We start from the raw sequence: 64,175 nt of genomic DNA on the forward strand, positions 1-64,175 counted from the left end.
AAGCCCAGGGTAAACTTAAAGTCAAAGGAAAAGCCACTAGCTTTTTGTTGATAATTAATAAGTTTCAACATTTTGTCTTCTAAAGGCTGAAGATAAAGTTTCTTCATCTGTATAAATGACTTTCTTGTGACAACAGAAGTAATCAAAAATCCAGGACCTCTTAGAGACCTTGACAAGTTTGGACTATTAATCCTCCACTAAAATGGATTTACCCTGTCAGCTACAGGTTAGCTCCCTAGAACTGGGGATACATATTCAAAATTCGGGCCCTCTATTAGCCAATGGCTAATGTGTCACCAACTGGCAGAAGCTGGAACCTGCCCTGTTTATACATCAGTACAGAAACAACCTCCTGGTTAATGAAGATGCCAGAATGACTCCTTACCAGCCTCTTTTCTTGAGCACCCCAGGATAACTTTTCAGCTAGCCTATTGCCTGATCCTTACCACAGTGGTTGGGCCTCTGCATGACTGCTCAGATGGATGCAGTGATGGCATTGTTCACCAATGGCAACAGCCTCATTCAAGATAAACAGAGGTATGCTGGAACAGCAGTTGTCTCAGACACCAAGATCATATGGAAAGAGCCATTCCTGGCAGGAATTTCAGCCCAGAAGTTTGAACTAGCAACTCTGACCAATGCTTTAGAGTTGAGAAAAGACAAGAGACCCAGACGGCCAGGGTGCCTTTGCTACTGCTCATTTCTGTAGGCCTATTTATAAGAAAGAGGCCTACTCACCAACCCAGGAAGGATTATCAAAAATATAGAGGATATCCTCTTCATACTAAGGCTTCTATAGGAGCCTAAAAAGCTGGCCATCATTCACTGTCAATGACTAGATTCCAACCAGTGGGAAAGAAGTCAGCCCAGTGGATGGCCCTAGAATTTGGACTTCTCATGTCCTTGATTTCACTAGACCCAGGAGATCCCACACACTCTGACCAGTCAGAAGATGTGATCTAGGCCAAAACTGGCCCATGTCTCAGTGTCATAATTAATGATAGAGGATGCCAATTTGAAACCAGTTGACATTGTTAAGAACTATGAGGCCTGTCAATTAACTAATGTGGTTGACAATGAGAAAGACCCTGATACTCAATATCATATCACCAAGCCAAGAGTCTATCAGGGAATGGACTCTACAGAAATAAAACCAAATAAATCTGGGTACAAACATTTGCTGATATTTATAGATATCTTACCAGGATAGATTGAGACTTTCCCAATTAACATGAAACTATACAGATGGTAACAAAGAAATTCTTCCAAGATATATATTTTTTAAGTTTATAGGGTCAGATAATGGACCTACATTTGTGTCCTAGGTAAGTTAGAGATTAGCTAATATTCTGGGGATTGACTGGAAATTTCATGTGCTTATAGACACCAGAAATCAGGCCAGGTAGAGAAGATAAATAGAACCCCAAAGGAGACACTAACTAAATTAACCTTAAAGACTGATGGTGACTGGGTGACAATTCTCCCCTTCATCCTTATAGAGTATAGAACTTCCTGTACCTGATAGGGCTTCCCCCTTTGGAAGTTATGTTTAGTTCACTTACTGACAGAAATTATTACAAAAACAGATGATTGCTAATTGTAACACAATTTAAAGTGTGTCCAATGGGTACATAAATGTGTTTGGCTTAACCTTTATGCTTCCCATAAAACATGACCACCTCTAGAGTTCCACCAACTTTACCCAGAGATTGTACCTTGGTCAAGAGACACTGCCAGAGCTTCCCTAAAAGGGTCCCTGTGCTACAGAGTTGGAGCACGGATTCACCAAGCATCTGTTTGCACTTGAAGAAGACCCTGGCCAGCAGGAGGAGAATTCAGCCTCAAAACTCTTTCCTATCTCCCACAGATGGGCCCCTACCCATGCCCCAGGGACACCAAAAAAGACATAACCCTATTACTGATTTCATGAAGCTTCAGAAAGTTCCATGATTGAGATTTCTAGTCACAAGAGAAAGGGGGATGAGAGGCCAAATATTTTAAGTTCAGACTCCATTTTAGAGAACCTGACCTAAGTTTGAACTCAGGTAAACTTATGTTACCTGGCATTAGTTTCCAAGTTGCCCTCAACAAAACCTGAGTCTAGCTTCCATCTCTAGGCTAATTCCCAACAAGAACAGAGTTTTCAGGTTACACCCTCAACAAGGCCAGTGTCTCCAGTTCATTCCCCCCAAAATCCTGAACCCCAGGTTATAAGCCCACACTTTGCCTAACAACCACTACTGCAGAGTGAAACAGAAGGTTTATGTGTGATATGACTCCAAGTACCAGCCAATTATGTTAAAGGCCACAGTAGCTTTTCAATTAGATGCTTGCACATGTACTCCCTGTTTACTGCTTACTATTACAGTCTTGCCTCAATAGACATTAGGCCCTCAACCACCACTAAAACAGTTCTGCATGATGGAAGTTAGTTGGGGGTGAAGGAGGGGCCAAACTAGATTGAATAGAATAATGGCCCAGCTGTGAGTTTTATCAGATCAGCTCCTGTGTGTACATTGGGGGACCACTAACATTTCCCTGGCAAAACAGTACAAGCACTGAATATCAGAGCTGTGACACTCAGGATTGTGGGAGAGCAAGAACCCATGACAGGGCCTGTCACTCATTAAAGCCAGCCAGAGCTTTCTGCTATCCTACAGGGTTCTCAAGCACAAAATCCACAACAATCTGTGCCGAGATATTTCACCAATCAAGATTTAGGGTTAAAGGATTCCTAAAAGAACATGTCTTTGTTATACAGCTGTCCTGCTCCATGGGTTGGAGTATTGAACTGTAGCATGGGACTCCAGAATGGGACTTTCTAACCTTCATATCTTAACTTGCCAACCAGGATGTCAGTTACCCACATACATGTACGTGTGTCCATCTGCCAAGTAAGATGTTAGTTGCCAGGAAGGTCCTGGGAACTTACACTAAACTGAGCCACTACTCAAAATGGAAATCTTATCCCAAATATTTTTTATATCAGTATGAGTGCTTCTCTTATGTTGGGGTCCATCCCAGGGCAAGCTTACAAAGGAAAGTACTATAAATTTTATACATAAGTGCATGAAGTGCTGTTGGGTGGTTGGTTTGGGTTCTAGTTTATTGTGGGTAACTATACAAAACAGATCTACTGACTTCTATCATGATCCATTTCTATTGGCACAGTACATAACAGAATATGTAATTGATTTTGGGATTAGAAATTTTACTAGTGGGAGCAGGAACATATGAGAAAGTTTCCTTATACTTGGCAGACAGGAAACAGTTACCTAGGCCTTAAATTCCATCTAGGCCTTCATATTTTACCTGGGTGTGAGGAATGTGTTGGTGTGTTGGCAGAGGACTTTACATGTAGACTTGGGAGCACTAGAACTTGTAGTGCTTTCTCTCCTTACACCTGTGGTCCCATTGTTGCATTCAGGCTTGGTAGGAAGTACCATTGATCACTGAGCCATCTCACAGCCTACTAAGATCTCTTAAAGTTTTTGGTTTTTTTTTTTTTTAGAAAACATTTAATTTTCATTTTTTGTTTTTACACTTTTGAGACAGGCATTCTGTTTAACAGGACTGGCTGTCCCAGATCTCACTTGGTAGACCAGGCTAGCTCAAACTCAGAGGTCCACCTACCTCTGCCTCGCAAATGCTGGAATTAAAGGCCTGTAGTAGCACCTCCCAGCTAAATTAGATTTTTGTGTTGTTTGTTTTGGTTTGGTTTTTGAGAGTGTATTTCTCTATTTTAGAGTTCCCCCGTCTCACATTTCCTTCTGTAGATCGGTCTGGGCTCTTAAAGGTCCACCTCCTTCTGTCTGTAGGGAGCTGGGATTAGAATTATGTGCCAGCCCAGCCAGCTCTAGTTAAATTCTAAAACAGATGCTTACTCCATAGGCTTCACTAGTTAATAAATATCTACTTACATAAGGCTAGTCTCAAACTCATCGAACCCAGGCTACCTTTGCCTCCAGATTTGAGAGATTAAAGGGGTTTGCCACTGTTCTACTTACAGATTTATTTTATTAATGACTTGTTCTCTTTGTTTTGGTGTTTTCCCTGAATATATGAATGTGCACCACATGTATGCCAAGAAAGTGCCCAAGAAGGTCAGAAGTAGGCTTCAGATTTCAAAAAACTGGAGTCACATCATCAAGTAGGTGCTGGGAATAGAAGATTAACAGGTGCTCATTATTGGGCAGCTAACTCCACAGCACCGATCCCACACCTGATTTCATCTTGAGCAAGCGTGCTGGCCTGATCCTTCCTGGCACATTATCTGTTTTCTGTCTGCTAAGGGTAGCATCTCTCTCAGACCTACCGTTTTCTGACTGTGTTTGGCTCTGTTAAGAAGTGGGCCCAATTATAAGGCTCAGACTATCCTTCTCTTAACAATATGGCTGAGGATGGCCTTGAATTGATCCTCTTGCTTCCAACTTTTGAATTGTGATGTTCTAGGCATGGCCATATTGTTTGCTGCATGCGGTGCTGGAGAGAGGACTTCCTGTATGCTGGATAACTCTTTACAAACTGAATACACACCCAGAATCCTGGGACAATGTTAATGGAATCAAGCCTTGCCCCGTCCTCTAACTTTTGTGCAGGTATTACTGAAGTTTACTGCAAAAGCATCTAATTCAGTCCTTGAGCTCCAGAACATATTCCTGACTATTAGAAAATTGTTTTTCTCAAATCAAGTGACAGTAATATCTATGAATTATTTTATGTCTATTATCAGCAACAGACTAAACTCTGTTCTGAGGCAAATCAGACTGATTTAATCATATGAACAACATTCACCTAGGTACAGTGATTCAAAACAGTAATACTAGCAGGAAAAAGGATGCTGAGGCAGGAGGATTGCTAGAACTTAGATTTATAAAATCATAGCTTCAGAGCAAGACACAGACCTGTCATATCAAACTCAAAACTACATAATAATTAAGCAAATGAAGGAAAAATATCACAAATTAAGTGATGTGATGTTAATTAATAAGTGAAATGTTTGAGGGGCGGGGCAACATGGAGATATACTCACAATGAACTCTGAATCAATCCGTGTAATGGATGTTATGAATACAATTTAAAGGGTGAAGTTTAAAGATCTAATTCAATTCCAGTTTGTGTTTGGAGGCATGGCTGCAACAGGGAGGAGTAGGCAGAGAGTTTTATAAAGGCTTCAGTGGAGACATAGATAATATTCAGAGACCTGGAGCCTGGATAGCTGCCTGGTTCGTCTGAGACTCAGAGACCGATCTGCAGTGCTTACAATAGGCATGTCATGATTTTCCCTTCAGTCATGCAGTTTGAAGTAGAGAAATTTAGACTCCAGGATAGGATTCCAAATTTTAATTTCCATCTCTTTAGAAGAACACATTGAAGATGTTGGCTTTCATTCCAAATAAAGTTTTAGCCTCATCACCAATATATTTCTATGATAGCATGTATATTTCATTGGTGTTCTCCATATAATTTTTTGAGACAAGTATGCTCTATGTTGTTAACCATGTGAGTCTTGGTAAGGTAGAAATCAGATCATTATGACTAACATGTGCCCTCCTGTTTCCTTTCACTGAAGTAATTGTCTTTATTTGTTTTTGTGAGACCCTTACTCACATTGTAGACCATGCATCTTTGATCTCCTTCCATTCCCAATAGCTAGAATGAAACTTGCGTGTTACTCATGTGTCTTACCTTTGTCTTTGCATCATTTAAACAAAGTTTTCTTTTTTGGATATGATATGCTTTTGCGACCCAGGAATGCCTGAAAATTGTAGAAACCCATTGTCATCAACCTGCTTATGGGAATTCAATACTGATACTCAACACAGGATGTATTTGTTTGTTTTATTGTATGTTAGCTTGTTTGGTTTGGTTTTATTGATTTTGTTGGTTGCTTGCTTTGTTTTTTTCTTATTTTACGTTTTTTCTTTTTCTTTATTAATAAATTTAATATTCCTTAAATTCTTTATTTACAGTACAGTCCTTATCCCAATGCTGGTCTGAACTCTTATTGTTCCTCATCCCATAATTCCTCGCCATTTTTTCCTTTTTTTATTGAATATTATATTAATTTCTCATTTTCGGGGATGTTTTCTTTAGTTACATTTCAAATTTTATCCATCCCCTTTCCCAGTTTTCCTCCCTCCAGGAAACACCCTATCATATCCTCCCTCCCCCTGCTTCTATGAGGGTGTTCCTCTACCCAGCCACCCACTCCCACCTCCTTGCCATTGATTCCCCAGAGGCCATCCTCTGCTACATATGCAGCTGGAGTTTTCTCACTTCCAGTTTTCACCTTCAAACCCCCTTCCATTCTCTTCCCCTTTACCTCTAAGAGGGTGTACCCTACCCACTCACTCCAGTCTCATCCCCACTAGCATCCCCCTTAACTGGGGAAACAAGCCTCCAAAGGACAAAGGGCTCCTCTCACATTGATGCAAGATAAAGCAATCCTTTGTTACATAGGTATCATGAACCATAGACCAATTCATGTATACTCTTTGGCTGGTGACTTAGTCCCTGGGAAATCTGAGGAGTCCAGTCAGTTGATGTTGTTTGCTTCCTATGGGGTTACAATCCCTTTCAGCTCCTTTAGTCCTTCCAGATCTACTTCATTAGGGTCCCCAAGGTCAATCCATTAGCTGGATGTGAGTGTCTGCAATTGTCTTAGACAGATGCTGACATAGCCCCTCAGAGGACAGCCATATCTTGGCATCAGCAACAGTGTTGGGGTTTCCTGTCGGCTATTTGAATGGATCCCAAGATCCCAGTCTCTGGATGGCCTTTCTTTCAATCTATGCTCCATTTTTTTGTAACTATTTTTCATTTATACAGGAACAATTCAGGGTTAAATTTTTATGTTTAAATTTTTATGTTGTTTTTCGAGAGAGGGTTTTTTTTCCATTTTTTTAAATTAGGTATTTACTTCATTTACATTTCAAATACTATCCTAAAAGTCCTCTATACCCTCCCTCCACCCCTGTTCCCCTACCCACACACTCCCACTGCTTGGAACTGGTGTTTCCCCTGTACTGGGGCATATAAAGTTTTCAAGACCAAGAGGCCTCTCTTCCCAATGATGGCCAACTAGGCCATCTTCTGATACATATGCAGCTAGAGACAAAAGTTCTGGGGGCACTGGTTAGTTCATATTGTTGTTCCACCTATAGGATTGCAGACACCTTCAGCTCCTTGGATACTTCCTCTAGCTCCTCCATTGGTGGCCCTATGTTCCATCCAATAGCTGACTATGAGAATCCAATTCTGTGTTAGTCAGGCACTGGAATAGCCTCACAAGAGACAGCTATATCATGGTCCTTTCAGCAAAATCTTGCTGGCGTATGCAATAGTATCTGCGTTTGGTGTCTGATTATGGGATGGACCCCCAGATGGGGCAGTAACTGGATGGTCCATCCTTTCATCTCAGCTCCATAACTCCTTCCATGGGTGTTTTGTTCCCAATTCTAAGAAGGGGCAAAGTATCCACACTTTGGTCGTTGTTCTTCTTGAGTTTCATGTGTTTCACAAATTGTGTCTTGGGTATTCTAAGTTTCTGGGCTAATATCCACTTACCACTGAGTACATATCACGTGAGTTATTTGTGATTGGGTTACCTCACTCAGGATGATGCCCTCCAGATCCATCCATTTGACTAGGAATTTCATAAATTTATTGTTTTTAATAGCTGAGAAGTACTCCGTTCTGTAAATATACTACATATTCTGTATCCATTCTTCTATTGAGGGACATCTGGGTTCTTTCCAGCTTCTGGCTATTATAAATAAAGCTGCTATGAACATAGTGGAGCATGTGTTCTTATTGCTAGTTGGAACATCTTCTGGATATATGCCCAGGAGGGGTATTACTGGATCCTCCGATAGTACTATGTCCAATTTTCTGAGGAACCACCAGACTGATTTCCAGAGTGATTGTACAAGTTTACAATCCCACCAAAAATGGAGGAGTGTTCCTCTTTCTCCACATCCTTTCCAGCATCTGCTGTCACCTGAATTTTTTACCTTAGCCATTCTGACTGTTGTGACGTGGCATCTCAGGTTTGTTTTGATTTGCTATTCCCTGATGATTAAGGATGCTGAGCATTTTTTCAAGAGATGGGGTTTCTCTGTATAGCCCTGGCTGTCCTGGTACTCACTTTGTAGACTAGGCTGGCTTCGAACTCAGAAACCCACCTGCCTCTGCCTCTCAAGTGCTGGGATTAAAGGTGTGTGCCACCACTGCCCAGCTCAGGGTTAAAATTTCGAGATGGTTGACTGGCTGCTTCGCTCAACTGAGAGCCATGCCTATGCACTGTGGGTAGTCTCTTAAGGTTCTATCTCTCCTTTGTTCCTTATTTCAGCTAGGGACATGTTGGGATCAAAAAAATGGGGGGGGGGCGCAGGGGAAGGCCCTGGGAGGAGGGGTAAGGGAAAGGGGCCCATATCTGGCCAGAGTTCCTGTGCTCTGGGCAGGACGCAGGTACTGGAGGGCTGCTGGACACTTTCCACTTGGCCCTGGGTGAGCATAGCTTCTGTCCCAGTTAGCAGGGGATAGAGAAGGGGCAGCCCCTGATCTGAGAACCCCAAGGCCACACCCTGTAGCCCCAGGGTTAGGAGAGCGAGGAATAAGGGAAGAGGTTCCCAACACTGACCAAAGTGCACAGTGGATCTTGATGGAGCAGAGACTCTCTCTGGTTTAAGAGCTTTATTATAGAAATGCAGAGAGAAAGAGAGAAAGAGAGAGAGGGAGAGAGAGAGAGAGCAAGCAAGAGAGAGAGAGAGAGGAGAGAAAGAGGGAGAGAGAAGAGGAGAGAAGACAAAGAGAGGAGAGAGAGGGTGAGAATGAAGGGTAAGAAGTAATTTTCTTCCTTTTTCTCTAGAGCTTTTAGGTGTGTTATCAAGCTGCCATTGTTTGCTCTCTCTAGTTTCATTTCGGAGGCACTCAGAGCTATGAGTTTTCATCTCAGAAATGATTTTATTCTGTCCCATAATATGGGGTATGTAGTGGCTTCATTTTCATTAAACTCTAAAAATTCTTTAATTTCTTTCTTTATTCCTTCCTTGACAAATGTATCATTGAGAAGAGTGTTGTTCAGTTTCCATGTGAATGTTGGCTTTCTATTAATTATGTTGTTATTGAAGATCAGCCTTAGTCCATGGTGATCTGACAGGATGCATGGGACAATTTCAATGTTTTTGTATCTTTTGAGGCCTGTTTTGTGACCAATTATATGATCAATTTTGGAGAAGGTACCATGAGGTGCTGAGAAGAAAGTATATCCTTTTGTTTTAGGAAAAAAAATGTGCTGTAGATATCTGTTAAATCCATTTGTTTCACCACTTCTGTTAGTTTCACTGTGTCCCTGTTTAGTTTCTGTTTCCACAATCTTTCCATTGATGAAAGTGGTGTGTTGAAGTCTCCCACTATTATTGATTGAGGTGCGATGTGTGCTTTGAGCTTTACTAAAGTGTGTTTAATGAATGTGGCTGCCCTTGCATTTGGAGCATAGATATTCAGAATTGAGAGTTCTCCTTGGAAGACTTTACATTTGATGAGTATGAAGTGTCCCTTCTTGTCTTTTTTGATAACTTTGGGTTGGAAATTGATTTTATTAAATATTAGAATGCCTATTCCAGATTGTTTCTTCAGACCATTTGCTTGGAAAATTGTTTTCTAGCCTTTTATTCTGAGGTAGTTTCTGTCTTTTTCCCTCAGATGGGTTTCCTGTAAGCAGCAAAATATTGGGTCCTTTTTGTGTAGCCAGTCTGTTAGTCTATGGTTTTTTTATTGGGGAATTGATTTCATTGATATTAAGATGTATTGAGGTAAAGTAATTGATGCTTCCTATTATTTTTGTTGTTAGAGTTGGAATTCTGTTCTTGTGTCTGTCTTTTTTAGGTTTGTTGAAGAATTACTTTCTTGCTTTATGTAGAGCGTGGTTTCTGTCCTTGTATTTTTTTTTCTGTTATTATTTTTGAAGGGCTGGATTCGTGGAGAGATAATGTATGAATTTGGTTTTTTTCCTGGAATACTTTGATTTCTCCATCTATGATAATTGAGTGTTTGGCTGGGTATAGTAGCCTGGGCTGGCATTTGTGTTCTCTTAGTGTCTGTATAACATCTGTCCAGCATCTTCTGGCTTTCATAGTCTCTGGTGAAAAGTCTGGTGTAATTTTGTTAGGCCTGCCTTTATATGTTACTTGACCTTTTTCCCTTACTGCTTTTAATATTCTATGTTTATTTAGTGCATTTGTTGTTCTGATTATTATGTGTGGGGAGGAATTTCTTTTCTGGTCCAGTCTATTTGGAGGTCTGTAGACTTCTTTTATGTTCATGAGTGTGTCCTTTTAGATTTGGGAAATTTTCTCCTATTATTTTCTTGAAGATATTTGCTGGCCCTTTAAGTTGAAAATCTTCATTCTCATCTACTCCTATTATCCGTAGGTTTGGTGTTCTCATTGTGTCCTGGATTTTCTGGATATTTCGATTTAGGATTCTTTTGCATTTTGCATTTTCTTTGGTTGTTGTGCCGATGTTCTCTATGGAATCTTCTGCACATAACATTCTCTCTTCCATCTCTTGTGTTCTGTTGCTGATGCTTGCATCCATCATTCCTGATTTCTTACATAGGGTTTCTATCTCCAGTGTTGCCTCATTTTGTGTTTTCTTTATTGTGTCTACTTCCCTTTTTAGGTCTAGTATGGTTTTGTTCATTTCCATCACCTGTTTGGATGTGTTTTCCTGCTTTTCTTCAAGGACTTCTACCAGTTTGGTTGTGTTTTCCTGTTTTTCTTTAAGGACTTGTAACTCTTTACCATATTCTCCTGTAGTACTTTAACTGAGCTATTAAAGTTCTTCTTGGTGTCCTCTACCATCATCATGAGATATGCTTTTAAATCCAGGTCTAGCTTTTAAGGTGTGTTGGGGTGCCCAGGGCTGGGCAAGTTTGGAGTGCTGCGTTCTGATGTTGGTGATTGGTCTTGGTTTCTGTTAGTAAGATTCTTAAGTTTGCCTTTCGTCATCTGGTATTCTCTGGACTTATTTGTTATAGTTGTCTCTCGTTAGAGCTTATTGATCTCGTGATTCTGTTAGCCCTCATCAGCAGACCTGGGAGACTAGCTCTCTCCTGAGTTTCAGTAGTCAGAGCACTCTCTGCAGGCAATCTCTCCTTTTATAGGGAAGGTGCCCAGATATCTGGCGTTAGAACCTGCCTACTGGCAGAAGTTGTGTTCTACTCACCAGAGGTCCTAAGATCAAGTAGAGAGTCCTCTAGTGACCTTGGGGGTGTCCGCTGACTTCATGCCTAAGGTGACCAGGTCCTGGCGCCAAAAGGAAGGAACTTGTGACCCTGGTCAGGCTGCATTTTCTGTTTCCCTAATTAATGCTGTCTCAGGTCCAGCGTGATTAGATTGGAACAGAACTTGTGTTCCATTCACCAGGGGTCCGAAGATACTGTAGAGAGTCCTCTGGGGACCTTGGCGTTGTCTGCCAACTCTGCGCCCCCTTGAATATTTTTTATGCAGAGCACATCACTGAATTGGAGTTGAATTGGACCCTGTTAGAGTTGGCATATTTTGTTCACTACTTTGGGCAGCTGTGAAATCTTTGAAAAGTCTTCCTGGTATCCCTTCCTGGTATCACCTTTCCTATTTTCAATAGAACAAGAGTCAGAGAAGCCAAGTGTATCAACAAGTTTACTTCTCAGTTCTTCTCATTCAACTGTCTCCAGCAACTTTTCATGTTCTGCGTCCATTTTCTCATATCCCAGATGAATCAGGTCCTAGGGTAGGCCATAATGGAGAGCTGGTTCAGCTATCAGAGCAAGTCTGTCTGTCTTATCATAAGGATTAGTGGTACATGATGCCAGCCAGCCACTAGGAACAAACATTTAGAGACCCATAAGAATCAGAAAGTTATGTCTTGTTTCTATGTACACTGAGATAAACAAGGGAAATTTTACAAGGTAAATCAGTGTCTCAGATGAGAACTCCTGATGGAGAGAAGCGATTGGGTGTAAATAGTAGGTTAAAGCTAGTAAAAATTAGTTGTAATTGAAATCATTCCCACAGAATCATATGGAAAGGGAAGAGAAAGGGGACACGGTAGTGAGTAGTAAGGGAACTCATTGGCACATTGTGAACATGGGTTTTATGATCTGAACTATGAGAGTAGCCTTCTATATTTACCCAGTTTCCATGAGTGAAATATTTTGAGCCCAAGTAGCACTGAATGCATGGGATAGGAGGTAGAGCTTGGGCTGTAAATGAGAGCAAGCACGACTGCAGTGGGAATGAAAGTATGCAGATTCAGTGAACACACAGCAAATATTGGGATCCTGTCAAAAATTTCATGGGATGGAAATTTCTTCTGAGTGCTTTCTGGGCTTAAGGAATGAATTGATTTTTAGCTTGAGAGTGAGGACAGGAGATGAATTGTGGGGTTGAATGGACTGAACAGGTTCCAATAGAAAGTATCATAAATGATGTCCTTAATCATTTAGTCAAACTGAACTTGGGGCACCTGGTTCTTTCTACCACTCAGTATATCCATGCCAAACCTCTACAAGACCATTTGACTGAACTAACTCTCTGTGTCCTTTAACCCTAGGTTCCTTGTGACACCCTTGAAGACCCTCTCCATTAGTTACTCCCTAATTTCACAGAGAGACCTGGATTCCTGCTCCTGCTGTCAGATCCTCTTTCAGCTAAAACATCTGGGATTGAGAGGTGTGGTTTTACTGGATTTTGATCTTATGGCTCTGAGATGTCTCCTCATGAAAGTGGTAAGCACTCTTGAGACTCTGGATTTGCAAGGATGTAGGGTGAATGACTCCCAGGTCAATGCCCTCCTACCTGGATTCAAACAATGCACTCAGATCTCCAATGTCAACTTCTACAACAGTGATTTCTCCATGCCCATCCTGAAGGACCTTTCGCATCAACAGCCAACTGGACCAAGATGAATGTGAAACAATACACTGCCCCTCTGGAGTGCTATGATCTATGATGGGCTCAGGAGCTCATAGATACACTCAGGGCAAAAAGGCAGCCCAAGAACACTTCATTTGTTACAGATATATGCCATACATGTGGTGAGTGCTGTGTCTAACACCAGGTGTCCAGACGTTGTTGTTGTTGTTGTTGGCAGCAAATTGGGAAATATGAGTTCTGGATTTGAATAAACAATAGGCTTGATATACATCTTTCATCTGGGGACCTAGGAGCCCATGGCTTCTGACACTGCTCAGATGGTTGGAAACATAAGGATGTACAGTGACTGGTGTCTTGGAGACTGAGCTTGACATGGAGGAACAGTTGGAAGGGTGGAGGGAACAGGGGCCAATTGGAGTCAGAAACACAGTTTGGCATTGATACCTGGCTTCTCCCCGGACAAACTAACTAGATGCTTAGTTCTATACTTATAAACCTGGATGTTCTCTCTGTGTGGTCTTTGACTGTTACCAACCTCACTATCTGGTTCAGGGTCAGAAAGGTTAGATGGGCCCAGGAATGGAAAACACTGGTATTTCATGGGAAGAAAAAGTCTGTTTGAAATTGGAAATGTAGTGACAGACAAGTAGACCAATGGAACAGAATTGAAGACCCAGAGATGAATCCACACACCTATGGTCACTTGATCTTTGTCAAGGGAGCTAAAACCATCCAGTGGAAAAAAGACAGCCTTTTCAACAAATGGTACTGGCACAACTGGCAGTTATCACGTAGAAGAATGCGAATTGATCCATTTCTATCTCCTTGTACTAACGTCAAATATAAGTGGATTAAGGAACTCCACATAAAACCAGACACACTGAAACTTATAGAGGAGAGAGTAGGGAAAAGCCTCGAAGATATGGGTACAGGGGAAAAATTCCTGAATAGAACAACAATGGCTTGTGCTGTAAGATCAAGAATCGATAAATGGGACCTCATAAAATTGCAAAGCTTCTGCAAAGCAAAAGACACCGTCAATAAGACAAAAAGGCCACCAACAGATTGGGAAAGGATCTTTACCTATCCCAAATCGGATAGGGGACTAATATCCAATATATATAAAGAACTCAAGAAGGTGGACTCCAGAAAGTCAAATAACCCCATTAAAAATGGGGCTCAGAGCTGAACAAAGAATTCTCACCTGAGGAATATCGAATGGCAGAGAAGCACCTGAAAAAATGTTCAACATCCTTAATCATCAGGGAAATGCAAATCAAAACAACACTGAGATTCCACTTCACTCCAGTCAGAATGGCTAAGATCAAAAACTCAGGTGACAGCAGATGCTGGCGAGGATGTGGAGAAAGGGGAACACTCCTCCATTGTTGGTGGGATTGCAAGCTTGTACAACCACTCTGGAAATCAGTCTGGCAGTTCCTCAGAAAATTGGCCATAGTACTACAGGAGAATCACACAATAAGTCTCCTGGGCATATATCCAGAAAATGTCCCAACCGGTAAGAAGAACACATGCTCCACTATGTTCATAGCAGCCTTATTTATAATAGCCAGAAGCTGGAAAGAAACCAGATGCCCCTCAACAGAGGAATGGATACAGAAAATGTGGTATATTTACACAATGGAATACTACTCAGCTATTAAAAAGAATGAATTTATGAAATTCCTAGGCAAATGGCTGGACCTGGAGGGTATCATCCTGAGTGAAGTAACCCAATCACAAAGGAACTCGCACAATATGTACTCACTGATAAGTGGATATTAGCCCAGAAACTTAGGATACCCAAGATATAAGATACAACTTGGCAAACACATGAAATTCAAGAAGAACAAAGACCAAAGTGTGGACCCTTTACCCTTTCTTAGAAATGGGAACAAAACACCCATGGAAGGAGTTACAGAGACAAAATTTGGAGCTGTGAGGAAAGGATGGACCTTCTAGTGATTGCCATATGCAGGGATCCATCCCATAATCAGCTTCCAAATGCTGACACCATTGCATACACTATCAAGATTTTGCTAAAAGGACCCAGATATAGCTCTCTTGTGAGACTATGCCGGGGCCTAGCAAACACAGTAGTGGATGATCACAGTCAGCTATTGGATGGGTCACACGGCCTCCAATGGAGGAGCTAGAGAAATTACCCAAGGAGCTAAAGGGAACTGCAACCCTATAGTTGGAACAACAATATGAACTAACCAGTACCCGGGAGCTCTTGTCTTTAGCTGCATATGTATCAAAAGATGGCCTAGTCTGCAAAGAGAGGCCCATTGGACTTTCAAACTTTATATGCCCCAGTACAAGGGAACGCCAGGTCCAAAAAGGGGGAGTGGGTGGGTAGGGGATTGGGGATGTGGGTATGGGGGACCTTTGGGATAGCATTGAAAATGTAAACGAGGAAAATACCTAATTTAAAAAAAAAGAGTATTGGTGTGGAAAGAACACACACACACACACAAAAAAGAAATTGGAAATGTATAAAATGAAACTTTTCTTGACACTTATTTCCCTTGTACTTTGCCTGGGTTACGTGTACAACCCTCCTGGGTGGCTGATCAGTTATGTGCACAAAATATTTAAACAATTTGAGCAACATAGTCACACCTCCTACGAAGGAAGATTAAAAGGATCACAATTAATATCTAGTACATTCAGATTTCAAGGAACCTTGGACTCAACCGAGATGCCTAAAGGAAAGAAGACAACATAGGGCAAAGTAAACAGGATTTCCAGTCTGGCTTTGTAATCTTGATCTTTTTATCATGCTTTAATGAAGTGACTACTGGAACCTCTATATCCATCCATTATGCCACATGTCTCTAAAGCCTTATTCCAGTGGACTCCAAAACTCTATGACACACCCATATTTTATATAAAGGTATCCCATAATATGCAGGTCTCTCCACTACATAAAGCATGTACTTTACAAAACAAATGTACTTTAATTCTTCAGTTGTAATAAAAAAAAGAACAAAAGAAAAAAGACTCCCTCTGCCAAGTCATTATACCCATTTTCTGTATAGTAAACCCTCTGGAGTGAAGTTAAAATGTACACATTGATGCCAGGCCTTTCACAATCTTTGGAAGATGGATAAAGTTATCAGCTAAGGTGGGACCCATATGGACATTTAGGCTGGCCTAAGGTAAAGAGGAAGAAAAACCAAACAACAAATCTCTCTTACACTCCTTCTTTCTGTCTTCCCTTGCAACCTGTCTTCCTAGCTCAACAGTTCCCTGACCTTGTTCCTTAGGACTCACCTGAAATTTCCCCACAATTAACATGCATTTGTATTCTTAAAATAAACAATGCATAGATGGAGAGAGACTCTTCATAGGTGGAGAGCACAGGCTGCTTTTGCAGAGGAACAAAGTTCTGTTTCAGAGCTAATAATCAGGTGTCTGTCCAATGGAACTCAGGCTTCAGGTGATAGGACCCTCTTTTCTGGCCTCTGTGAATGCCCCTTTCACATACACAAACCCACATAATATACATGTAGCTATACACCTAGTCAAAGAAGTTCTTAAATAAAAAATGACTCAGTTTCACAAAGTAATAAAGAAAATGGCCCAATTAATTAAAACTTGGATGGTGATCATCAACAGTTGTCTCTGTGAAGAGAGCATGTGAACTTTCAGGTGTGTCCATTGAGCTCAGCTGGAGAGCAATAGGGTAGGGTGCTTTGGGCTCCAGAGTTTGAGCTCCTAAACTATGGATGAGTAGAGGAAATTAGGAATTTGTCAATGTACAACATTTATTTCTGTATGCATTTTATGTTTATTCCTGTTCTATTACTATGTAAGCTGGCATGACAGAAAAAGGCATCAGAACCCTGTATAGATGGTTATCAGCTACCAGGTAATTGTCTAGAATTGAACTCAGGTTGTCTGAAAGAGCAACCAAGACTCTTACTTACTGAGCCATCATCTCTCCAGGCCTATGTTTGACAAGGGAAAAAGCACTCACAGATACAGATTCACAAGGAAACAGGTATCTATGTTGCAGGAAAGCTTACCAGTTTGGCATTATATTTAATTAATTACATTTCAAATATTTGGTGACCTTGTGCGTGTTGATGGTGTGTTTGTTTGTTTGTTTGTTTGTTTTTAGATAATCACTGTGTAGATATATCAAAGTAATACCAATGTCCTAAGTCAATCCAAGAAATCTCTGGATGTGTTTTACTTTGTAAAGTGTTTTTCTATCCATTCACTGGATCTGTGAACACCATTAAACAGGATGTAATAATACATAACAGTTATCTCCACACCCTGTAGGTTGAGACTGCAGAGGAGAAATTCTATGTCATTCTATCTACTTATCTAAATAACTAATATCAAAATCCACAAAACTTCCTCCTGACATGGAGCTAGAATCCCTTAGCACTTTCCTTCCGGTCTCTCTTGACTTCATCTTATCCCTGCTCAGGAATGGAATAAAAGCTGTGACAAATAAGTAAATAAAATTCAAAAGAATAAAAAACCTGAACAATTTTTATAGTATAAATTTTAAGCATATACTGATAAGAGAGGAGAAAGAAACAATGTGAAGATGGGGGAGATAAGAAACTAAAATAAATATAACCCTACCTATTTGTATCTGTAGGATGATGTCTGACTGAACAACATTGTGTGTTTATAATTTACATATGCTAATTATCAGTTATAAGTACATACTAACTATAGCCACAAAGCTTCACAACAATCCTCACAACTTTATCTTATACCAAAATTTTTGCATATTTAATCACTATTTAGTTTAATTATAAGTAGACCATGAAAACATAGGTTGCTAACATATTTCAGGGAGAACACATTTCTATTCAGTTTGCAGTTGAAAAAGTTTAAATGTTAAACATGTCTAGCTCCCTATTTATCATTTCTGTTTATTTTCACTCATTCATTTATGCACTTTACCATTTGATCACATCCTGCCTTCCCTTTCCTCCCAGGCCTACCCTTCGACCCTTTCTCATCATTTCCTCCTCCCATTCTCCCAAGAGAAGGAAAGGTATTCACTATGCAACCCCATCAGCTACCACACCACCCTGGCAAACCAAGTTGCATCAGGAACAAATGCATCCTCTCCTACTGTGGCCAAATAAGATAGCCCCACTAGGTTCCCATAGATTCCATGGAAGGCAACAAAATTCAGTAAGAGACAACCCCAGATCTAATTTTTAGGTGACACGCATTAAGACCAAGCTTCACATCTGCTCCACATTTGTAGGGGCCCTAGGTCTGGACCATGCATGCTTTTTGGTTGGTGGCTCAATCTCTATGAATGCCCAATGGGTCCAGGTGACTTGGCTCTCTAGGTCTCCTTCTGGTATACTTGACCCCATCTGGCTCCCTCAATCCTTCCTCTGACTATATCAAAAGATTCCCTGAATTCTGCCTAATATTTGGCTGTGCATGTCCATCTGTTGCCATCACTTGCTGTATGAATCCTCACATGATGTTTATGATAGGCTTCTGTCCTGAAGTGCAACCAAGTATCATCAAGAGTGTCAGGGTTTGGCTCTCCTCTATGAGGTAGGTCTCAAGTTTGTCCACTCATTGGTTGGTTATTCCTTCAATCTCAGCTCCATCTTTATCCCTGTATATCTTGTAGGCAGGGACATTTTTGGATGGAAGGTTTTGTGGGTGGGTTGGTGTCCCCCTCCTTCCACTGGAAATCCTGCCTGGCTACAGGAAGTGGCCATTTCAGTCTCCTTATCCCTAGCTCCTGGGGTCTCACCCAGGGTCACTCCCATATCCTCCCAGGAGCCTGACCCACCCCAGGTCTCTGCCTTGTCCCTGATATTCCCCCACATGGATTGCTTTTAGCTATCCTTAAAGGCTCTTTTTCACTTTCTCTTCTACTAGATTCAGTGTGTCTTGATTTATGTTGAGATCCTTAATCCACTTGGACTTGAGCTTTGTACAAGGTGCAAATGCGGGACTATTTTCATTCTTCCACAAACAAACAGCCAGTTAGACCAGCATCATTTATTGAAGATGCTTTCTTTATTCCATTGTATATTTTTGGTGTTTTTGTCAAAGACCAAATGACCATAAGTGTGAGCTTTTATTTCTGGGTCTTCAATTCTATTCCATTGTTCAACATGTCTGTCTCTCTACCAATACTGTGCAGTTTTTATCACCATTGCTTTGTAGTAAAGCTTCATGTCAGGGATGGTGATTCCCCCAGCTGCTCTTCTATTGTTAAGAATTGTTTTCACTATTCTGGGATTTTTTTCCTTTCCAGAAGAATTGGAAAATTGCTCTTTCTATGTCTTTGAAGAATTGTGTTGGGATTTTGATGGGGATTACATTGAATCTATAGATTGCCTTTGGCAGAATGGCCATTTTTACTATGTTAATTCTATCAATCCATGAGCATAGGAGCCATGAGTCCCATGATGTGTACTCTTTAGTTGGTGGTTTAGTTCCTGGGAACTCTGGGGATAATGGTTAGTTCATAATGTTGTTCCTCCTATGGTGCTGCAAAACCTGTCAGCTCCTTGGATCCTTTCTGTAGGTCATTTATTGGGGATCCTGTGCTCAGCCAATGGTAGACTGTGAGTATCCACATCTGTATTTGTCAGACACTGGTAGAACAACTGCTCTGAGTGCAGCAGGTCCTCTAGGATAGATTGGGATATGGAGTTTTCACAGAGCAGACCAACTAGAAGTCTGCCACAGCAGCAAGGATCAGGTAGAAGGGGTGGAATGGATGGAAGAAAGGGGAGCGGTATTCGGGAGTGGGGGGTTGTTGATGGGTTCCAAGTCTACCAGGCTCCCAGCAGCAGCTCCAAGACTCTGAATGCAGTGGTTGCTCTAGGATGGACCAGGATATGGAGTCTACTCAGGAGCAGACCAACAAGAGTTTAACCCAGCAGCAAGTACCTTGCTAATTCTTTTTTTTCATTTTTCTTTTTTTTTAAATATTTTTGTTACATATTTTCCTCAATTACATTTCCAATGCTATCCCAAAAGTCCCCCATATCCTCCCTCCCACTTCCCTAACCACCCATTCCCATTTTTTGGCCCTGGCATTCCCCTGTACTGGGGCATATAAAGTTTCCATGTCCAATGTGGCTCTTTCCAGTGATGGCCGACTAGGCCATCCTTTGATACACATGCAGCTAGAGTCAAGAGCTCCTGGGTACTGGTTAGTTCATAATGTTGTTGTACCTACAGGGTTGCAGATCTCTTTAGCTATTTGGATACTTTCTCTAGTTCCTCCTTTGGGGGCCCTGTGCTCCATCCAATAGCTGACTGTGAGCATCCACTTATGTGTTTGCTAGGCCCCAGCCTAGTCTCACAAGAGAGAGCTATATCAGGGTCCTTGCAGCAAATGCTTGCTAGTGTATGCGATGGTGTCATCGTTTGGAGGCTAATTATGGGATGAATCCCTGGATATGGCAGTCTCTAGATGGTCTATGCTTTTGTCTCAGCTCCAAACTTTTTCTCTGTAACTCTTTCCATGGGTGATTGTTTCCATTTCTAAGAAGGGGCAAAGTGACCACATTTTGGTCTTCGTTCTTCTTCAGTTTCATGTGTTTTGCAAGTTGTATCTTATTTTTAAATTTGATATTTTCTTTATATACATTTCAAATGCTACCCCGAAAGTTCCCCCCACCCTGCTCCCCTACCCACCCACTCCTGCTTTTTGACCCTGGCATTTCCCTGTACTGGGGCATATAAAGTTTGCAATACCAAGGGGCCTCTCTTCCCAGTGATGGCCGACTAGGCTATCTTCTGCTACATATGCAGCTAGAGGTATGAGCTCTGGGGGTACTGGTTAGTTCATATTGTTGTTCCCACCTATAGGGTTGCAGACCCCTTCAGCTCCTTGGGTGCTTTCTCTAGCTTCTCCATTGGTGACCCTGTGTTCGATATTATAGATGAATGTGAGCATCCACTTCTGTATTTGCCACGCACTCATATGAGACAGCTATAACAGGGTCCCTTCAGCAAAAACTTTCTGGCATATGCAGTAGTGTCTGGGCTTGGTGGCTGACTATGGGATGGATCCCCAGGTGGGGTAGTCTCTGGATAGTCCATCCTTTCATCTTAGCTCCAAACTTTGTCTCTATAACTCCTTTCATGGGTATTTTGTTCCCTATTCTAAGGAGGAATGAATTATCCACAAATTGGTCTTCCCTCTTCTTGATTTTCTTGTGTTTTGCAAATTGAATCTTGGGTGTTCTATGTTTCTAGGCTAATATCCATTTATAAGTGAGTGCATATCTAATGACTTCTTTTGTGATTGGGTTATCTCAGTAAGGATGATATCCTCCAGATACATCCATTTGTTCAAGAATTTCATAACTCCATTTTGTTAATAGCTGAGTAGTACTCAATTGGAACTTAGTGCTATGAATTTGCCTCTTAACACTGCTTTCATTGTATCCTTTAGGTTTCGGTATGTTCTGCCTTCATCTTCATTGAATTTTACAATGTCTTTAATATATTTCTTCTCTGACCCATTGAGTAATCATTGAGTAGAGGGTTGTTAGTTTCCAGGAATTTGTTGGCTTTCTGTTGTTTATACTGCTGTTGAAATCCAGTTTGATCCATTGTGGTCTGTTAAGAGACAGGTAATTATTTCAGTTTTCATGTATCTCTTAAGGTTTGCTTTGTAAGCAACTACATGGCCACTTTTGGACAAGGTTCCATGGGGTGCTGAGAAGGTATATTCTTTCTTGTTTGGGTGAAATGTTCTAAAGGTATCTGTTAAGTCCCGTTGATTCATAACTTCTGCTTGTTTCATTATTTCTGATTTTTGCTTAGGTTCTGCCTCGATAATCTGTCTTTTGGTTAAAGCAAGGTGTTGAAGTCTCTCACTACCAATGTATGATATTGGAAGTGTGATTTAAGCATTAGTAATCTTTTACGAATATGTGTTCCCTGGCATTTGTGGAACTATTCATAATTGAGACATCCTTATAGTGGATTTTTATATTTTTTGAATATGAAGTGTCCTTCCATAATGTACATTGAAAGTCAAAATATATTAGAATGGCTACACTGACTTGCTTCTTGGTCTTTTCGCTTAGAAAATCTTTTTAATGCCCTTTACTTTAAGGTAATGTCTATCTTTGTTGTTGAATTCTGTTTCTTTTATGAAGCAAATTCAGGGTCTTGTTTTCACATCCATTCTGTTAGTTTGTGTCTTTGGACTGGAAAATTGAGCCCATTGATGTTGAGAGATATTGATGAGCAATAAGTGATGATTCCTGTTTTGATGTTGGTTATGAGTGTGTGTGCGTGCGTGTGTGTGTGTGTGTGTGTGTGTGTGTGTGTGTGTGTGTGTGTGTGTTTCCAGTTTGGGTTTGCTACTATGGGATTATTTCATTTGTTGTGTGGAGTTAACTTACTTGAGTGGAGTTTTCCTTCTAGTATCTCCTATGGGGCTGTATTTGGGGATGGACATGGTTTAAATTTGTTTTGTCATGGACAATCTTGTTTTCTCCATATATAGTGATGTAAAGTTTTACCTGGGTATAGTAGTCTGGGCCATCCACCTGTGGTCCCTTAGAGTCTGCACCAGGACCTTCTGGATTTTAAACTCTCTTTTGAGAAGTTGGGTGTAATTCTAATAAGTATCCCTTTATATATTACTTGGCCTTTTCCCCTTGCAGCTTTTGATATAATTTCTGTTTGTTACATTTAGTGTCTTAATTATTATGTGGCAGGAGGATTTTTTTGGTCCAATCTATTTGGTGTTGTTTAAGCTTTTTGTATGTTTATAAGCAACTCTACCTTTAGGTTAGTAAATTTTTCTTTTATTATTTTGTTGAAAATATTTTCTGTGTCTTTGGAGCTAAGAATCTTCTTCTTCTATTTCTATTGTTCTTAGGTTTGGTCTTTTTATAGTGTTCCAAATTTCCTGGATGTTGTAAGTCAGAACCTCCTTCGATTTAACATTTTATTTGACTGATGTATCAAATACTTCTACTCTATCTTTGACACATGAAATTTTCTTTTCTATGTCTTGTATTATGTTAAAGATGCTTGTGTCTGTGGTGTTTCTTCTCCTATCTAGGTTTGCCATCCCTAAGATTGCCTCTGTTTGTATTTTCTTCAGTGGTTTCTCTTCTATTTTCAAGTCTTGAACAGTTTTATGTGTTTCCTTCACCTGTTTGATTATATTTCTTGTGTTTCATTAAGGGATTTATTCATTTTTTTTTCTTTAAAGGTGTCTATCGTCTTCATAAAATTGAATTTAAGATCATTTTGTTCTGCTTCAGCTACATTAGGATATCTGGGATTTGGAGTTGCCATATTGCCTTGGCTGTTGTTGATTGTGTTCTTATGCTGACCTTTAGCTCTAGGGTTGTCTCTGGTGCCAGCAAGCCTCCTGAAAAGCAGGGCAGATTTGTGAGCAAGCAGGTGGACTGCAGGGTACAAGGTGAAATTTGCTCTGCTGTGTGTGGCCTAAGGAAACCTGGCAGGCAAGAGACCTTGGGCAGAGACTGACTAGAACATTCTAGATGCTGAGAGACCTGCAGAAATGCAGGCAGAGCCATGGACTGGAAAATGGAGCTCAGTGGACAGGGTACATCTAGGTGCCACAGTTGGATCTGACAGGCAGATGACTTGGAGGAGACTGGATTTTTTTTTCAGAGACTGTACTTTCGATGTGATCGAATTTGTAAAGGTTGTGAAGGTTTACTTATTCATGTTTTATATTTGTGATATTTATTAACCTGAGATCTTGGTGATCAACACCCGCCACCCAAAAGGGAAGGGTTATGTCTCACAAAGTGTTTTTGTGTCAAGCTTACCAGGGAAAGATGTGCTGGATAGTTTTATGTCAACTGACACATGTTAGAGTAATCTGAGAGGAAGGAACAACTGTTCGTAAAATGGCTTCATATGTATGGGCTGTGAGCAGGTCAATGGAGAATTTTCTTAGTGCTTGATGGGGATGTCCAGCTGACTTATGGTGGTGCTATTCCTGGTCTGGTGGTCCTAAAAGAAAGCAAACTACCAAGAACAAGGCAAGAAGTTGCCATGTCCTCTGCCTCAGCTCTTGCTTCTAGGTTCCTGTCATGTTTTTCTATCCTTGCTTGCTTTGATGATGGACTACAGTGTAGAAGGGTGAGCCAAATAAACCTTTTTACCCTCAGCTTGCCTTTGGCTATGACTTTTCACCACAGCAATAGAATCCCAAAAAATGTGTGGTGTATGTGTATGGGTGTGTGGTTGTGTGTGAGTGTGCATGTGTGTTTTAAATACTCTTACCACATGGTTCTAAGTAGCCTGGAACTTATTGTGTGGAACAGGCTAGAAAGAAAAATCTCCACATCTTTGCATCCTGAGTGCTGGGATGAAAGGCATATACTGCAATGTGTGGAGTACTCTTTGTTTGTTTGGTTTTGTTTTTAAATGTTTGGGTTTATTTAGGTGTTCTCCATATGCATGGCTGATCTGGAACTACTTACCTTCTGGCACTTCACCCATCCAACTACCCTAGTCTGAGATTAGAGGCCAGAGACAGGAAGACTGAAAGAATATGTTTAGTAACTTTATCAGATTGTAAGCCTTTAGTGATACTTGTTGGACACTGATTTGTGTTTGTGTGAGTTAAAGTTTACTTGTTTGTTCTATCTTGGAATTTTTCCCAGAACCAATCAGGATGGCAGTTCATGGCCCACCTCAATTCCTGGAGCTGATAAGGAAGAAGGCACTGAAGTATGAGACCTTGGTTGTCTCTGGAGAAATTGCTCATTGATCTTCTCCCAACACTGTTCAAGGAGGCTTTCACTGATAGATTCACTAAGGTTGTGAAGGCTATGGTGTCAGCATGGCCTTCCATCTTCTTTCCTGTGATGCCTTGATATACAGGCTCGAGAAGGCAATATTTCAGGTATGCTGGGTGGATTATATGTCCTATTTACACATGAATTTCAACTCAGGTAAGCATGGCCCATGTAACATCAAGTGGGGGACACTGTGGTTTGGGGATGTAATCGACTGGATCTTGCAGGATGGGAACAGAGGTAGATCAGAAGTTTCAATAGCAAGATTGCAGATGCCTTGACTGATGTTGTTCTCTGATGAGAAAATACTGTTCAGTGTACAGTGGACTAATAGTAAAGATGTAGGTACAGGGAAAGAGCCTTCCCTTGACTCTCCCACAGGTAGTAGTAGTACCAGTTAAAGAGTAACAGAATGGAGTAAACTCACAGGGCTATGGAGGCAGCTCAGAAAAAGTCATTAACACCATTAGGTTGTTAGTGGACACTCAGCACTAGGAGAAAAACCAAACACTGCCTAGACCAGATAGGAGAAAGGAGGAGCTGACTCCATGAAAAGTCGTCTCTTTTCCACTGACACTTCACCTGTTACCCATAGGAGGTGGAAACTTTGAGTACCCGATATGCAGAATGAGCATCATGATGTTTGGGATACATGGACTGGAATTGCTGGTGCTAGCTGCTCAGGAGAGACCAAGATCCAGAAGTAGGTAGAAGAGCCTGAGCAGGAAGCTGTACCAAATCCTACTGTGAAGGTGATAACTGCTGACTTCTGTTTTGGAAAACTTACAAATGAGTGATGCACATACTTCTTGGATTGAGCCTAGGAAAGAAAAGTTTGCTTGCAATCCTGAAGTAAAATGTTGACATCTTCATTTTTCAAAGGCCAGCTTTGACATCCAGGGCAAACTGAGGCTGTGCATAGAGTTGGTAGCTGATCACCCAGCTGACTTTTCTCTGAAGGAGCAAAGGTTGATTCTATGGGGTTGGCAAGAAGCAATCTGTTGCCAGCAAAATACTCAGTGTGACTGGCAAGAAGTGTTGATGGATCATACATAATTTCTCTCTCTCTCTCTCTCTCTCTCTCTCTCTCTCTCTCTCTCTCTCTCTCTCACACACACACATAATTTACATACATATTTTCTCTCTCTCTCTCTTTCTCACACACACACACACACACACACACACAGTGGATGAAGTAAGCTTCAAAACCTTCAACTTTGTACATATACATACATACACATTTGATGGGTGGAGCAAAGCTCCAACACTCTTTTTCTTCCACAGCCTATATATCCCAGCTATATCTTCCAAACATTACAAAAATAACAGTGTACTTATAGTCTATGGTTTAAATGAAAGTTTACAATGAGTATACTAAGAGAAAATATGTTTCCCAACACCTTCACATGAGCCAATATTTTAAGTATTATGAATAAAATTATTATTCCCAAGAACCTAATTACATTTGTAACTAAGCAGCTTGAAATAGATCAGCAATGTGTAAGCAAACAAGGTAGTTTTTCTTTTTTTCTTTTTTCTTTTTTTTTGTTTGTTAAATGTCAATAATAAAATAAAAAATATTTACTTATATTTTTTCTTCCAAACAACTATTTTCACTTTAATTATAAATAACTGTGGAAGCATTTGTAGCTGATAGGAAAACTGTCCACAGCATTTCCGATAATGCCATTCCTAACTTATGGGAAACAGTCTCTTGTTCTTCAGTTCAATTTACTTTGGTTCTTTAAGGGAGTAGCTTATATAAACATTGTATTAGTGTAAGATTGAAGCTTTTCTGATGGGACTGAGACAAAGGTCTCTAGTGTTCTCTCTTCACAGAGATATCATAAAAGCAATTTCATCCTCGATCTTGTCAATGTTTCTCTACTTTAAGAGTACAATTCTTTTGTACTAAGATATGATGATGATTTTTGGATGTCCTCAGTTTCTGTAGCTAAGTCTCCCTTTCCATTTCTTATTTTGTTCATTTGGATTCTTTCTCTATGGCCTTTAGTTAGTTTGGCTAAGGGTTTATCCACTTTATTGATTTTTCTCAGTCAGCTCTTGGTTTTGTTGATTCTTCATATCATGCATTTTGTTTCTTTTTTTGTTCTTGGATATTTTATTTGTTTACATTTCAAAGGTTTTTTTTCCTTTCCAGGTCTCCCTTTTGGAACCCTCCTTTCCCATTCCCCCTGCCCCTGCCTCTATAAGGGTGCTTCTCTACCCACACAGAGCATGGGTGCTCTGGGTCAATATCTTAGAAATGATATGCCCTAATCCACTTTCCATACATATTTCTTTATTTTTGAGTCAGTCTGACGTAGACTAACCTAGCCTGCAGCCAATTATGAAGCTAAGGCTAGCTTGAATATTTACCCTGATGCTACCACCCCTGAATCCTGAGACAGGAACTGTGGACCACCAAACCAGCAGTGAGATCAGTTTCTGTGGAACTGCATTCTTTTTGTTTGTTTGTTTTTGTTTTTGTTTTGTTTTTTGAGACAGGGTTTCTCTGTATAGCCCTAGCTGTACTGGAACTTACTTTGTAGACCAGGCTGGCCTCAAACTCAGAAATCTGCCTGCCTCTGCCTCCCGAGTGCTGGGATTAAAGGCATGTGCCACCACGCCTGACATGGAACTGGATTCTTTTAAGGAGAAATTGGAGAGTAAAACGCACCTTTAATACTGCAAGTTACTGATTGAAATGAGAGGTCCAAATTCAAAGGCCATTGAAAACCTTGCTGGAGACTGGGCTTGATATATTGCCCTCTTGCCTTCACATGGAAAGAAGAGGGAGGAGTATCAGGAGTACACAGCTGTCTTACTGCAGAGGCAGCTCATACATGACAGCCTGTGTCAACAGCAACAAAGAGCCCAAAGAAGCTAGTAGAGAGACTGATTCCCTGGATGAAGTCACTGTCTGGTCTCTCAGACACTGAGTGCTCTACTAACCTGGTTCCATGTGTCCACACCTTGACCAAATGGGCAAGCACCCATCTCATGTCTACAGGCTGTCTCTAAGATAGGCATGTGGCCCAAGATGACACCAAATATTTTTCTTTCCTCATATAAAGACATTTCAGGCATTGGTTTTAAATGATGTTTACTGGTATGAGAAGATGAGGCAGGAGATTTGTAAATTTAACCCAACATGATCTGAAGAATCAATGGCCCCAGAAAAATATTTCTGAGGGATTGCAAACCCTCTTAGGTAGACAAAATTATCAGCCAGGATAGGCTACAAAGTAAAACCCTCTGGAAGTAAAGCATCTTACAGAAATGAACAACTGGATGAGTTGATCAAAATCAACCTGAGATGTACCTCAGTGGTTCTATGCTTGCTTGGCATGGATGATGTCTTGGGGCTCCATCTCACATATTGTGAAAATAATTTGAAATTTTCAAACTTGATGGTTCAGCTCAGTGACTAATTACCACCATAGCTCAAGTCTAGTTACTGGTCTTTCTCTTTCCACCATGGGTAAACTAAGGATATCACGAATTGCTATAGGTAAAGTACTTGGAGGTATAGAATAACAATGAATGAAAAGTTTATTTCACATACTGAAAATATTTGGAATTACCTTGAAATTTTCATTCTCAAATTTTTTATTCATTTGTTTGGTGTGTGTATGTGCATGTTAATGTATTTGTGTATTGTAGATTCTTTAGAGAGAAACTCATCATATAGGACTGTTGAGCAATAATAAGGGTCCCAAACACTGTCTTAAAAAGGACTGACAGTCAAATAGACAGATATTGTTCTAGGACAAACTACTAGTATTCTTTCACACTTCTAAGGTGCAGGCTTCAAACCAGAGAACAGAACAAACTGGGCTACTGGTCCCCAATTAAGCTCAATGAAAACACCTGAAACTTCACACATTCTCTTCACACTATGTTAGAGGGGAATACCATTGGAGGCACACAAAACTCTGGGAACTGCTACTGACCAATATCATTTTAATCAATTACTTCATTTTTCTGAAACCTGTGTGAAATGGTGTGACTTTCTCTAAGATGTTCTCAATTTTGTGTATATGCAGATTTATTGTACATATGGTGCTTGTAAATGCTAGGATCCACAGATGTCTGAAGAAATGGGATTAACACCTGAAGCCTGAGTTACTGCTGGAGGCATCTGATGATAGTTCTGAAATCAAATTCTTCCCTCTTCTAAAGCAACATGTACTATTAAAACATGGCTCATTGCCTTTTTGGGCTCATGAGCTTTTGTTTGTTGATTTGTTTGTTTTTCTGAAGAGCATGAAAGGAATTTTCTGTGAGCAAACTTCCAGCAGGTTCACAGGTTCCAAGCAACAAGGCCTGTGAAGTTGACAGGCAGACAGGGACACAGGGTGAGAGGAAGGAAGGAAAAAGGAGTGTGAGAGACACAGATATTGGGTTTATAAATTTTTTTACCACCGGCCAACCTAGATATCCATATGTGAACCACCATAGCTGATAACTTTATCCACCTACCCCAGATTTTGAATCATGACATGCTAGCATCCATGTGTTCATTTTGACTCTCTCCAGAGGATATTTGCTCAAAATGCTTAAAGTTAGATATATTATTCTACTCAGACGTTCAGGAATAACATCTAAAAAAGCACCCATGTTCTATTTATTCAATTATATATTACAGTGAAGAACAAAAAGTTTACAAGTCCATGACAAAGGATCTAGTTAATCTGTCCCAGCAGAGTCCACTCAAAACATCCAAGTTGCCTTTGCCAGTCCACAAGTCTGCTCCCCATGTCAAGCTTAGCCTCCAAAATCCCAATTATTGTACATCCTTTCCTTTCCAAGTATCTGTACATTGCCTGAAGTCAGTCTCTGAGCACCCCAGATGAGAGATGTGTCTCAAGACTGTCATTTATTCACATGCAGAAGTTCTGAATCCATGTTCACCGCCAGCAAAAACAAAGTCTACCCCCCTGACCATAGACACAGGGCTCGCCACATTTGTGGCATATACGTGTAGCAAAAGAGAGGCTCTTGGGCTGCCTTATTGCCCTTAGTGTATCCATGAGTTCCTGACAAAGTTGGGCAAATCTTTCTACAGAGACATGTCCCAACTCATTATAACACTCCAGAGGGGCAGGGTACTGTTCCACATTCATCTTGTTCCAGTTGGCTGTTTGCTGTAAAAGGTCCTTCAGGATGGGCATGGAGAAGTCATTGTTGTACAAGTTGATCTTGGTGAGCTGAGAGCATCGTATGAAGGAAGGTAGGAGTGCATTGAGCTGAGAGTCCTTCAGCTTACATCCCTGCAAATTCAGAGTCTCAAGAGTTTTTGCCACTTTCTCTAAGAGACCTCTCAGAGGCATCACATCCAAAACCTGTAAGACCATGCCTTTCATCTCCAGATGTTTTAGCTGAAAGAGACTCTGACAGCAAGAGAAGGAATCCAAGTCTGACTGTGAAATTTGGTAGTGAGTGATGGAGAGGGACTCCAAGGGTGTCATCAAGCACCTAGGAATAAGTGAGACCAGATGGTTAATTCTGGCAAGTGGTGATGGAGAGCGTGGAATGCAGTTTACACAGTTGTAGAAGGGACCAGGTGACCCAAGGTCACCCACACTTAATCTGCTCGCTTCAGTCCCACACAGAAAACCAGTTTTGCCCATAAGACACGTAGAGGAAGTTCTGTGACAAAAGAGTCCTGACAGGATCTAGGGACATTACATGTGGGCTCATTTAAAGCTGCATTTCATCCAAGTTTCTGAACAGTCACTCTTGCTATCCCTTACAGTTCCACACAATCCCTCATATCCCTTGTACTCCACAGTACTGGGGCTCAAAACCATGGGAAAGTAGGGGAAGATATTAGGCTGTTCCCACAGATCTTAGCACAGAGCTAACCTCCTCACTTTGATGGTCTCCCCCAGCTCCTAACTACAACCTTAACTCTCTGTTCCCTTCTGATCATTTTTGTTTGTTTGTTTGTTTGATTATTTTGTTCCTTTTCTCTAGATAGGATTTCTCTGTATAGCGGGGCTGTCCTGGAACTCACTCTGTAGACCATGCTGGCCTCTAACTCAGAAATCCACCTGCCTCTGCCTCCCAAGTCCTAAGATTAAAGGCATGTGCCACCACTGGCCAGCACTTCTGATCATTTTGTTGGCTGTGATTCCAAGAAGAATTACAGTCTCTTCTGATCAGATCTGTGCTACTCCTTACCTCCCTTCAGTCTTTTGCTTCAGGAGTAATTATTTGAGACTTTGAATCAATACACATAACGGTCATATTCTAAAAGGTCACTAAAATTTTTTCCAGGTGGCTGACTGTCAGACATTGTACATGAATAATCCTTAAAACGGACAAAAAAAATTCTCTGCTAGGTAACCCAGATCTCCATCCTTGCTTACCTGAAGACCTGACTCATGTGGTCTGTGAGAAAGTGGACACCTTGCATGGAGAGATGCTGGAGACAATTGAATTTGGAGAAGATAGAAACGAACTCCTTGACACACTTATCTTCTCTGTCTCCTGTCCTATTGGCAATCTTGAAGACATTCTTATAGAGGGGTGCCAGGAGAAGTTTGCGAAGATTTCTCATCTGCCCTAAGCAGGGAGCAAAACGGGCCAGATTAAACACATTCCACTCAGTGTTCAGTTCGAATTCCTCGATGTGCTCTGGATGAAAGACATTCAAAATCTCTAAGACAAAGTCCACGGGCATAGCCCAGATCTTCATGTTTATACAGCACAAATGTAGGGAGTCCTTTCTCTGCTGGGCCCACTTCAAGAAGTATGCTTGTGCTTCATCACGGCGGGGCCTGAGGCACAGGTCTGCTACCACCTTCAGCTGCTTCCTCCGTGCATATCTGCGAAGGACCTTCACTACTGTAGGCTTCTCATTCAAGGACTCTGAAGAACAGCTACCATCCTCTGCACCAGCCCATATGTCCCAGAAGGCATGGTGCACATTCCTCAGGTCCAGAACCTGAAGTTTTCCCCTGTCGGGAGTGAAACATGTCAAATGTCAGCAGACGTGACTACCCACAGTCAGCTTTGACTACCTGACTGTAAACTCAAGTCTCCCCCACTTTGGTAAGGTATAATTTCTTTAAAGAGAGTGCAATGTGCACACAAGCATGCTACAGAATCTTTCCCTGAGCTGCATGTGTAGACCTGACCACTTTCCTTCCACTAAGGTACTCTTCATTTCTTCTAATCCCATTAATAGTGGTTGTGGGAAAACCAGGGATAGGCTCATTCTAGAGGCTACTTAGAATAAGCTGTAATCCACTGACAACTGTCAGTTACAACTGTCCTTAGTCCAAGAAGACAATAGCTTCAAGGTTCCTGCACCACTGTCTGATGATCCCATCAGAAGCCATTCTCCCTGAACCCACAATCTCTACTGTGTACCCAAATGATCCGTTAAAGACAACTTGATTATTACGCACCTGGGGTGAGATTTTCTTGTCAGTTGCATGTCTATTCCATCTAGCACAGCCTGCAAGGTCTCCAAGTTAGGTGACTTCATCAAAGCCCCCACAGGGAGACAGGGAAAAGTCCAGGCTGCCACGATTGCCTTCATGAGCTTCTTAAGTCTGCCAGCAAAGGCCTCCTTGAACAGAGCTGGGAAGAGCAGAAAAGGCACCTCCTCCAGACAGGACAAGGCCAAAGCCTCATCTCTCAGCAGAGCCTTCAATGTCAGATTCTGGAGAGTGGACGGAGTCTGAACACTCATCCTCTTCGGTCTCCAGTCAGAAGGCTCCTTGGGAAGGATTCAGAAAAAAATATACTTTCAAGACAAAGTTTGTAAAACTTCCTCACCATTACATCAACCACTAATCTTCAGAGTTACTACTCTGACAGTGACAGAGAAATCAATTTACCTCTTCAACCTAAACTGGTGGTGGAAAGACAGACTCCCACAACCGGGGTCTTTCTAAAAACCAAATGAGCACATAATTTTCAAATCAAAATACTTTTTGTGTTACCCTTTCTCAAAAACATTCTTAAAAAAATATTCCAGGGGCTGGTGAGATGGCTCAGTGGGTAAGAGCACCCGACTGCTATTCCGAAGGTCCAGAGTTCAAATCCCAGCAACCACATGGTAGCTCACAACTGTCCGTAACAAGATCTGACTCCCTATTCTGGTGTGTCTGAAGACAGCTACAGTGTACTTACATAAAATAATAAAAAAAAATTCGAAAATCAAACAAAACCAACCGACTGACCAACCAACCAAACAAACAAACATAAATCCTTGTGATGCAGATCAATATTAATTCCCAGTAAGCAGAATGACTTCAGTGCATTTCTACAATTTTTAGGGTTTCCTGGGTCTGGTAAGCAGATCATGTACACAGAAGAAAGCTATGTGGAAAAGATGAAACGCAAAGCCTAAGACAATACATATGCATAACTCAAAAGTTTCACTCGAGCAATTGGGCATTGAAGAAAATCAAAGATACATGGTGTACAGGTCTACAGTGTGAGCCACAGCCTGTCTCTCACTCTCACACACATACACACATACAAATTCAGTGAAGAAGAAACCTGAAGGAACAGTTTAGTCAGAATGAACTGCTTTCCAGCTTCCCAGGAGCCACATGGCCAGTTCTAAGAGAGTTTGAACAAGATACAGAATACTTGTCTCAAAAAATTATATGAAACACACTAATGAACTATGCAAGCTATAGAAATATATCAGTGATGCTACAGAAGTATGTCGGTGATGAGTCTAAAAATTCAATTGGAATGAAACCCAAGGTCTTCAACCTGTTCCTCTAAAGAACTCTAAACTTCTCTACATCAAACTGCATTACCCAAGGAAAAACCAGTACATACCAGTTGAGCACTGCAGATAGGTCTCCAAGTCCCAGCTGCACCAGGCAGTTATCAGGCTGCAGGTCTCTGAGTGTGTTCTCTGGATCAACTGGAGCCTTTATATACCTCTGTGCTAACCCCTCCCTATTTTAGCCACACCCTCCAACCAAAACTGGAATTGGATTTCCTGGTTTAATCTCCACCCTTCAAATTCCAGATCAAAGATCTAATCATTTCATCGGTTAAATCAGAAGGAATTGTATTCACATACTCTCCACTCTTCCTCATCCCCCCCCCAAAGTTTCATGTATAAATATGAACATTCCACTTGTTAATTAACCATATAACATCAAGTTTTTTGATTTATTCTTTCATTTACTTAAGGTTTACTTAGTTTTCAATTTGTTCCAGGGATCTTGTCATGCTCAGAAGCCAAGGGTGTTTTAGAAGTCTAATTCTAGAAATTCTTCTGCCTCAGAATCCTTCTTATTGCTAGGATTACTGTTATGAATAAACACATCTGGTTGGATTTCATTCATGGGACCAGAGTCATTTTTAGTTTTCATCAGCTAAGGGTTTAATCTGTTATTGATCAGAGACATACCATAATTCAAAGGTATTCTTTTTAGCTGGATTTGGGACAGAATACAGAGTCAGAGTTAGGAATAGGTACTGGAGCTAAAGGGCTGGAGTGGATGCTCTGTCAGTAAACTGCAGCAGCAGCCACGCAAAAGGTAGGGTAGGAGCAAGGATTGATTCCATTACTATAGTGGCCAGGGTGTTGTGTGTGTACTCAGTTGGTAGGGAGCTACCCAGCATTCAAGGATTCCTCTCTAAAACTCTCTGTGCAACAGACAAGATGGGGCATGCTGGTAAGCTCAAAATTGGAAGTGGGAGGTAGGAGGCTCATTTGAATGTCATCTTCAGCCAAACTGTAAGCTGAAGTATAGTCTGATCCCTAAAAGACCTGCTTTCTAAATGGACAAAGGCAAACATGAACAAGAAGGTGTGAGGGAGATGGTGCCCTTGGCTGCTCAGGCAACTTAGATTATGACAAGTAGGATCAGCCTAACAACATTCCTCAGGGATGTGGGTCTTGGGTTGGAGACTTGGCTTAGAAAGAAGGAACACCTGTCAACCTTCTATTCCTATCATCTACATGGTGGCTTGAAATGATCTGTGACTCCAGTTCCAGCAGTTGTGAAACTGCGTTCTGACCTTCTAGGGGAGCAGCCATGAGAGGGCTGCCCATTCATAGTTGTAGGCAAAGCACCCCTACACATAGAACAAATCTTACTAAAACAATATATTTATACTGAGAATGGCAGCATACACATTGATTCCCTCCCCTCAGGAGTCAAAGTTTGACTGATTCAGGGAGTTCAGAGCTACCCTTATCTTAATAACTAAACCCCAACCAGTGAAATCTATGGAGTGAGGATCTTTCACAAAATTAAACCAGAGCTGGGCAGGGTGGCACAGGGCATAAATCCCAGCACTACAGTAAGAGGCAGGAGCATCTTTGATTTCGAGGCCAGACTGCTCCTCAGAGTGGCTTATGGGACATTTAGGGCTCTTAAACAAAGAGACCCTGTCTAAAAACAACAAAACAAACACACAAACAAGATGAAATTTCCCAGATGGTGCAGGTACAGACTTAAAACCCAGGATTAGGTAGGTAGATGCAGGAGAAGCTCTGAGGTCAAGGTTACTCTAGTATACAACTTGAGTTCAGAAAGAACCAGAGAAGGGTAAACTGACCAACCCTGTCAAAAATCAATCAAACAAACAAACAGACAGAGAGACAAAAACCAAACAAAAAAGTACCCAAAACACAAAATAAAATTCTTAAATTAACCTCAAGGGAGCTTAAGAGCCAGTGAGATGGCTCAGAGGGGAACGGCACTTGCTGTCAAGCCTGAGTTCAGTAGTGGTACCCACAGCTGTACTGACAGAGACCACTTCAGTTTACAATCCACCCACTCTACATGCACACTCCCTAGCTGATCCACCAATTCACAAATGAACTAAGACAGTCAGCATGTACAGAAGAGCAGGAGAGCTATCAAGGGTGGTGGTGCAAGTTTCAGTGAACTGATGAAGGATGACCCCCAAACTACATAATGTAATTCTGTGTCTCCCATTCAAATACCAACAATGGGAGCTGGGTGTTTGATTGGCAGCTCAGCCTCTTGTTCTGGCTTCATGAATTAAAATATCTGCAGTAAAACTCCTTGGGTCAAGAAAAAAAGGCTTTCTCCAAAATGCTAACGAGATCTCCTTGGAAAAGAAAGAAGAAATCCAAAGTAGAAAGAAAGATTTTCAGAGTAAAATGGGACCAAGAGAAAAGAGACTTTGAGCTGGATGGGGCTCATGACAAGGGAATTCCGGAGCCTAGGGGCATTGACCTTGCCGAGTTAATAGGCACTACAGTTTTTAATGAAAGAGCCACAGGTACCACTGTCTAGAGATAAAGACAATGACCCGCCTTTTCATTGGATATTTTCTTTATTTACATTTTCAAATATTAGCCCCTTTCCTGGTTTCCCCTGTGAAAAACATCCTTCCCCTATGCCCTCCCCCTCCCCCTGCTTACCAATCCACCCACTCCTGCTTCCTGGCCCTGCCATTTCCCCACACTGGGGCATACAGATAAGTGGATATTAGTCCAGAAGACCAGAAGCTCAGAATAGCCAAGATAAAATTAACAAACCACATGGAACTCAAGAAGAAGGAAGACCAAAGTGTGGATCTTTTATCTATCTTAAAGGGGGTGGACAAAAGGGGGGAACATGGAAGGAGATACAGACTCAAAGTGTGGAGTAGAGACTGAATAAACGACCATCTAGAGACTGGCTCACCTGGTGATCCATCCCATTTACAGTCACCAAACTCAGACACTGATGTGTACACACTTTTTCAGCATGCATAAACAATGTCACACCTCAGAGTTGGAATGGAGGCTTTGTATACATACCCAATGGTGGGCAAAAGCTTTCTTCAGGTCCAGGCTTTGTGCTCAATGGGAGACAATAGATCCCTGATCATATTATATTGCAATAACTTTTTTTCTAGAGATTTTCTGAAATTGACCTGTGTTCCTCTGAGCAGCTTGTCCAGGCTGTCCTTGGGGAATTTCATGCACAGTAGAATCTGTTGTTTGGGTAGTATTGTTGCACCAAGGTTCAAGGAGCCCTGTCCTGGTGAGGTTGACCTTCTGTTCCATGCTCATCAGAGTAGAAGAATGGAAAGTCTCAAAGTTTTTCTTGATCTGGTGTGTTTCTTGTTTGTTTGTGGGGGTTTTGGGGGGTATTTTTTACATCTGTCTTTGTTTGAGGGTTTCCTCTGGACCTGACTGTGGCTGAGATCCTGTTACTAAGCACTATTCTCTGTTTGGCCATGAAACTTCTAACCCCCTTGCTATTCAGGTGCCCAGAGCTTTTATTCTGGTAGCTTGGTGCTCTCTATCACCTATGCAGATATAGCAGATGCTTCAACAACCGTGCCTATAGTATTTAGCCATTCACATCTTCCTAGCACACACAATTCCTTTCTTTTTCACCTCTGAGCCACACCAGTAGGACCTGGGAAGGAACATTGTGAGGGTCACACCAACACCTGTTTGTTGCCCAAAGCTATGAGCAACCATTTTCTTCCTTGACTGACAATTGAATTTAACAGGCAAAATCCAGAGACTACAGACTCAAAATCCAAAGGAACTGATGATCTTGGCCTCTCCCATTGATTTTCCCCAGAAATGTGGCTGTCACAGGACAATGGTCACATCTAGCCTTGATCCTCAACCTTTGCATATCTTGAAAATCTCTACCAGATGTGCCTAGAGAGTAACCTCAGGGGTCATTCCAGAATCACTTCTTCCAGGGGGAGAGCATCAATGACACTGGTTCCTATGAAAGTACAGAATATAGATCAGTTTCCTTCCAGTCCAGTGTACACAACGAAAAGGCTTGCTAGCTACAAGTCTTGGAACAACTTCTCTTGAGGCACTTTCCTCAAGATTGGGTCTCATTCAAGGAGCCACTGGCCTTCTCCATGTTGTGGGTTCTCTCATGATCAAGAGTTCTATAGCTCCCAATTTTCAAGCTTCCAAAACTATACTACCTCACTTATCAAGTCTGGATACTGAGATCCTTTCCTGTAATGAACCCCCATGCTATTCGTTATGGCTGCCTAGGTGAAATAGTCCTCATCTATAACCCTGTCTACACGCAAATTAAAGAAGATACTATCTCTGCCTCTTTGTGTAGTATGAGCCTTCAACCTGTCTAGTTCCTATCTCAGTGGCATTATCTGTAGACAATGTGCTAAGCTGGCACTCCTTCATGTTAATCAGATATGGGATAAAGAGATGGTTCAGGAGTTAGGAGCATGGGGGACAAAAACACAGGAGCTGACACACAAAAGCTAGGATATGTACCTGAGGTATCTGTTAGAGAAGCCAGTGCTCTAACTACTCAGTCATATCTCCCTCCCCTTTTCTTTGCGTCTCCCTTACTGAAATATTTTTTTTTCATACAACGTGTTATGATTATGGTTTCAACTCCCCCAACTCCTCTGAGGTCATTCCCACATTATTTTCCATCTCAATCCACACCCTTTGTATCTCTCCTGAGAAGAGAAACAGGCACTTAAAGAATCCAGAATCATGTGTGGCAGAACACAAGTGTACTGCCAGGACAGGGGAGGAAGAGGCAGGACCACCTCCAGCCTGGCCTAGCAAGTGAGTTACAGAACAGTTTAACATACAATGAGACCCTGCTTGAAAAACAAACAGAGAAATGAACAAATAAACAAAAAGAGCAACAGAAAATCAAAAGAAAAGAAAAACACACAACTTGGAACAGGACAATATAAATAAGCCAACAGAAAAAGAGAGCCAACCCATCAAAAATATAAAGTAGAATCATCAACAACAACAGCAAAAAAAAATCCAAAAGAAATACAGAATACATTCAAAGACACAGAAATCCCAGAAAAACAGAAAGAATTTATAATCTAAAAGCAGAACAATATAAATAAACAAAAGTGTATAACACAACTTTCTAACACTCAGATCTGCTAAATTGTCTTTGAGTTTGTTTTGTTTCCCTCCTACAACTGGTTAATTAGTCTTCTTTTAAGAGTAGGATTTGCATTCAACAGAAAATTTCCATTTAACTCCAGGCAGTGGTGGTGCACATCTTTAATACCAGCATTTGGGAGGCAGAGGCAGGCGGATTTCTGAGTTCAAGGCCAGCCTGGTCTACAAAGTGAATTCCAGGATAGCCTGGCCTACACAGAAAAACCCTGACTCAAAAACCCAAAAAAAAAAAAAAAAAAAAAAAAAAAAAAAAAAAAAAAAAAAAAAAAATTCCATTTAACAAGTTTAGTGTTTCATTTGCAAGACTTTACTTTATAGATTGGAGACAGCTTCTGGGTTCGGAATGGGAGCTTCTTTCAATACTGTCATGAGGTAGAATCTGTGCATGCCCTGTGCCCGCTGCTTCAAGCTCTCTAAATTCATATGTGCATCAGTTCTGCTGTGTTTTAGAAGGCCTTAAGGTATCTTCAGTAGAACGATGGCTACTATGAACATAGTCAAGCAAGTATCTTTGTGGCATTGTGGGTCCTCTTTGGCTTTCTGTCTGTGAGTGGTAAAGCTGGGTCTACAAGGTAGATTGAATCTCAATTATTTGAGAAACTGCCAGATTGATCTTACAAGTGGTTGTGCAAGTTTGCACTCTCTTCAACAATAGAGATGTGTTCCCCTTGTTCCATAACCTCCCCACATGAGCTTTGAAATGAGGTTGAGAGCTCTGATTCAATCACTGAAAAGGTTGCATGTTACAAATATGATTAAAAGGGTGGAGTTTAATCATTTACTCCAATTCCAGTTTGGGATTGGTGGGTGTGGCTACAAAAGGGAGTGGTGAGCAGAGAGGTATATAAAGGCTTCACTGGAGCCAGAGAACACATTCAGAGAACTGCAGCCTGAATAACCGTCTTGTTTGACCAGCACTCAGAGACCTGTCTACAGTGTTCAGAACTAGTAGGTAATGATATTCCCCTGGGTCATGCGGTTTGATGTAGAGACATTTAGACTCCAAGTTAGGACAAAACATGTTAATTTTTTCTTCTTAGAGGAATACATTGAACACCTGGGATTTAATTTCAAATGAAGTTTTAGCTTCATCACAAACGTATATGTTAACCAGGTGATTTCATTATTATGGTTGATTTTCTATTTTGTTTAAGTTGTCCTACAAATGGCCATGTGGCATTGGGTAGGGTGAAAAGCAATAACCTTTTGACTCATAAGACTCCTCAGTATTAACATTACTAGTGTGTTCCCTCACATTTCCATTCACTCAAATGTTTGTGCTTGTTTTTGTGAGTCACTGGCTCACCTGGAGACCAGGGGACCATGTGTCTTTGAACACCTTTAACTCACAATAGCTTGAGTTACACTTGGAGTGTCTTAATGTCTCACTCAATGTCTTACATTAGGCTTTGCTTTATATCGCTTTCACACAGCTTTGATTTTTTTGATATGGTCTGTATTTGGGACCTAGAAAACCCTGAAAATTATAGAAACCCATTGTCATCATCATGCTTAGTGGATCAATATTGATCCAAGACACAGGGTGTTGTGTGTGTGTGTGTGTGTGTGTGTGTGTGTGTTTACTGCTTCCATGATTGTTGTGTGTTGCATTTTTGTTTTGGGATTTTTTTTTCTTTTTTCTTTTTCCTTTTTTTTTGTTGATTATTTAATTACATTTGAATTGTTGTTCTTTTTCCCAGTCTTTTCTTTGGCAGCCCCTGACCATCATCTATCCACTTTGACTCTAAGACAATACTCCCTTACACACACACCCAGTCCCCAACAAGCCTCCACAGGACCAAGCATCTCCCTTCCCATGGATATCAGATAATTCAATCATCAGCTACATATTTATCCAGAGCCGTGGATGCACCCGTGTACAAACTTTGGGTGGTGGTTTCATCCGTCAGAGCTCTGAGGGGTCAAGTTAGTGGATATTGATGTTATTCCTATGGGGTTTTAATCTCTTTCATCTCTTCTGTTCTTCCCTAAGCCTTCCATTGTGTTCCCCTGGCTCAGTCCAATGGTTGCCTATAAGTGTCTGCAATTGTCTTACATGCTGGCACAGCCTCTCAGAGAACAGCTATACCAGGCTCTTATCTGTAAGCACATCTTGGCACCAACTATAGTGTCGGGGATTAGTGTCTGCTGATGGGATGGATCCCAGGGTAGGCAGTCTCTGGATGGTCTTTCCTTCAATCTCTGATTCATTTTTTGTCCAAGTTTTTCTTTAGATGGGAACAATTCTAAGTTAAAAATTTTGAGATGGGTGACTGGGCCCTTCCCTCACGTGGGGAACATGCCTATCCACTGAGGCTGGTCTCTTAAGGTTCTATCTCTCTTGTGCTGCACATGTTGTCTTGGGCCATCCACATTAAGTCCTGTGAGTCTTGTCAATTCAATATTACTTTCATTCTTTCTTTTTTTAAAGAGTGTGTCACATACAAAATTTATGATCCAAAACTTATATACCCATTTGGGTGATAGAGAGGCTGCCATGATGACAGTGTGGGCGACTGTCTTTCTATGATGTCTTAGGATGAAGAGATAAATTGATGTCTCTACCATTGCATGAGCAGTAACTCAGAAGCTTAGTGGTTGATGTGATGGTGAGGAAGTTTTATAAATATTCTCTTAAACGTATATGCATTTCTGACTCCTTCCCCAGGATCCTTCTGATTGGAGACCTTAAGAAGATGAATGTTCATACCCCACCCACACTCCAGAAGCTGGCAATTCAGACTCTGGTGAGAGAGGAGGCTCTAGGCATGTCTGATCTGGAGGAGATGGCCCATGGACTCTTCCCAGCACTTTTCAAGGAGGCCATTGATGGCAGACCTATCAAGCTCATAAAGGCATTGGTTATAGCCTGGCCTTTCCACTGTCTCCCTGTGGGTGCATTGATGAGGACTACTGACGTGGAAACATTGCAGGCTGTGCTAGATGGAGTAGACATTCGTCGAACCATAGGGTTTCACCCCAGGTAAGCAATTTCCAAGTCCTGTAGAAGGGAGCAGAAGGAGTACACATTAGACATTGTCAGGGAGATTAGATCTGTCATAAATGGATCAGATGCTTCTGATGGCATCATCAGGCAGGGATACAGGGTTCTTGACAGCTACTGTTTACTTGTACTGAGCACAGTTCGATATGGATTAGCCTTGAATATGGACTAGAGTAAATGTGGCCTCACAGTGGAATGAGCCTATCCCTGACATTCCCACAAGAACTAATAATATAAGTAAGGAGAAGTAAAGTGTACCTTATTGAAAGAAAAGTATTCATGTGTACAGAAGCACAGGAAAGCTTCAGTAGCAAGCCTGAGTCCAACTTGGATATCAGGTCCTGAAAAAAAAATGTACACTTTAGCACAGAAGAGAGACGAGTTTAGATATATGTAGTAAAAGCTAATTCAGGGTCTGTCATCATTCTTATGTTTCACCTGCAGGAGGAAAAAGCTACAGTTTCTCGACCTGAGGAATGTGCACCATAGCTTCTGGAACATATGGACTGATTCAGAAGACAGTGACTATTCAGCAGAGATCTTGGATGAAAAGAAAGCCCTGCAGGTCCGTCCCAGATATGCACTGAGGCAGCGTCTGAAGGTCACAGTTGACCTGTGCATCAGGTCCTGCCTTGATGAAGCACAAATATGGTTCTTGAAGTGGGCCCAGGAGAGAAAGGGCTCCCTATATTTCTGCTGTACAAAGATGAAAATCTGGACTCTGCCAGTAAAAGCTCTCAGACATATCTTCCACGTTTTTGATCCAGAGCACATCATGGAGTTAGAACTAAATACTGAATGGACTCTGTTAGAGTTGACACGTTTTGCCCCCTATTTTGGGCAGATGAGAAATCTTCGCAAAGTCTTCCTGGCACCCCTCCACAAAATCGACTTCCATTTACCCAATAGAACAAGAGTCACCGAAGTCAAGTGTATCAACAAGTTTGCTTCTCAGTTCTCCAAATTCAACTGTCTGCAGCATCTTTTCATGTTCTGTGTCCATTTTCTCAGATTCCAGATGAATCAGGTCCTAGGGTAAGCCATGATGGAGAGCTGGTTCAGCTATCAGAGCAAATCTGTCTCTCTTTTCTTAAGGGTTATGGGGACATGATGCCAACCAGTCACTAGGAACAAATATTTAGAGACTCCAAAGACTGGAAGTTATGTCCTGTTTCCATGAATACTCAGTTATACAAGGGAAATTTTACAAGGTAAATCAGTGTCTCAAATGAGCACTCATGAAGTAGGAAAGTGATTTGAGGTAAAGAGTAGGTCAGATCTAGAAAGGATCAGTTGTATTTCTTCCTAGAATCATGGCCGCCCAATCAAATGGAAACTGAAGAGGAATGGAAGTGTGTAGTGAGAAGTCAGGGGACTCACAAGTACAGGGTAAACAGGAGCTATATGCTCAGATCTGTTAGAATAGCCTTCTATCATCACCCAGTTCCCATGGGTTAAATATTTTGAACACAGTAGTGCTGAATACATGGGGCAGGATGTAGAGCTTGGGCTGTAAATGAGAGCAACATGACTGCAGAGGGAATGATAGAATGCAGATTCAGTGAACACACAGCAAATATTGAGATCCTGTCAGAATTCTATTGGGATGGAATTTCTTCTGTGTGCTATCTGGGATTAGGGGATGAACTGGTTCTCAGGTTTAGAGTGAGGCCAGGAGATAAATTATGAGGTTGACATGACTGAGCATTTTCCAACAGGAAGCATCATAGATGATATCCTTAATGACTTAGTAAAACTAATCTTGGGGCACCTGATTCCTTCTACCACTCTGAATATCCCTGCCAAACCTCTCCAATGCCATTTGCCAGAATTAACCATCTGTCTCCTTTACCTCTAGGTGCTTGATGACACCCTTGAAGACCCTCTCCATTACTTACTCCCTGGTTTCACAGAGAGATTTGGATTCCTTTGCCTGCTGTCAGAGCCTCTTTCAGCTAAAACATCTGGAATTGAGAGGTGTGGTCTTACTGGATTTGGATCTTATGCCTCTGAGGGGTCTCCTCATGAAAGTGGCAGGCATTCTTGAGACTCTGGATTTGCAGGGGTGTAGGATGAAGGACTCCCAGCTCAGTGTCCTCCTACCTGCATTCAAACAATGCTCTCAGATCTCCAATATCAACTTCTACAACAATGAATTCTCCATGCCCTTCCTGAAGGACCTTTTGCAGCACACAGCCAACTGGAGCAAGATGAATGTGGAACAATACCCTGCCCCTCTGGAGTGCTATGATGAATTTGCTCAAGTCTCTGTAGAAAGATTTGCCCAAGTTTGTCAGGATCTCATGGATACACTGAGAGCAATAAGGCAGCCCAAGAACAGCTCCTTTGCTACAGATATCTGCCACACATGTGGGGAGCGCTGGGTCTTTGACCAGGTGGCCAACCTTTGTCATTGCTGGCAGTAAAATGGGAACATTCTGGATTGGAATAAAAATAAGGTTTGGAACTCATATCTTATAAAAAAAATTGTATTTTCCATCTTCATTTGTAATAAAAAGAACAGAAAAAAAATCTCACTCAGCCTAGTCATTATACCCCTTTTCTGTAAACTATCAATAAAATAATTTGTTACTCTGTATTTATTGAAAACTTAGAACATGATTACTTTGTTTAAACATCATTGTTATTGTCTGAATTGAATAAAGCATCTAAATTAAAAGACTACAACAATCACCCTCTGGAAAGAAGTAAAAACGTACACATTGAGGCCAGGCATGTCACAATTCACAATCTTGGGAAAGTGGATAAAGTTATCAGCTATGGTGGGAAATATATGAACTTCTAGGCTGGCCTAAAGTACAGAGGAAGAAAAAAAATAAAGAACATAACTCTCTCAGACTCGTTCTTTCTGTCTTCCCTCACACCCTTTCTCCCTGTCTGAATGTCCAATTCCCTGACCTTGTTCCTTAAGACCAGTGAACTCACCTGATATTTTCCCACAATTAACATGCTTTCATATTCTTAAAACAAACAACATGTAGATTTAGAGAGACTCTTCACCGGTGAAGAGCACATGCTGCTTTTGCAGAAAACGAAAGTTCTGTTTCAGAGCTAATAACCAGGTGGCTGTCAAATGGAACTCAAGCTTCAGGTGCTAGGACCCTCCTTTCTGTCCTCTGTGGATCCCACCTTTCACATGCACAAATCCACATAATACACATGTAGCTATTCCACCAGCTGAAGAAGTCTTTAAATAAAAAAAGGACTCAATTTCACAAGGGAATAAAAAATGGCCCAATTAATTAAAATGGTGATGTTGTTCATTAGCACTTGTGTCTCTGTGAAGGGAGCATGTGGAGTTTTAGGCATATCCTTTGAGCTCCATTGGTGAGCAATATTGTAAGATGCTCTGAGCTCCAGAGTTTGAACTCTTTCACCATGGGTGAGTGAGAAGAAATTAGTAGCTTGTCACTCTGCAATATTTATTTCTGTATGGATTTAATGTATATTCCTCTTTTATTTGCATGTATCCTTGCATGATAGAAAAAGGCATCAGAACGTTGTATAGATGGTTGTCAGCTACCAGGTGCTTGTCTAGAGCTGAACTCCAGTTGTCTGAAAGACCAACCAGGACTCGTAGTTTTTGATCCATACAGGTCCATGTTTGAGAATGGTAAACACACTCACTGATAGAGAATCAAAAGGAATCAGGAATTTATTTTGCACAAAAGCTTACGACTTTGGCATTATCTTTAATTCATTACAATTCAAACATTTTGTGTACATGTGTGTGTTGCTGGTTTGCTTGATTGTTTCCTTTTTTTAGATAGTCACTATATAGATCAGCCAATGATATAGCAATATCCTGAGTCATTCTAAGAATGGTCAGGATGAGCTTCATTTCATAGAATGTTTACCTAGCCATTCACAGGATCTATGAACCAAATTAACAGGGTGTGATAATATGTAACAATTATCTCAGCACCCTCTAGGTTGAGAATTCAGAGCAGGAATTCAGTAGCATTCTATCTACTTATCTAATACCTAATATAAAAAATCAAAAAACTTCCTCTTGATAGGGAGCTAGAGTCCCTGAGCACTTTCCTTTTGATGTCTCTTGACCTCATCTTATCCCTGATCAGGAAAGGAACAAAACCGTTCAAAATAATTAAATAAAAATCAAAATAATAAAAAAACCTGAACAATTTCTATAGTATAGTCTTTACGCATATCTTGATCAGAGAAGAGAAAGAAACAATGTACAGAGGGAGAGAAATAAGAACTAAATATAACCTTACCTATTTATGTCTTAGGGAAATGTCTGACTGAAACAACATTCTTTGTGTAATTGACATATACTAATTATCAGTTATAAGTACATACTAACTAAAGGCACCAAACTTCAATCCAATGTTCAGAACTTTGCCTTATATCAAAATAATTGCATATTTCATGACTATTTAGTGTAATTATAAGTGGTTCATGAGAATATATGTTGCTAACATGTTTCAGGAAAAACTTGTTTTTGTTCAGTTTGTGGTGGGCAAAGTTTAAATGCTAACATGTCTAGCTCCCTGTTTCTCATTTCTTTTTGTTTTCATTAATTCATTTATGTATTCACTTTATCACCTGATCACTTCCTGCCTGTCTTTTCCTCCCAGTTCTACCCTCTGACCTTTTCATCTCATTTCTTTCTGCCACTGTCCTCAGCAAAGGAGAGGCACACACTCCCCACCCCTACCAGGTTCCACACCACTTTGACACACCACGTTGCATCAGGACTAAATGCATCCTCACCCACTGAAGCCAGACAAGTCAGCCCATCAAGGGGAAAAGGTTCCAAAAGCAGAGAACAAAGTTCAAAAGGAGAAAACACCCAATCTGATTTTTAGGAGACCCACATTTAAGACCAAGCTTCACATCTGTTCCATATGAGTAGGAGGCCTAGGTCCAGACCATGCATGCTCCTTGATCGGTAGTTCAGTCTGTGTGAACTCCCAATGGGTCCACATGACTTAGTTATGTAGGTCTCCTTCTGGAATGCTTGACTCTGTTGTAAAGCTCTGATGACCCTTAGCTAATGGGGACCCTCGAGTGAAGAACTCATAAAAGGTGATGATTTCAAAGTCAAGAGAAATGTATTGTTCCAGTATGCTAGGATCGTCATGCACCTCAAGAAGAGGCCCCAAACCAACATGGCCCATTTGGCCAGTTTTTAAACAGTAACTAGGCACAGTATGAATTTTAAACTGATTGGTCTTTAGGAAATGAGGTGGCAAGGACTTCTCTTGTCCATAGGTGACAATGGACGCTGTGCCCATGGGGATTCCTGAGAAATGTAATCCAGGAAGGTAGGGGTGCTTACATGCTTCATGACCTCATCTGTCTTCCAGGAATGACTGGGTCCTTAAGCTCTGCTGTTTGGTCAAATTTGGTAAAAGCCCTGGGCTGATCTCTTCACCATCTGGCTCCCTCTATCCTCTGACTTTTCCACAAAACTCTGAGAATTCTGCCTAATTTTTGGCTGTGGGTATCCATCTGTTGCCATCAGGTGCTGGATGAAGCCACTCAGAAGACAGTTATGCAAGGCTTCTGTCCTTAAGTATAACCAAGTATCATTAAGAGTGTCAGAGTTTGGCTCTCTTCCATGGGGTAGATCTCAAGTTTGGTTAATCATTGGTTGTTTATTCCTTCAATCTCTGCTCTATCTTTATACCTGCATATCTTGTAGGCAGGGAAATTTTTGGATAGGAATTGGTGGATTGGTGTCCCCCTCCCTCCATTGGAAATCCTGCCTAGCTAGAGGTGGTAGTTACTTCATCTCTTTATACCCATCTGCTGGGCTCTCAGCCAAGGTCCCTCCCATATACTCCCAGCAGCCTGCTCCATCCCAGGTCTCTTGCTTTTCCCTGAAATGCCCCCACATGGATTTCTTTTCTATCTCCCAAATCTCTAAATCCCTTGGCCCTTCCCACCATACCTGATACCCCAAAATGTTTCTGTCCCTGTACCCTCACCTATACAGATCTCCCTAAGAAATCACCACTGATACCGATTTTATTTCCTCTTCCGAGTGAGATTCAATCACCTTACCTTTTGTCCTATTGTTACTTACTTTGTTCGAGAATTTGGATTGTAGCATGGTCATCTTATACTCTATAAGTAATAATGCATTAACAGTGACTACATAACATGCAATTCCTTCTGGGTCTGAGTTACCTCACTCAGAATGATCTTTTCCAGTTTCATCCATCTGCCTGAAAATCATATAATATTCCATATTTTTAATAGATGACCAGTATTCCATGGCATAAATGTACAAAATATTCCTTATCCATTCTATGGTAGAGGGACAGGTGGGTTGTTTCCACTTTCTGTCTATTATGAATAGAGGTGCTATGTAGTTGAGCAAGTATCCTTGTATTATGGGGAAACATGTTGTGAGTATTTACCCAGGAGTGATATAACTGGGTTTTGAGGTAGAACTATTTGTGAGAAATACCAAGATTGATTTACAAATGTAGTATAAAAGCTGACACACTCACCAGAATTTGAAGACTGTCTCCCTTACTCCACATTCTCACCAGCATGTACTGCTTCTTGAGTTTTTAGTCTTAACCATGCTGATCTTTATAGGATGGACTCTCAAAGTACTTTCAATCTGCATTTGACTAGGAAAGTAGAATATGTTGTGAATTGCTTCTTGACCATTAGAGATTCCTCTGTTGAAAATTCTCTGTTGACCTCTGTACCCTATTTTTAAATGGGGTATTTGGTTTGTAGATGTCTGGTTCCTTGAGATATTTATTTTATTTGGATATCAGCCCTCTGACAAATGAATAGACGATCAAGATGTCTGGTTTTTTTTTTTTTTCATTCTATAGGCTTCTGTTTTGACATACTAATTCTGTCCCTTGTCTTCCAGAGGATATTCCATTTAATGGGGTTCCTTTTATTAACTGTTGAACTGAGTGCCTGAGCCATGGGTGTTCATTTCAAGAAGTCATCACCTTTTCCAATCTGTTCAAGAGCCCTGACATTACTAATGATATTCTGCAGACAGGAGCCTAGCACAACTGTCCTTGGAGAGGAATCACACAGCCAGAAATAGAATCACATGCAGAGACCCCAGGCAAACGAAGTTCAGGGAATTTTGTAGGCGGTGGGGAGGATTGAAGGAGCCAGAGAAATCAAAGACAGCACAAGAAAAACCTACAGAATCAAGCTACCTAGCCACAGTTGGGATCATTGAGATTGAACTACCAACCAGAGAACTTTCATGAGACAGACCTAGGCCCCTTACACATATTTAACAGTTCTGAAGCTTGGCTTTCATATGGAACTGAAACGACAGGACAAGGGGTGATTACTGACTGTTGCCTAACTTTTGATCACTTTCCCTTATTTGGGTACCATTGTCTAGCCTTAATTGAAAAAGATGCACATTGATAAGCTAATATTTATCCATGGGAGGTCTCCCCTTTTCTGAGGAGAATGGGAGGCAAGGTGTGGAAGAGAATAGGGAGAGATTGAGAAGAGTGGAAGTGACTGAGGGTATGCTATGAACTGTAAACTAATCACACGATACTGCTGCTAGGCTTCTGTCCTTAAGCATAACAAAGTATCAATAAGAGTGTCAGAGTTGTGACAGACATGTAGACCAATAGAATAGAATTGAAGACCCAGAAATGAACCCACACACCTATGGTCACTTGATCTTCTACAAGGGAGCTAAAAGCATCCAGTGGAAAAAAGATAGCATTTTCAACAAATGGTGCTGGCACAACTGGTGGTTATCATGTAGAAGAATGTGAATTGATCCATTCCTATCTCCCTGTACTAAGGTCAAATCTAAGTGGATCAAGGAGCTCCACATAAAACCAGAGACACTGAAAGTTATAGAGGAGAAAGTGGGGAAAAGCCTCAAAGATATGGACACAGAGGAAAAATTACTGAATAGAACAGCAATGGCTTGTGCTGTAAGATTGAGAATTGGCAGATGTGACCTCATGAAACTACAAAGTTTCTTTTTTTGCGTTATAAATTTTTTTTCATTTATTTATTTATTTGTATATTTTTTGTTAAGTATTTTCCTCATTTACATTTCCAATGCTATACCAAAAGTCTCCCATAACCTACCCACCCACCCCCACTCCCCTATCCACCCACTCCCACGTTTTGGCCCTGGCGTTCCCTTGTACTGGGGCATATAAAGTTTGCAAGTCCAATGGGCCTCTCTTTCCAGTGATGGCCGACTAGGTCATCTTTTGATACATGTGCAGCTAGAGTCAAGAGCTCTGGGGTACTGATTAGTTCATAATGTTTTTCTACCTATAGGGTTGCAGATCTTTTTAGCTCCTTGGGTACTTTCTCTAGCTCCTCCATTGGGGGCCCTGTGATCCATCCAATAGCTGACTGTGAGCTCATGTGTTTGCTAGGCCCCGGCATAGTCTCACATGTGACAGCTATATCTGGGTCATTTCAGCAAGATCTTGCTAGTATATGCAATGGTGTCAGCTTTTGGAAGCTGATTATGGGATGGAACCGTGGATATGGCAGGCTCTAGATGGTCCATCCTTTCGTCACAGCTCTAAACTTTGTCTCTGTAACTCCTTCCATGGGTGTATTGTTCCCAATTCTAAGAAGGGGCAAAGTGTCCACACTTTGGTCTTCGTTCTCTTGAGTTTCATGTGTCTAGCAAATTGTATCTTATATCTTGGGTATCCTAAGTTTCTGGGCTAATATCCTCTTATCAGTGAGTTAATATTGTGTATCAGTGAGTTAATATTGTGTGAGTTCCTTTGTTATTGGGTTGCCTCACTCAAGATGATGCCCTCCAGGTCCATCCATTTGCCTAGGAATTTCATAAATTCATTCTTTTTAATAGCTGAGTAGTACTCCATTGTGTAAACGTACCACATTTTCTGTATCCATTCCTCTGTTGAGGGACATCTGGGTTCTTTCCAGCTTCTGGCTATTATAAACAAGGCTGCTATGAACATAGTGAAGCATGTGTTCTTCTTACCGGTTGGGACATCTTCTGGATATATGCCCAGGAGAGGTATTGCAGGATCCTCTGGTAGTACTATATCCAGTTTTCTGAGGAACTGCCAGACTGATTTCCAGAGTGGTTTTACAAGCTTGAAAACACAACAACAATGGAGGAGTGTTCCTCTTTCTCCATATTCTTGCCAGCATCTGCTGTCACCTGATCCCACACACCTATGGTCACTTGATCTTTGACAAGGGAGCTAAAAGCATCCAGTGGAAAAAAGACAGCATTTTCAACAAATGGTGCTGGCACAACTGGCGGTTATCATGGAGAAGAATGTGAATTGATCCATTCCTATCTCCTGTACTAAGGTCAAATCTAAGTGGATTAAGGAACTCCACATAAAACCAGAGACACTGAAACTTATAGAGTAGAAAGTAGGGAAAAGCCTCAAAGATATGGGCACAGGGGAAATGTTCCGGAAAAAACAGCAACGGCTTGTGCCATAAGATCGAGAATCAATAAACGGGAACGCATAAAGTTGCAAAGCTTCTGCAAGGCAAAAGACACCATCAACAAGACAAAAAGACCATCAACAGATTGGCAAAGGATCTTTACCTATCCTAAATCAGATAGGGGACTAATATCCAATATATATATATAAAGAGTTCAAGAAGGTGGGCTCCAGAAAATCAAATAACCCCATTAAAAAATGGGGCTCAGAGCTGAACAAAGAATTCTCACCTGAGAAATACCGAATGGCAGAGAAGCACCTTAAAAAAATGTTCAACATCCTTAATCATCAGGGAAATGCAAATCAAAACAACCCTGAGATTCCACCTCAAACCAGTCAGAATGGCTGAGATCAAAAATTCATTTTCCATTCTTTACGCTGCCATTTTTTCCTATTGATGCTGTCTTTTGCCTTACAGAGGATATTCAGTTTCATGAAGCCCATTTATTGTTGATCTTAATGCATAAGCTATGGTTGTTCTGTGCAGTAATTAGTCAACTTTTACAATAACTTTGAGAGCCCTGACACCATTAATGATATTCTTCAACCAGTAGCATTTAGGAGTGGAGGATATCAAACTATTTACAGTACTAGTGTTTTGTTTTCCTCTAATCTAATTGTGACTGTGCCCCTTTTCTTTTCTCTTGAAGTAAAAAGTATTTCATATGCAAGAGCCACCATGAGCTATAGCCTAAAAAGGAAGCTCCTGTTACTCGAAACTAGGGATCACTGAGCAAGAGTGAGGGAGAGTGACTGGCATTTCTTTCTTTTCCTTTCTTTCCTTTTCTTTTTTTGATATTATATTTATTAGATATTTTTTATTTACATTTCAAATGTTACCCCCTTTCCTAGTTTCTCCTCCAAAAATCCCCTATCTCCTACCCCTCCCCATGGTCAAGAGCCCACCCACTCCCATTGCTTGTCCTGGCAATCCCCTATATTGAGGCAGAGAGTCTTCCCAGGACCAAGGGTCTCTCCTCCCATTGATGACTGACTAGGCAATCCTCTGCTACAAATATAGCTAGAGCCTCAAGTTCCACCATGTGTTTTCTTTGGTTGGTGGTATAGCTCCAAGTAGCTCTAAGTGTACTGGTTAGTTCATATTGATGTTCCTTCTATGAGGCTTCAGTCCCCTTCAGCTCCCTGGCTATTTCTCTGGCTCATCCAGTGGGGACCTTGTGCTCCGTCCAATAGAAAACTATGAGCATTCACTTCTGTATTTGCCAGGCACTGGCAGAGCCTCGCAGGAGACAGCTATATCAGATTCCTTTCAGCAGACTCTTGTTGGCATCTGCCTAGTGTCTGGGTTTGGTGGTTGTTTATGGGGTAGATCCCCAAGTGGGACAGTCTCTGGTTGGTCATTCATTCAGACTCTGCTCTGAACTTTGTCTCTGTAACTTCCTCCATGAGTATTTTGTTCCCCATTCTAAGAAGGAATGAAGTATCCACATTTTGGTCTTCCTTCTTCTTGAGTTTCATGTGTTTTGCAAATTGTATTTTGGGTATTCTAAGGGACTGGCATTTTTTATGAATAATTTTCCTGAAGGACAAAACTTTGCTACCAGGAAAGGCAGAAGAACCAAAAGAAGAAAACAAATAGAATAAAATCATCCTGAGGCCCATTTAGTTATATTTCCATATCTCTATCTCTATCTCTATATCTATATCTCCATACATCATATATTTCCATATATTTTCCATATATATTCCATATAATTTATATATAGTTATATTTTCAAGTACAAATTAATCATGGTTGCAAGAGCTGGGGAGAGGGTGGTGGTGTATGGAAACTTCTCAGCCTAGCCCTTGGTGAGAACACACAACTACCCGAGGCACCATTTATACTCTGTGTCAGTGCTGCCCCCTACTGGAAACCAGGTTGATCTAGGCCACAGGATTGCTTCAGACATTCAAGGATCCTACTACCTGGACTCCCAGCCCGTAAGGATCATTCTTCAAAATCACATGTATTTTTTGAGAGAGAAAAATCACAATCCATTAATAACTGCATTCTATGGAATTGAGCAGAGCTTACAGACCAAAATCGTTATCTTACTTAAGGTTTCTATTGCTGTGATAAAATCATGACCAAAACAAATTGAGGAGGTTTATTTGGCTTCCCCTCAGAGAAGAGGAGTCCTCACACAAATGCACATTAGCTTACCAAGGTGCATCTTTTTTATTGAGGCTAAACAAGGTATTCCAGTTAGAGAAAAGGAACCAAAGGCAGGCAATAGTCAGAGGAGTCACTAGAGTATAACATCCCCCCCATCCCCCCCAACCTGAAGTTCACTGAATCAGACCTCCTCATCTTTGTTGTCACTAAAGAGATTATCTAGGGTGGATCCTGCCTCCATAGATCACTCTATTGTTCAGCCGCTGTCTGCTGCTACCTGCTGGGAGTTGGCCTAGATATTCAGGAGTCTACATCTGATCCTAAAGGTGGACACCTGCAGCTGGACTCCAAGGATGATTTGGTGGGAATGGGCTTCCCCTCTCCTTTATACAGCGTGTCCGCCATTAAAAATTTGAACCTTGATCAGAACACTGTCTTGGTTTCATCTCTCTCTCATCACCTAGTTTCCCTCTCTTTCAGTGCCTGCCTGTCATTCAGGTGTACCTGTCCTTGTGAGCTGCTGGAAGGCTCGCAACACTAGAGGACTTCAGATCTGGAACTAAAATAGGGCAGAAATCTGGAGGCAGAAGCTGATGCAGAGGCCTTGAAAGGTGCTGCTTACTGGCTTGCTACACTCAATGTTGCTGTTGTTCTTGGGGTCATCACATGATACTGGCAGCTCCAACACACTGGAGTCTTCTGCTGTGACATGATTGCACTTTTAGCAATAGGATCTCATAGGTTCTCTCATGGTCCAAACTTAATCTTCTCTCCATCACCCCTATATACATGTGCCTTCAACTGTCACTGAGGCTTTACCTTCACCAATGTCCTCTCCTGGCTTCTCACAGGGCCAAACTTCAGATGCTCTCCTTTACCCTTCATGACTTCTAAACCAGTATAGCCTTGATGACTCTTAAACAACAAAGACTGGCTGCCAGTGCAGGAGGTTTAGGATTTTATACCATGTCTGTGACCTACTACATGGTGATTCTAAGATTACCTAAGGTTTGAAATTTATGCCATGTACATGATGCCCCTTAGTGTGTTCATGAAGACTTCAGAAAAGAGGAGTGGTGACACTGGAAACATGCTGAATGCTAACACTTCCCTGGCAGAGTTTCATTTACTTGACACAGATGTGGCTAGTGTTATCTGGGAAGCAGTCTCTATTGAGAAAATGTCTTCCTCAGATTACATGTAGGCAATGGGTCTATGGGGGGGGCATTTTCTTGATTAATGACTGCTGGGGGTGGACCTAACTCCCTGTGGGTAGGGCCAACTGTATGCAAGTGACCTTGAGTTGTATAAGAACTTAGACAAAGAAAGACCCGTGGAACAAGTCCTCTCTAGAACTTTCTCCAGTATACCCCTCCAGGTTCCTGCTTGACTTCCTCCCCTGATGCCCCTCAGTTAAGGACTGGGACCTGAAGGCTGTAAGAGGAAAGAAATCCTGACTCCTCAAGTTGCTTTTGGTCAGAATGTTTTGTCACACAGCAGAAAACTGGTTAAGACAGCATGTCCCAAAGTTTTCATGTGGGTGATGGGAAATGAGCCCAGTAGTCTGAAAGAGCAGCCTCTTAACCATTGTGTGGTCTCTCCAAAACACCCCCATATTTTTAATTCAAACCCATCCCTAGTGGCAAATATCCCCCAGCAAGATCATAGCGACTGAGTATTCCCAAACAATGCCACCAACTTGAGAGCAGGTATTCAGATACCCCCATGACTAGAAACAGCATCATATACAAACCACCAGAGATTGTTCATTCACAAAACTCAGCATCAGCTTATAATTCATTTTCTTGGATGTAAATTATTACAAAAAGAAGGAGGGAATAAGGCACTCATTTGTTGAGTATAGTCTTTAATAAAATGTAGACTTTCCTAAGGTAACATTGTTTTTTCTAGTGACTTGTCTCCCTTTATCTTCAAGATTGTAAACAATACGAGGACCAGTAACTTCCTGTATGAGGGGACATCATTAGACCTGACAAATGTGAAGCAGATGAACAGGCTGAAGTCATCAATTCCTCATGTTCCTTTCTGAATCTGTCCCTCTGGTGTTCTCATTAGGCAATTACAAGTCATGTGACTCAGCACAGAATTATTCTCTTAGAGAATGATGACTGTGGTGATGAGACTCCTTGGACACTCTGAAAAGGCTTCAAGGGGTCTTAGGAGTCAGCATGCAGGCGTGCCAGCTGGGATGAGGAGCTGGTCCTTGGAAGAAGGGCTGGAAGAACTCAGTATGTTTCCCACCAGCTTAGCTGATAAGCACAGCTCACTTGTGTTGAATCTGAAATTGAGAACCACCTAACTTTCTGATTACAAATGTATCCCCTCCACACACATAAGAACCACCTGCACATGCCACTGTGAGACCATTAACTCCTGTAACACTGTTTTCAGACTGGCTTGTGAAAGTAAAGCTGGTTTCACAATTTAGTCAAGTTTTCCCTTTTTTGTGGTGTCCTGGTACTTCCTATAGGTTGATTTGTTTTGTGCCCAGTCACTGATGAAAGAAACATAAGTCCCCTTTTGTAGCCTTTGCCAGGTGGATTTCTGAGTTCGAGGCCAGCCTGGTCTACAAAGTGAGTTCCAGGACAGCCAGGGCTATACAGAGAAACCCTGACTTGGAAAACCAAAAAAAAAAAAAAAAAAAAAGACCTCTGACAGGACGTGTTGGTAAGTATGTAGATAGAATGGAGCACTAGTCACGGTTGCCTGTACTGCAAATTATACAAGAATTGTAAGAAAGTGTCTGGAGATGTCTCAGAATGAACTAAAACTAACAATAGTATCTGACCTTGCTTTTATATACCCTACTACAGAGGTACTTCACACCCCAATGTTTGCTGCTGCTCTGTTCACTAGAGCCCTGAATTACATTACAACTAGTAGTTCATCAACAGACAGAATAAAAATGAAAGGCTGATATATATGTAACGTGGATTACTCTTCAGATCTAAAGAAGAACAAAGTTATAAAATATGCATAAAAGGTATAGACATAAAATGATTAACAACAAGTGAGGTCACCCAATATCAGAAAGAAAATTGCATGTTCTCTCTCCTATGCAGTATCTTTCCATATATGCACATGAGTAGTCATTTGGTTACAGTAGAAACAGTCAGAAAGAGGACAAAAGGACTAAATACTAGAGGATCAGGGAGGACAGAAGTGCTGACTGACATGAGTTGTACATTGTAAAGAGCATATATATCACATGGTTTTCTCATTCAAATGTCATGGGATTTTCAGGCTTTGTGGTAGATAGGTGCACTAGAATATATTCCTTATTGAAATTATAGAATCAAGTGTGAAGTTCCACAGATCAGAATACTGTTTTTAATGTGTAGAAGTTTATAAAAATATACAGACTTTGAGTCTGGTTGACTTTGATGTGAGATTTTATTGGCAAAGTTCTTATAATAAACACTATAAAATTTTATTTTTGAGATTATGATTACAACATCTCTCTCTTCCTTTTCCTCCTTTCGAACTCTCCAATATAACCCTCCCAACCAACACACACACACACACACACACACACACACACACACAAACACACACAGAAAGTTCCACCAGTTCATATTAAAAACAGTAACTTAAGAATAAGCCTCAATGATCCTCATTCTGGTTGGGGCCACCCCTGCCATTTTCCTTCTGAGCCCTGTGGAGTCCACTAAGGGATCCAGAGTGCTCTCCACGATGCAGGACCTTGGGATCACCTTGGGATCATGGGTGAGTAGAACGCAACATCAGCTCCAGAGAATCACGGAGGGTCTTGTGCCAGTAGGAACAGGGACTGAGGAACCCCACCCGACCAGAGGCTGGGACCCATTCAGGTCAGGGGCAGCCCGGCCATCTTCTGCATAAACCGGGCCGAGGGCATCTTGGGCAATGGAGGATGCTCCACACAGTAGGACCTCTAGCATACCCAGGACCTTATGATCACCTGAGAGCATGTGGGCAATAGAAGCAACAGAGCATCTTGGTCAGGGTCCCATTGGGCCTTGATCCTCAGCCAGGAGGCTGAGCTGAGACCCAGATCCCTGGGCATATTCCTTGCCAGAGGAGAGTTGGCCTACATGGATGACTCTGACCCCAGATGTCAGGATGTGGATCAGAGCCCCACACTTCTGGACACCTGCCCTGCAAGAGGAGAGCTTGCCTGCAGAGAGTACTCTGACCACTGGAACTCAGGTGAGAGTTGGAGAGTGCTGACAGAGACTAACAGAATAGCAGGAGGATCAAGCTCCAGCCAGAGACAGCTTGAACATTAACACCAGAAAATTCCATATGGTGAAAGGCAAACGTAAGAATCTTACTAACAGAAACCAAGAACAATGGGCATCATCAAAACCCAGTACACCAACCACAGCAAGTCCTGGATGCCCCAACACATCTGAAAAGCAAGATGCAGATTTAAACTCATATCTCATGATAGTGGTAGAAAATTTAAGAAGGGCTTTAATAACTCACTTAAAAAATACAGGAGAACATTGCTAAAGAGGTAGAAACCCTTAAACAGGAACCACAAAAATCCCTCAAGGAATTACAGGAGAACACTGCTAAACAGGTAGAAGTCCTAAAAGAACTACAGGCAAACACTGCTAAACAGGTAGAAGATTCACAAAAATCCCTTAAAGAAAAACAGGAAAACACAACCAAACACGGGATGGAATTGAACAAAACCACCCAAGATCTAAAAATGAAAGTAGAAACAATGAAGAAAAGCCAAAGGAAAACAACTCTGGAAATAGAAACCCTAGGAAATAAATTAGGAACCATAGATGTGAGCATCAGCAACATAATACAAGAGATGGAAGAGAGAATCTCAGGTGCAGAAGATCCCATAGGGAACATGGATATAACAATCAAAGAAAATGCATAATGGAAACAGATCCTAACCCAAAACATTCAGGAAATCCAGGATACCATGAGAAGACCAAACTTGCTGATAATAGGAGTAGATGAGAAAGAAGATTTTCAACTTAAAGGGCCAGCAAATATCTTCAACAAAATTATAGAAGAAAACTCCCCATACCTAAAGAAAGAGATGCCCATGAACATACAAGAAGCCTACAGAACTCCAAATAGACTGGAGCAGAAAAGAAATTCCACCCAACTCATAATAATCAGAACAACAAATGAACTAAATAAAGACAGAACTTTAAAATCAGTAACGGAAAAAAGGTTAAGTAACATATAAAGGCAGGCCTATTAGAATTACTCCAGACTTCTCACCAGAGACTACAAAAGCCTGGACAGATGTTATACAGATCCTAAGAGAACAGAAATGCCAGCCCAGGCTACTACACCCAGCAAAATTCTCAATTACCATAGATGGAGAAACCAAAGTATTCCATGACAAAACCAGATTCCCACAGTACATTTAGATAAATCCAGCCCTTCAGAGGATAATAATGGGAAAACACCAACACAAGGATGGAAACTACAACCTAGAAAAAGCAAGAAAATAATCCTTCTACTAACCTAAAAGAAGACAGCAGCAAGAACAGAATCCCAACTCTACCAACAAAAATAACAGGAAGCAAAAATTACTTTTCCTTAATATCTCTTAATATCAATGGACTCAATTCCCCAACAAAAAGACATAGAGTAACAGACTGGCTGCACAAATAGGACCCAATTTTTGCTGCTTAGAGGAAACCTACCTCAGGGACAAAGACAGACACTACCTCAGACTAAAAGGCTGCAAAACAATTTTCCAAGCAAATGGTCTGATGAAACAAGCTGGAGTAGCCATTCCAATAAAGAATAAAATTGACTTCCAACACAAAGATATCAAAAAAGACAAGGAGGAGCACTTCATACACATCAAAGGTAAAGTCTACCAAGATAAACTCTAAATTCTAAATATCTATGCTCCAACTGCACGGGCAGCCATTCATTAAAGAAACTTTAGTAAAGCTCAAAGCATACATTGCACCTCACATAATAATAGTAGGAAACTTCAAAAACCCATCCCACCCACGGACAGATCCTGGAAATAGATACTAAACAGAGACACATGGACATTAACAGAAGTTATGAAACAAATGGATTTAACAGACATTTATAGAACATTTTATCCTAAAACAAAAGGATATATCTTCTTCTCAGCATCTCATGGTACGTCCTCCAAAACTGACCATATAATCAGTCACAAAACAGGCCTTAAGAGATACAAGCATATTAAAATTATCCCATGCATCCTATCAGATCTCAATGGACTAAGGATGATCTTCAGTAACAGCATAAATAATAGAAAGCCAACATTCACATGGAAACTGAGCAAAACTCTACTCAATGATACCTTGGTCAAGGAAGGAATAAAGAAATAAATTAAAGACTTTTTAGACTTTAATGAAAATGAAGCCACAACATACCCAAACGTATGGGACACAACGAAAGCAGTCCTAAGAGGAAAACTCATAGCCCTGAATGCCTCCAAAAAGGAACTAGAGAGACCATACTCTAGCAGTCTGACAGCACACCTAGAAACTCTAGAATGAAAGGAAGCAAATTCACCCAAGAGGAGTAGACGGCAGGAAATAATCAAATTTAGGGCTCAAATCAACCAAGTGGAAACAAAAAGAACTATTCAAAGAATCGACCAAACCAGGACCTGGTTCTTTAAGAAAATCAACAAGATAGATAAACCCTTAGCCAGATTAACTAGAGGGTACAGGGATAGTATCCTACTTAACAAGATCAAAAATGAAGAGGAGACTTAAAAATAGATCCTGAGGAAATCCCAAACATCATCAGATCCTACTACAAAAGGCTATACTCAACAAAACTGGAAAACCTGGATGAAATGGACTCCTTCCTAGACAGATATCAGGTACCAAAGTTAAATCAGGATCAGATTCACGATCTTAACAGTCCCATTTTTTTCCTAAGGAAATAGAAGCAGTCATTAATAGTCTCCCAACCAAAAACAGCCCAGGACCAGATGGGTTTAGTGCAGAGTTCTATCAGACATTCAAAGAAGACCTAATTCCAACTCTCCGCAAACTATTCCACAAAATAGAAACAGAAGATTCTCTACCCGATTCATTCTATGAAGCCACAATAACTCTGATACCTAAACCACACAAAGATCCAACAAAGAAAGAGAACTTCAGACCAATTTCCCTTCAAAAATATTAAAATCCTCGCAAATGGAATCCCAGAACACATTAAAACAATCATCCATCCTGAACAGGTAGGTTTCATCCCAGGGATGCAGGGATGGTTTAATATATGGAAATCCATCAACATAATCCACTATATAAACAAACTCAAAGATAAAAACCACATAAGCATCTTGTTAGGTGTTGAGAAAGCATTTGACAAAATAAACACCCCTTCATGATAAAAGATATGGAAAGATCAGGAATTCAAGTCCCATACCTAAACATAATAAAAGCAATCTACAGGAAAACAGTAGCCAACATCAAAGTAAATGGTGAGAAGCTAGAATTAATTCCACTAAAATCAGGGACTAGACAAGGCTGCCCACTTTCTCCCTACCTATTCAACATTGTACTTGAAATCCTAGCCAGAGCAATTCGACAACAAAAGGAGATCAAGGGGATACAAAATGGAAAGGAAGAAGTCAAAATATCACTTTTTGCAGATGATATGATAGTATATATAAGTGACCCTAAAGTGATTCGACCAGAGAATTCCTAATCCTGATAAACAGCTTCAGTGCAGTAGATGGATATAAAATTAAATCAGTGGCCTTTCTCTACACAAAGGATAAACAGGATGAGAAAGAAATTAGGGAAACAACACCCTTCTCAATAGTCACAAGTAATATAAAATACTTTGCTCTGACTCTAATTAAGGAAGTGAAAGATCTGTATGACAAGAACTTCAAGTCTCTGAAGAAAGAAATTGAAGAAAGTCTCAGAAGATGGAAAGATTTCTCATGCTCATGGATTGGCAGGATTAATATAGTAAAAATGGGCTATCCTGCCGAAAGCAATCTACAGATTTAATGCAATACTCATCAAAATTCCAAGTCAATACTTCAGGGAGTTAGAAAGGGAAATTTGCAAATTCAAATGGAATAACAAAAACCCTCGAAGAGCAAAAACTATTCTCAACAATAAAAGAACCTCTGGGGGAATCACCATGCCTGACCTCAAGCTGTACTACAGAGCAATTGTGATACAGCAACAGACAGGTAGATCAAAGGAATAGAATGGAAGGCCCAGAAATGAACCCACACACCTACGGTTACTTGATCTTTGACAAGGGAGCTGAAACCATTTAGTGGGTAAAAGACAGCATTTTCAACAAATGGTGCTGTTACAACTGGTGTTTATCATGTAGAAGAATGCAAATTGATCTTTCTTATCTCCTTGTACAAAGCTCAAGTCTAAGTGGATCAAAGAACTCCACATAAAACCAGACACACTAAAATTTATAGAGGAGAAATTGGAGAAAAGCCAAGAAGATATGGGCACAGGGGAAAAAATTCTAAACAGAACAGAAATGGCCTGTGATATAAGATCAAGAATTGAAAAATGGGACCTCATGAAATTGCAAAGCTTCTGTAAGGTAAAAGACACTGTCAATAAGACAAAAAGGCCACCAACAGATTGGGAAAGGATTTTTACCAATCCTAAATCTGATAGGGGAGTAATATCCAATATATACAAAGAGGTCAAGAAGCTGTACTCCAGAAATTTAAATAAACCCATTAAAAATGGGGTACAGATATAAACAAAAAATTCTAAGCTAAGAAGTACCAAAGGGCTGAGAAGCACTTGAAAAAATGTTCAACATCCTTAATCATCAGGAAAATGCAAATCAAAATAAACCTGAGATTCCACCTCACACCATTCAGAATGGCTAAGATCAAAAATTCAGGTGACAGCTGATGCTGGTGAGGATGCAGAGAAAGAGGAACACTCTTCCATTATTGGTGGGATTGCAAACTTGTACAACCATACTGGAAATCAGTCTGGTGGCTCCTCAGAAAACTGAACAAAGTACTACCAGTAGATCCATGAATATCTCTCCTGGGCATATACCCAGAAGATTTTCCAACTGGTAATAAGGACACATACTCCACTATGTTCATATCAGCCTTTTTTATAATAGCCAAAAGCTGGAAACAACCCAGATGTCCCTCAACAGAAGAATGGATACAGAAACTGTGGTACATTTACACAATGGAGTACTACTCTGCTCTTAACAATGAATTTATGAAACTCTTGGCCAAATGGATGTATCTGGAGGATATCATCCTGAGTGATGTAACCCAATCACAAAAGAAGTCACTTGATATGCACTAACTGATAAGTGGATTTTAGCTCAGAAACCCTAGGATACCCCAGATACATTCCCCAAAACACAAGAAAATCAAGAAGGAAGACCAACGCATGAATACTTCATTTCTCCCTAGAATAGGGAATAAAATACCCACGGAAGGAGTTGTAGAGATAAAGTTTGGAGCTAATACAAAGGATGGACCATCCAGAGACTGCCCCACCCAGGAGTCCATCCCATAATCAGCCACCAAACACAGACACTATTGCATATGCCAGCAAGTTTTTGCTGAACGGTTCCTGATATAGATGTCTCTTGTGAGGCTACACCATTACTTGGCAAATACAGGAGTGGATGCTCACAGTCATCTATAGGATGGAACACAGGGTCCTAGATGGAGGATCTAGAGAAAGTACTCAAGGAGCTAAAGGGAACTGCAACCCTATAGGTGGAACAACAATATGAACAAACCAGGACCCCTAAGCTCTTGTCTCTAGCTGCATATGTATCAAAAATGGCCTAGTCAGCCATCACTGGAAAGAGAGGCCCATTGGACTTGCAAACTTTATATGCCCCAGTTCAGGGGAATGTCAGGGCCAAAAGGGGGAGTGGGTGGGTCAGTGAGTGAGTGTGTGGTATGGGGGAATTTTGGTATAGCATTGGAAATGTAAATGAGGAAAATACCTAATAAAAATTAAAAGAAAAAGAATAAGCCTCAGTTTATCCATGCTTCAGCCTTCAGGACTGAACTAGACAGAAGGTTACAATTCAATAGCATCAACTTGTTGGCTCAAATCAATGACTGCCTGTGACCACAAGACCTCCCATGTAAAGTGTTTCAATTGTGAATAAACCAGCTAACATTCTCTTCCCATCTTAAGTCTACAAGTCCAGGAGTTAACAACCTCCTTCCTTCTACAATCCCCAAATGAAGTGTGTTCTACATGCTGACACCCCCAGTAAGAATTAAGTTGTGGTTAGGAAAAGTCACTTTCCTTCCCTACGACTTCAATGTCTGTGGCTTTTTTAAAAATCATATATCCTGGTGTTTCTCCTGCACTTCATGCTTCCCAGAGCTGTTATGCGATCCACAGGACAGACTCTCTTCTCACCTGCCGGCCTAGCCTAGAAGCTTCTTCCCTGTAACTATCCTGGCAGGGATGAAAGGGGAAGACAGTCTAAACCAGTGGGTCTCAACCTTAGTGCTGAGACCCTTCTTCAGTGCACTTCCCATTTTTGTGGGGACCCCAACCAAAAAGTTATTTCATGGTTAGATTTTTACTGTATTTTGCCAAGGTTATGAATTATAGGATAAATATCTGATATGCAAGATATATAATATGGTACATCAAAGGAGTCCTGTCATACAGGTTAAGAACCACTGATTTAGTAGATGCACTGAAGAAAATGGGGAAATTGATATAACTCATTTTAAATTCATTAAAATTTCACTATCTGGGTCTGGAGAGATGGCTCAGCAGTTAAGAACACCAACTGTTCTTCCGAAGGTCATGAGTTCAAATCCCAGCAACCACATGATGATTCACAACCATCCCTAATTAGATTTGACCTCTTCTTCTAGGGTGTCTGAAGACAGCCACAGTGTACTTACATATAATAAATAAATAAATAAATATTTTTTAAAAAATAAAAATAACTCAAACACATCAATGGCCTTTTTCTACACAAAGAATAAACGGGCTGAGAAAGAAATT

At 41.0% G+C, this 64,175-nt stretch overlaps 2 protein-coding genes across 2 annotated transcripts; one reads left to right on the forward strand and one right to left on the reverse strand.

Moving 5' to 3' along the window:
- The first annotated feature begins 24,817 nt into the window (after nucleotides 1-24,817).
- Nucleotides 24,818-44,021, forward strand: Gm6346 (predicted gene 6346). The gene is made up of 4 exons (XM_011249641.2): nucleotides 24,818-24,853; nucleotides 41,260-41,574; nucleotides 42,040-42,630; nucleotides 43,454-44,021. Exons 2-4 carry the CDS (start codon nucleotides 41,288-41,290, stop codon nucleotides 44,019-44,021), a joined length of 1,446 nt encoding a protein of 481 aa, XP_011247943.2. The 5' UTR covers nucleotides 24,818-24,853; nucleotides 41,260-41,287.
- Pramel36 (PRAME like 36) lies at nucleotides 29,546-33,572 on the reverse strand. The gene is made up of 4 exons (XM_001476028.5): nucleotides 33,512-33,572; nucleotides 32,119-32,432; nucleotides 31,075-31,665; nucleotides 29,546-30,178 (listed from the first exon to the last, which is right to left on the reverse strand). Exons 2-4 carry the CDS (start codon nucleotides 32,403-32,405, stop codon nucleotides 29,611-29,613), a joined length of 1,446 nt encoding a protein of 481 aa, XP_001476078.1. The 5' UTR covers nucleotides 32,406-32,432; nucleotides 33,512-33,572; the 3' UTR covers nucleotides 29,546-29,610.
- Nucleotides 44,022-64,175: the final 20,154 nt, after the last annotated feature.

The sequence above is a fragment of the Mus musculus genome, chromosome 5 (assembly GCF_000001635.26).
Source record: "Mus musculus strain C57BL/6J chromosome 5, GRCm38.p6 C57BL/6J".
In the NCBI taxonomy this organism is placed as follows: Eukaryota; Metazoa; Chordata; class Mammalia; order Rodentia; family Muridae; genus Mus; species Mus musculus.

Bases quoted from the DNA above. Each gene is read 5' to 3' on its own strand.
- Pramel36 (XM_001476028.5), bottom strand. From the start codon at position 32,405: ATGAGTGTTCAGACTCCGTCCACTCTCCAGAATCTGACATTGAAGGCT. The intron at 31,666-32,118 runs GTGCGTAATAAT...CACTCCCGACAG, and splicing joins ACAAGAAAATCTCACCCCAG to GGGAAAACTTCAGGTTCTGG. The intron at 30,179-31,074 runs GTAAGCAAGGAT...ACTTATTCCTAG, and splicing joins CACATGAGTCAGGTCTTCAG to GTGCTTGATGACACCCTTGG.
- Gm6346 (XM_011249641.2), top strand. From the start codon at position 41,288: ATGAATGTTCATACCCCACCCACACTCCAGAAGCTGGCAATTCAGACT. The intron at 41,575-42,039 runs GTAAGCAATTTC...TTTCACCTGCAG, and splicing joins ACCATAGGGTTTCACCCCAG to GAGGAAAAAGCTACAGTTTC. The intron at 42,631-43,453 runs GTAAGCCATGAT...CTTTACCTCTAG, and splicing joins CAGATGAATCAGGTCCTAGG to GTGCTTGATGACACCCTTGA.